This window comes from Xenia sp. Carnegie-2017, unplaced genomic scaffold, assembly GCF_021976095.1.
Source record: "Xenia sp. Carnegie-2017 unplaced genomic scaffold, XeniaSp_v1 HiC_scaffold_16, whole genome shotgun sequence".
Lineage (NCBI taxonomy): Eukaryota > Metazoa > Cnidaria > Anthozoa > Malacalcyonacea > Xeniidae > Xenia > Xenia sp. Carnegie-2017.
Genome location: NW_025813469.1, coordinates 10939335 through 11011423, shown reverse-complemented (window position 1 = coordinate 11011423; position 72089 = coordinate 10939335). Strand labels below are relative to the sequence as shown.

The 72089-nt window shown below is 34.5% G+C and overlaps 5 protein-coding genes and 3 long non-coding RNA genes across 13 annotated transcripts; 6 read left to right on the top strand and 2 right to left on the bottom strand.

Moving 5' to 3' along the window:
* The first annotated feature begins 3035 nt into the window (after nucleotides 1-3035).
* On the top strand, nucleotides 3036-4059 carry LOC124437477. The gene is made up of 2 exons (XR_006945717.1): nucleotides 3036-3502; nucleotides 3740-4059. It is a non-coding gene; the product is annotated as an uncharacterized LOC124437477 (long non-coding RNA).
* A 2566-nt stretch (nucleotides 4060-6625) lies between these two features.
* On the bottom strand, nucleotides 6626-17593 carry LOC124437448. The gene is made up of 2 exons (XM_046987423.1): nucleotides 16120-17593; nucleotides 6626-7220 (listed from the first exon to the last, which is right to left on the bottom strand). The coding sequence occupies exons 1-2, from the start codon at nucleotides 17473-17475 to the stop codon at nucleotides 7146-7148; spliced, it is 1431 nt and encodes a 476-aa protein (XP_046843379.1). The 5' UTR covers nucleotides 17476-17593; the 3' UTR covers nucleotides 6626-7145.
* Nucleotides 10576-11455, top strand: LOC124437460. Its single transcript, XM_046987442.1, has 2 exons — nucleotides 10576-10722; nucleotides 11113-11455. The coding sequence occupies exons 1-2, from the start codon at nucleotides 10583-10585 to the stop codon at nucleotides 11327-11329; spliced, it is 357 nt and encodes a 118-aa protein (XP_046843398.1). The 5' UTR covers nucleotides 10576-10582; the 3' UTR covers nucleotides 11330-11455.
* A 455-nt stretch (nucleotides 17594-18048) lies between the features above and the next one.
* LOC124437453 lies at nucleotides 18049-19292 on the top strand. The gene is made up of 3 exons (XM_046987429.1): nucleotides 18049-18522; nucleotides 18588-18842; nucleotides 18964-19292. The coding sequence occupies exons 1-3, from the start codon at nucleotides 18245-18247 to the stop codon at nucleotides 19124-19126; spliced, it is 696 nt and encodes a 231-aa protein (XP_046843385.1). The 5' UTR covers nucleotides 18049-18244; the 3' UTR covers nucleotides 19127-19292.
* A 2260-nt stretch (nucleotides 19293-21552) lies between these two features.
* LOC124437466 lies at nucleotides 21553-27166 on the top strand. Of its 5 annotated transcripts, none has more exons than XR_006945700.1 (5): nucleotides 22431-22628; nucleotides 23109-23175; nucleotides 24116-24404; nucleotides 24886-25036; nucleotides 26934-27166. It is a non-coding gene; the product is annotated as an uncharacterized LOC124437466 (long non-coding RNA). The 5 variants fall into 5 exon arrangements; XR_006945699.1 differs by lacking the exon at nucleotides 23109-23175 and having other exon boundaries at nucleotides 22442-22628; nucleotides 24116-24217; nucleotides 24329-24404; XR_006945701.1 differs by lacking the exons at nucleotides 22431-22628; nucleotides 23109-23175 and adding an exon at nucleotides 21553-21581.
* Nucleotides 27167-30679: 3513 nt separating this feature from the next.
* Nucleotides 30680-50836, top strand: LOC124437467. 2 transcript variants are annotated; one of them, XR_006945703.1, is made up of 14 exons: nucleotides 30680-31107; nucleotides 31239-31539; nucleotides 31673-31844; nucleotides 34361-34995; nucleotides 35079-35164; nucleotides 35318-35369; nucleotides 35507-36415; nucleotides 41458-41535; nucleotides 41987-42162; nucleotides 42531-42733; nucleotides 48283-48422; nucleotides 48495-48938; nucleotides 49040-49126; nucleotides 49412-50836. It is a non-coding gene; the product is annotated as an uncharacterized LOC124437467 (long non-coding RNA). The 2 variants fall into 2 exon arrangements; XR_006945704.1 differs by lacking the exons at nucleotides 30680-31107; nucleotides 31239-31539; nucleotides 31673-31844; ... (2 more) ...; nucleotides 35318-35369; nucleotides 35507-36415 and adding an exon at nucleotides 39884-39944 and having other exon boundaries at nucleotides 49040-50836.
* Nucleotides 36916-39667, bottom strand: LOC124437446 (spermatocyte protein spe-26-like). Its single transcript, XM_046987421.1, has one exon. It carries the CDS (start codon nucleotides 38740-38742, stop codon nucleotides 37063-37065), a length of 1680 nt encoding a protein of 559 aa, XP_046843377.1. The 5' UTR covers nucleotides 38743-39667; the 3' UTR covers nucleotides 36916-37062.
* A 4848-nt stretch (nucleotides 50837-55684) lies between the features above and the next one.
* On the top strand, nucleotides 55685-64767 carry LOC124437454 (isoaspartyl peptidase/L-asparaginase-like). Its single transcript, XM_046987431.1, has 9 exons — nucleotides 55685-55711; nucleotides 57890-57967; nucleotides 59243-59320; nucleotides 62394-62462; nucleotides 62968-63098; nucleotides 63210-63360; nucleotides 63566-63856; nucleotides 63977-64149; nucleotides 64322-64767. Exons 4-9 carry the CDS (start codon nucleotides 62408-62410, stop codon nucleotides 64490-64492), a joined length of 972 nt encoding a protein of 323 aa, XP_046843387.1. The 5' UTR covers nucleotides 55685-55711; nucleotides 57890-57967; nucleotides 59243-59320; nucleotides 62394-62407; the 3' UTR covers nucleotides 64493-64767.
* Nucleotides 64768-72089: the final 7322 nt, after the last annotated feature.

The following is a 72089-nucleotide window of genomic DNA, read 5'->3' as shown; positions in this document are numbered from 1 at the left end:
GAAGGTACGTACACCTGTATAAATCAGGAAATCAATTAAATACACTTTAAATAAGTTTATATATATTGAGGTTTTTTCACAAGTTTCTAAATATATACTGCACATAAATGTTGTTGGGATTTAAAATAAAATTCTATTGTTGAATGATGTTGAGCATGATATCAAGAATTATTCAGATCAATGTTATCTACCGAAGCGAACATGAAGCGAATAACATTCTGACCGATGTCTGAATAATTAGTTTTATCATTTGAAAGCCGAGTTCAATAATTGTTTTATTATTCTTTTCAAATGATTGAAATAATGATGTAACATATCAATGTAAAACAGTTTTAAAACCTTTGCTTTTTGTCCTTGTTAGATGGTTAATTAAAGTAAATCAGCTTTAAATATACAGTAATTAAATATGTTCAAAGCCAGCTTCGCTGATTTTTTAGTGTTTCCGGATCATTTTTGTTCAAAAGGTTTTACAAATCATATTTAGAAACTATGGCAAACATCCCTACTGTTTGACTTTTTCAAAACCAGCTTTTACTGTTGTCAACAAAAGTAGAAACTAACTATTATTTGTAGATAAAGCGTCATACCTACAGATATCGAGAATTTTTTGCAGGTAGCTGACCAATCAAACCCAACATAGTTCACATAGTGAATATTAATAGTGGTATTGGTGATATTCAAATTTTGTTACCACGATTAAGTCTCTGTTTTATTATTTTAAATATTATAATTATTGATTTTAATAATGTTGTCACGCAATCAAACATCTGCCAAGAAAAGTTTTTTCTTCTAATGTCAAAGATCGAACTTGCACCTGAACTTTTAACACAGTGTCCAATAGCCTTCCTCTTGTGATCTGTGATTCGAGATCTAACATTTCATGTATATCTATTATCTTTTTTGTCTTTTTGGTTCTCATTTTAAAAACCCGTCATTTTGATGGAGACATTTCAGAGAAACAGCGCAGTTCATCGTCATTTATACAATTAACATGGTACTTGGAACTTGGAAGCTTCAATGTCAATTGATTTAATGAAGCTCAAAGCCAGAAGATCTGAATCTAACAGACTATCAATGTCTCATGATTTACTAAACTATGACCTAAACTGGAACAAACTATGAATTACTAAATAGTACCTTCCAGACCCATAGTTTAAATAAATCATATAGTTCAGGTGTGTTGACAAGTGACTTCGATCCTCATGAATTCAAATGCTTCATCAAGTGGCAGATAAAGAACTATTTTAGGTAAATCAAATTATCAAAATTATTATTTTCGTAATTCAAGATGTATTTCGTTTTTCAAATTTTTCACTGTATTGGAGACGTTGTCTTGTCGCCCTCATTTCACAAAATGTAATTATGAACTAATTCAGATTATTCGATCAGATAAACTATCCCCGTCATTTTGATACACAAGCTTGATAACTCTTTCATGTTGAGGTGAAATAAGCCTAACCATTTTTTGCGGTGAAGTAACTTCTAGCTACTTCATGAATAAAATTGACATAAATGAACAATTTAAACCCTGAACTTTTAACAAAATAACGCTTCCAGGAAATGCCGAATCAATGAAGTGAGAGACACGTACGAAGCTGTTTGCTGCATTGGTAGACAACCAAATTCCGACGTTTGGGTTTTGGGCGAAAACCTGCAATTGAACGGTGATGGTGTCGTCGTTACTGCAGAAGAGACCAGCATTATATGGGTCAAGGCAATCTTGGAATCGGAAAGAACAGCAACTCATTGGCCTAAAGTAAACCTGCCTTTATGTTCCTTAACATTAGGTGAAATAGTGGAATCTCTGATGTCCATGTTGCATCATAATGGTATCGCTGCTGTATTCACAATTGGTAAGCTCATTACAATATGTTCAATATTTTGGCAAGTGACGCCCGTTTATTACAAAATTGCTGACGTTTTTTCATGTAAAAATACATTTTTCACATTTATATTGAACCCATTTTAGCATGAAAAGAATAATAGTAATTTGTAGACCTGTTGCTTATTTAAGTTTTGAGGTAGTTAAATAGTGAATTTTATATGTAGCTACAATATTCACTTGAATGAAACAATATGAAGAGCAGGCGAAACTTGATCACTGATTTAATTAGTTTTTTTTTTTCAAAATAGCTGCAATGTTATTAGGCTTTCATTATGAAATGATTGTGGATATTCTGGGATTTTGTCCCCTGCCCTTTGTATGTGGAACAAACAGACTTGGAAAGACAAAATGTTCAAAAGCCGCACTAAGTCTTGTAGGAAATGGATAAAACTTCTTTTCAGCAGTAAGGGAAAGATTCATCCCCAGGCTATGCAGCAGATCAACTTTGCCTCCCGTGCTCGACTACGTTAAGAGCCCCACAGTTATTGAAAATGTTGCGGTCTCTTTCTACAACAGTGGCAAAGACGGGACATGTGTTTTCGAAGCAGCTCCTCGAACGATTCCGATGTTCACAGTCAATTGGGACACTTTAGAGGGATTGAACAATGACCCCAGGTAGATTTTTCAGTATTTATGGAAGAAGTTTGCTTTTTATTGCACTAATGTAATTTTTCACGTGCTGTAGAGTACTTGGAAGGCTTGTCCTAATTCCCTTTCAAGAAGAAGCAAGAAGTCCTTTCGGAATGGAGAATCAACAGAACGCAGAATTCGAAAACAATGCAATAATGGAAAGAGGGTCTAGTGCTTTTGGGACCATGGTGGCAATTAGCAGATCTGTCGAATACCTCTGCATAACAAGAACTAATGAGCTCTGTCAACAATTTACCATTGAAGCACCGAACATCGACGACTGCTGTTTAAGAAATCATCCATTTTTGGTAGCATTTGCTGAGAAGGTAACTGCCTTATTAACCACATAACATGAAAGAATTGAGCAATAGCCAATGACCACTTGCACAATTATAACATAGGTAATACGGCTGGTAAGTATTGATGATCTCTATCCAAGCAATGCCATCGCTTTTTTCAAACAAACAATCCTTCCAGTGTGGATAAAGCGATTGCAGACCAACCAAGCGCAAGTGTCTCATGCAATGCTTCAAACAGAAAAGCCAATTATTGTGGACTTAATAATGAAGTCAATAGAGCACAAAATATCTTGCAAAAACGTATGTAATAAATTCATAGCCCATAGACCAAATTCATAAAGTAATTGTGACATTTCTCATTTCTAGTTACTCTCTTGCGTGAATCCAAAAGTGACATTTACGTCAAGCTCAAGTAGAGTAAGACTAAATGGAGTAGCAGTGGCACTGAAATGGTTTTTTGCCTTGCTAAAAGATCACGGAGTTCTGTTTCCGAATGAAGAAAGAGTGAGACAAGAAATTAAGTCTCTCGACATTGGGGTGGTCAATGGGCGAAGCCAGTATTTCAATGCAAATGCAAATGGTGAAAAGATCAGCAGAGGCTCAGATGGAGTAGAAACTTCTTCCAGAAACTGCGTAATTATACAACAATCTGCATTTGGAAGATAGAATTGGATTGTTTTTTTGGAAGGTTAGCATTTTTAACAACTAATTTTATACAGATGGAAGCAAGTGCGAAAGGATTACAAATGGAATAGACAGGCTATTCTTTAGTCATGTTATGTTAGTTTCAAAGTATTATCATTATCAGCTTCTTTAAAAATTGATTTAAGAACAGATGCTATTTAAAAAGAAATCTAAAGTGTATATTGACTAAACGTGTGATTGTCATTGAAAAGCCAAATAATAATAGTCATTATTTTTTTAGCCTTCAACATCTTAGATACAAATATCGCAAGAGACAGCTTGGGGTCCACCGCCGAAACCAGCATAAATTATTCAAACACAGCGTCTACAACTGAAATGGAAATTGTTAAACGCAGCAGACCGTCAACATCTGGAACCAGAAGATACAAATCAAACACACCGTCCACATCCGACAATCAAATTGGAAGAGCAAACACATCACGTGACGTAAATGCAAACACCACGCAAAACTAAAATACATCTTGAACGATAACTTCTATAGTTTTGTCCCATGACTGGCTGAAGCCAAAAATACATCTAAATTTTGTCAAGCTCCCCCCTGAAGTAATGTGTGTTTTTTCGGCGGCCGATGTTTGCTTTGCTTCTTGGCAGTGGAAAACAATGAAAAAATTGATTTATTGTCGTTTTTTACACATTTGTGCTTTGAAATTGCAGCTAGCATGCCACAGCAAGATATTTTTGAGGAGAAACATATTCATCAACAATTGAGGATGATTGATCGACAAACTAATACAACTCTACAAGACGGAACTGAATGTGAAGTCATGAGACTCAATTTTTCCTTGTTGCTGCCTTATGCGTGGCAAAACACTATTCTTGACATGACTCGACCCATTCCCCCACGCGACCTATATACTTGTGAAATCTCGATTTGTGTCTGTCTGTTAACAATTCCGGGGGGATTTTTACGGAATGAGGGGGAGCGCACAATCACAATAAAGTAGAACCTTTCGGAACTTCTGTAATTTTGTGTTTGACTTTAAACGTCTGAAATCTGAATAGATATGAGGCATAAACAACGTAATACAGTAAGATACTAAAATTGAGTGATCATTCATGACATTTAAGAAATAAAAGATGTTTACTGTGTTTACACAGGCTTATACAAACCGAGGAGACCTTTGGGAGAACTCGAGAGAAGATCTGTGCAAGCCCGCGACCGACGGTAGTGGGGACGCGGAGCTTGGGGAAATATTTAGGTCCCGGATGAATGTAAACAAATATATTTTTGCCAACTGCTTTCGAGTTTCGGCATAGGCGCCCCAGAAAGAAATCTGCTTGCGTTTTTTTCATTTTTTCATGCAATCGATTTATGTAAATAGTACTAAATATATACCTTGATTCATGTTTAATGTTTGTCACGCGCGCTGTCTCGCGTGACTTCCACGTATATATGGTCCTAAAGGTCTTATATTTTGACAAGCTTTGCAACTCTCAATATAGGTGGCCCAAAAATCACTTTTAAATTGTTTAAAAAAGCGAAAACTCTCCCCATTCCATCGTAACAGACCGTGGAACGCAAACTTTGTATAATTGATTGTATCTATATTATATATTTACCAAATGTAGGCAACTATCATCGCAGTTACGAAAACATGTCTTTACATAAAGTAATCATACGTAAAAAACAGACAAGAACTCCAAATAATAATTATATCACTAAAAATAGGATAATTTTTCTTCATTAATCCATACCTAGATTTGAAAAAAGACAACAAAAATCCCGAAAAATATGCGTGAACGTTTTAACTTGTTTGTAAAATTTTTCTGTCTCCATGCTGGATGCCTCATATTGGTGCATACGCTATTATTTTAAAAAAGACTCTCAACTGCAATTGGCTAAAAAATTAAATCACGATCTAAAATTACGATATATTCTATTTACCGAGCCAAAGATTCGAGCTCGGAATCGAAATTCAAATCGTAAATGAACTCAATATCTAATTTGGCATCGAACTCAAAATTGATTTTTCCTTAGATATGTCAGATAATCTCGGAGTGTTCTGCATATCCCTACTCGACCCTTCTCCGCTTGAGATAGCAACTTCAGAATACAGTCTCTGCCATTGTTTGAATAACAAACGTAAAACGTTACAAAATAGAACTTATAAAAGCTATGTGCTGCATGTGTACGTCATGGACGCTTATCTGAAAAAAAAATGTAATATGACGTAAATCATTCATGCATAATGTGCATTGACATCTCACAATCTCACATTAAGCCTGCTTTCCACTAGCCACGTGTCGTAACGTATCGTGGCAAAGCTCAACATTGCGCATGCGTGCTTGCGCCTATTGACCATCAAATTCATAAGCACGCATGCGCCCTGTTACGTTTTGCTACGAAACGTTATGATAAGTGGCTAGTGGAAATCAGGCTTTAGAATGAAGTTAGGGGGCGCAATGAAAGAGTGAGCACTGCTAAATATCGACTCATATTTTGCATTAATTAATTACTAATAGCTAAGATATAAATAATCAATTCTAAGACAGCCAGAATACTGCAGTGCTGCATTGCATTTCTCGGTTTTAAAATAAATGAAAAGTTAAAATAAAAAAGGAGTTAAAGACCTGTAAACCAAAAGAGGAGTGGATTGCTTGACGGAAGGAACGCAAAAAGATGTTGTTTGTTTCACAAGGTAAAATTTTTTTATTTGTTAGCGCTATGGATTTTAGACAAACAAATTTTTAATGTGGGAAACACGTTGCAAATTCGTGAAAAAAGAATTTTGCGATTTGTTTTAAATAGCCAGATCTTTGACTTGGAGCTCCAATTTCGTATCCTTATTAGGTATCCTCTAAACTTACGAAGAAAAGAAAAAATAGTTCAAGAAATCGAGTGTGACAATATTTACTATTGTATTTGCGTATAATAAAAACAAAAAAGTCAAAAAATCATAATTGGCCACTGTATCGTAACATCAAGGAATCCATTTTGCCCCCAAAATGTGTGCTTATTTGGGACTATAGATTATATTCACTGATTATATTACGATGCCACCTCTAGTATTATTTATAATCTTTATGATTGACAATACCACTGGTCAAACTCATACACAGTTGTAAGTTTGAAGATTCTGAACAAATACTAAAGCAATAAATTTTCTTTTTGTCTCTGTCATTAGTAAAATACTAAAACCATTTATTTCTCCAGTAATTTATTATAATAATCAAAGGTTATATGGACATTGTAAGTTTACATATTTAATTTTAAGTAGTGTTTAGCTTTAATATAAACAACTTTTACTGAGTTGTAATGTTCTGATTATTTTGAGAATAATTCTGTTCTTATATATACTTTTGTCCAAAAGGTAAAATTTCAGCAATGGCTACAAATCGTCGTTTATTCATTGAAGGAAGATATGTCCATGAAGAACTGCTTCCCATTTTAAAATACTCTACTGATTTAAGATGTTCACCTTTATCATCCACACCTCCCATGACAACAATTGTACCACCAGTTATAACTGCACAACACCCGGATCTGTTTTCCAACATGGATGGTAAGACTGTAATCTTTCCTGTATTACAGTCATACATGATAACACTTTTCAAACTTTTTTCTCTATCATCAGAACCTCCAAGAAGAACAACTTGATCTCTCCATTGAACTGTCGCCAATTCAGTTAATGGATGAGGTAATGGAGGCATTTCCTTAAATGTAAGAGTCCTTGGATCAAACTCCAAAACACTGGACAAAACTTTGCAATCTTTTTCCGTTCCTCCAAAAATAAGAACTTTATCATCAACAACAACAGCTCCATGCTTATACCGTGGTTCAGGCATATCACACAACTCTTTCAAAACATGAGATTTTGTGCCATAAATCTTTATTTTACTGATGACATCTGTTTTTCCTTGGCCATAATCTTCTCCTCCAATGAAAAAGATTTGTTGTCTACAAACAACAGTTTGATGACCCCAACAATGATAAGGAAGCTCTTTGTGAAATGTCTTCCATGTCAACGGTAACTGTTTTATATTCAATGTCTCCGTTGACTTCCCACCTCCAAAAACAAATAAATTATCATCATAAATAAATGATGAATCCCACATGTGTTCATTTACCATTGATGCAGTTTGAAACCATTTCTCTTCCTCCCATGAGAATATTTCAACACTTTTTAAGGAATCATATGGGTAACCTCCAGCAACCAAAATATCACATTTTACTGAGTTCATCAACATTTCAACTGGTGATGTTGATGTTTGAACATGTTGTTCATTTATATTCATCTTTTCGAACATTTGAAACATCATGGCTTTCATTTCTTTCATTTCTTTGGTCACTGTAGAAAGGTTTTTTTGAACATCTTTTATTTCCTGGGCCACTGTAAAAAGATTTTGTTGAACATGTTTTATTTCTTTCCTTGATTCTATCATTTCTTTGGTCACTGTAGAAAGATTTTGTTGAACATCTTTTATTTCTTTCCTTGATTCCATCATTTCTTTCTTTAATTCTATTATTTCTTTCATAGACTGACCACATACAACATCAAACTGTTGATTAATTTTTCTACTCATTTCAGTCAGTTGCACTTTCTCTTGTTCCTCATGATCAAAACGTTTTTCAAACATTTCTCTAATCTCTTCAAAGTCGTGAGAAGGAATCTTTCTGTATTCACATAACTCAGTTTCATGTTTAATCTTGTCTCGTTTGTTTATCTCCTTGTCACAACGTTCATTAGAACACAACACTGGAGCAAAACCACAATTTTCAACATGTCTTTCAAGATCTTCAACGTTGACAAATTCTGAACAACCACGATTAGCGTAGTCGCAGCTTATCTTAAACTTTGAAATCAAGTTATTTACGAAACGCGCTGGAAGAAGTGTAGCTACAGTCAATCTCTCTTGACATTGAGGACATCTTTGTGCATTAACTCGTAGATGTTCTTTGATACAATAACGACAAAAAATATGTTCGTTATGTTGACACATTCTTGCATCTCTAACGACGTTAAGACAAATCGAACAGTAAAAAGTTTCATCAACAGCAGTCTTAAATCTTGACTCTTCATATCCACTTTTATAATCATCTGGACGATAAGCCATTTCATACGTTTTCTCACATAATTTGATGTTAAAATTTATCCAAGTGTTGAAGACAAAACAAAATAATGCATTGAAGTAGATTTACAAAAGACATGAACAGTTAAAACAATATTTTATGTAACAGGTGCAATCGCGTAAACATGCTCACCATAGTGACGGTTATCGATTGAATAATTAATTATTTGCTATCTTTGCTTTATACAACGTAGTTTTATCCACTGTATTGAAGACTTTTCCATTGGATATTACTTATCCATTAGATGTTTTAGCCAATAGATAAATAATCATACATTTGGCCTTACGACTGAATTCACTGTCTGTCTACGTCACTGAAGGTGTATATAAAAAGAAGATCTTCAGAACTAAGTCTGTTAAAATATTTCAATACCTGCAGTTGCGGCGCCACTTTACGTATTTTTCATTTCTTAAATTGCCGGCTGAGAATGCCCCTAGACCCTATACGTTTTTTAGTTATCAGACTGTATGTGAACTCAAAGACATAGTTAAACCATACGTAATGAAATATTTTATATCGGAATCACTTCATCAACTTTTTTTTTAAAAGGTTGGTCAGAATCCTAGTTTGGAATAATTTTTCTTACAATTTTTAGAAAAGTCGAGGTTGAAAGCTAAAAAACAAAAACGTACGACAACTTGTTTATGGAACCCAGAGGTCTCTTAGTTAAATCTCGTTGAGGTAGTCGTACTTGTAATAAAATATGAAGATTACTGTTTTCCCAGGGGGCTGATAAGGGGTTTTTACTTGTTCCGTTCGCAACCACTACAATCACCTGTTCTCATTTCTGATTAAGGATATTTCATGGGATATTAGACCAATGATTTAGACTTAAAAATGACTTCGTGTCATTTTAGTTGTTTGGAAAATGTGAAAACGACCAGTTTTGTGGTACATTAAATTGTAATAGTCTAAAAGCAGCACAAACATGTTTCTCAAAAAATGAATGGTTTAAAACACTAAAAATTACGATAAAAAGAAAAACGCATTTCAGCGAATTGATTGTGACAATGTTAATTATAATATTTATTCCTGATATTTACAGACAATCACAGTCTGCCACTCTAACTGAACATCTGGAACTCGATTCCCCATCAAAAACGTGTTCCATTACTTTTTGGACAATAGACTGTATCACGATGCCAACTCTTGTATTATTCATAATCTCTAAGCAAAACAACGTGTTCAATTTCTAAAGATATTTTATACCCCTTTTAAAACAGTGTCAAAAAAACTGGACCTTCTGGCTCGTTTTATACGGCGAAATACATGCGCAGATTGCATAAATAAGTAAAGGTAAAGAGAAATTTTAGTTTTTTCCTAATTTCTTCAATGTTTTCTGTACATTTAAAATTTGCTAGGTTACCATTATTAAGGTACCATTCATTAAAAACTTTGGTTGTAATGATATTGAACCATTATACTGCAGATGCATAGGTTCGTATTCAACTTGATATTAAAAGAAGAAAAGGAGAATGTATTCACATATCAACATCCTACATTACTTAATTTTTCAAAACAATTGTTCTGACAGCAAGGAAAAACATGATTAATTTTAATAATTATCAGGCTGTTACGTCACCGATTGTAATTTCAATCTAGTAAGTCTTAGACACAGTATAGAATCAAACAGAAGTCCCACTCTATCGAATTTTTTTGTGTAACGCATATCTTATTACGCATGTGATTAGCATAGTGGTAGCCAGTAAATTGCTTTTTTTGACCAATAGATGTCTAGCCGCATCCAGTAATCTTATTAAATATACAGCTCCAAGTTGGTCAAAAAATATAAAGTCGTTGTTTTTGCATGATAATCGCAAAACTATGGTACTGGGCCAATATCACTGAAATAAGTATATTTACGTACAAAAGATAATTTTTTCTGAGGCAAGTTCGTTTTTTCAGGCGCAGGTTACTGCACCAATCACAGACGTTATCACAGGCGTTCGAATTGTGTTTTAATAACAATTTTGTCTTTCAGATGTTCCTGAAATGTTGAGTGAGAACGATGTGTCCAAAATATATTCTGATGATGAAGATTCTGATGAAGATGATTTTGATCCCAATTTCACCAGAGGATTTCTTGACGACTTTTACCGTATTCGCAAAGACGTCACTGAAAAATTAAAACAGTAAGTAAAAATCCACTTGAGACTTGTAAATAATTTTTAAAAATGCTTGAAAAGGTTTCTTATCCAAGCACAAGATACATTTAATTATAAGTTGTATTAACATTTAAAAAGTCGTGAAGTATAGCTACGTAATTATGCACGACAAACGTTTTCTGTAAAATATAGAATGAATTCAACCATTTCTCGCACTTATGATTCAAAGCAGTGACTGACGCGTGTTTAATTGTTCTGAAGAACTTTTTTCATTAAATTTTTCTTTTAAAAGTATGGGAATATGAAATTTCAATTGTTATACTACGTTATATTTTAGTAAAAATCACACAGTTTACCGAAAATAAATGTCTTTTCCTACTCGATGCATGTTCTAAATAAGGAATTATTGTTTTGTAGATTTTCTTGGATAAATGGATATTGCGTGATAACATTCAACCCAGAACCACGTTTGTATGTGACTGTAGTAAAGGAGAGAAAAAATGATGAAGATTCTTTGAAGAATGAGATCAACGACAAATTTGGATGGAAAGCGTCTGATTATATTGATTTTCGTTATGCCAACAGCTCATTACCGACGTTTCGATATTTGTCAAATCAAGGTAAAACAAAGTAAATGTCATAATCCTATGAATGTAGGTTATGAAGGTTACTTTGGTACAGTGACAATGGTTTGCAGAAAGAATCGTTAAGAATGTACAGTACCGACCTCGAGTAACATGACTTGACTCGCGAGTATCGAATGGCGAATGGGCGAGTGACTCGAGAGTGAGTTATTGCTTCAAATGACAGTCGTTTTGCTCCCATGTTTCATAAAAAATATTTAACCGTTGCCTTCGAAATGTTGAACGAATTTTACTTGTCACTACACTTAAGAACCTGGAAAAAGAAATTTTTGCGAGTTATTTTATTCAGTCGCAAACAGCGAGTCACTTATTCACTCGCAAACTTCTCACACTCGAGAGGGACTCGCAACTGCATCGCGAGTGACTCGCTCAATCGCAACTCGTCCCTCTCGAGGGACTTGGAATTGACTCGCGAGTCACTTGCCCACTCGCCATTCGATACTCGCGAGTCAAGTCATGTTACTCGAGGTTGGTACTGAATGTACATCTGCTTTACGAGAGTTTAAATCTTAATGGGACTGAACCAAACCTGTTGACGATATTATTAATATTCTAGATAACATACCTGCGTTTTACTCGTTGAACTATGATACATGAAACACTAGCTGTAGTAGAAAATCCTAATAACCAAACGAAATTAATATTTATCCAAACACGCGAGATTTTATCCTTGACGCGCGTCTTTACTGTTTAACGATTCTGTCTCGGCGAGTGAATTGTTTTAACTGCTGCTTTTTTGTAGAGAAAATTACAAAGCAACCGGTGTTGATTCAAAAAAGTATGAAAAACAAAAAAAGAAGGTGTTTCGGGGGTATAGTTTTTATTAAAATACGAAACTACAACAACATTTATATGTTTGATGTGTTTTTCTTGTTATACTGTCAGCCAAACAAATGTTCAATGTCTTCGTAAAAAGTCTTTTACATACAATTTTGCTTGTTTTTTTTTAGCGAGCATGTTTAATCGTTTACGTGTTTTTCTTTCTTGGTTTTGAGTGTTCTTTCTTGAGTGAGCAAATATTTATCGTTAACAGTGTTTCACAGATTGTTAACGACAAATATTTCTTGCTGCTGGCAGCGTTGCATGTGTTTTAGTTCAACGGTATTACTAAGATAAAATTGTATTATTTGTAAATTGCATATTTTAAAAAGAGATAACCAAAGTACAATTATACAAACGAACTTATATACATTATAATTTGGTATCATATTGTAACTACCAGGTAGAACCCAGGAAATGGTAAAAAGTAGCTTTATGTAAAAAGGAAACATGAAGTGATAAGTAGCGAACCGAAGAAGATACGTGTTTTTTTTAGTAGGGTAAAAAAATGAAATTTGGCCAATGGAACTCAGGCCTTTTATTATGTTCAACCATTGAGACAGTATACTAAATATACAGTACAGCCTTTCTATTGAATTTTTTGTGTCGCGTATATATTAATTATTACGCATGTGATTACCATAATGACACAATAGGAATTATGAAATAACTAACGACAGCCAGTAATGTAATTAAATAAACAGAAAGTTGCACAGCGAACTGGACCTACTGTATATTTCCTGTACTGTGCCAGTGAACCAAAAAATTGAAAGTATACGTCTGTGGAAATTTTCATGCCACTAGAGCCCAGTCTTCGCACACAATGTAAGCATGATGGAAACGAAAATTCTTAAAAATGATGTTTGAATAACATAAACCTTAATTTTCTTGTCATAACTAAAACACAAAATTTATAAAAATTAATATAAGATCGAACTTCTTACATATTTGACAATCAAAGCATTTTCGAAGTCCATACATTCTAATGGCTCTCCAGGAGCTATGATGTTTTTTCAATATTGTCGTAAAGCTTAATTTAAAGCTTTTTTGTACCAGTTTGAACAATCCATCAACGCCAATACTTGATCATTTATCGCATAATTCAGTTGAAGATTTGCAAAATAATTTTTACCTCATTTTCCTCATATTATTTACTGCTTGAGCACCGACAAAAACTTTGACAGATTGACGTATGTTGTGAAGTGGAATAGTTCATTCACTTGACCAGAGGGAGACATACTAAAGGTAATGGAAAAAAAGTTATTATGTAAGATATTTTATAACTATGCACTAAAGAAGGCCTTTACAATATAACGGATTCGCTCAACACGACATCTTCATTTGCTTTGAAGTGGAAACTTTTCGGAGTAAAAACCTATTAAGTTGATAGATTAAGTCTATTTGATTGTGTTTCTAACGTTGAACAATTTCACGGCCTTATCTTGCAACAAAAATCCTTTATTATAATGGTCTTCACTTATTATTTCTTACGGAACACTGTTTCAGTGCGGTGTTACTTATCAAGAGAACTATTCCCGAGGCAAAGTTTCCGTACGTATCCACTTACAACTGTCATTCACTGTGTTATCTAGCACAGCAACTTAGAAACCAAACCATTTTTTCATTCCGCATCTATCTTTGAATCCATGATTGCTTACTTAAAGCAAATCGGCACCCTCCTGCGTCTCTTTCAGCATTTGCTAGGAGAGATATGCACCCCCTGTCCCACTCCCCTTGAGGAATTCATTCCTACTTTTTCTCCTATTCGATCATCCCTTAGTTCCTTGTCCTTTTCTAGAAAGTTTTTTCCATAATTTTCTACTGGTTAAACATTGTAAATCTTTCGTGTATACAAATTTTTTGTTGATAGTTTTGGCTTTTCTTCGTCGACTCTCCCTACAAGCTGGAGATGCCGACTACAACTTCAATTTTACGAGCTCAGAAAAGCGTGTGTTGTCTATTTGACAATACAAATCTTGAATCAATAGCTGCTTTTCCAAGTATCTCTGCAACATAGCCATCTATATATGACCTGATGACCTAAACATTTGTATTATTGTATTGAAATTTTAAAGTGTTGTATCAAGAGGCGTGATGATCGAGTCTCCACAGGATTCTTCTTCATCATTGGTTATTTCTTGCTAAGGAGTCACGTGAGAGTGCGCGCGATCAACAAGCAAGCACAGCCCTCGCACATTCAGCTGAGTTGTTGCTCCAACCCAATTCGGTTACAGCTAATTTGAATACAGGTAAACTGCTAACTATAAATACTGATGCTCTGGCATTGCTTGGTCATGCTACCCATCAATTGTCTATGCATCGAAGACAAGCTATAAGACCTTGTTTAAATAAGAAATTAGCATGTATTTGCTCATCACAGGGACCAGTCACTGAGTTTCTATTTGGGAAGAGTTCCAGGGCCAAATTAACAACATCAAAGCATCCAATAAGATTGGAAAAGCAATGGCCTTATCACGGTCTTCAGGACAGCCTATTAAAAGCAAAGAGTGTTGGAAACATCCATCCAAAATGACCAAAGTTCTTTTTTAGCGGAAGACCCTTATCCACTTGAGATAACAACTTCAGAATACAGTCTCTTTGCCATTGTTTGAATAGCAAACGTAAAACGTTCCAAGATAGAACTTATAGAAGCTATGTGCTGCATGTGTACGTCACGGACGCTTATCTGAAACAAAATGTAATAAGACGTAATAATGCATACATAATATGCATTTATTGATTTTAGGGGGGCGCGATATAAGAGTGAGCACTGCTAAAGGTCGACTCACATTTTTCAGTAATTATTTACCAATAGCTAAGATATAATTAATCAATTCTAAGACAGCCAGAATACTGCAATGCTGCATTGCATTTCTTGGTTTTAAAATAAATGAAAAGTTAAAATAAAAAGGAGTTGAAGACCTGTGAACCAAAAGAGGAGTGGATTGCTTGACGGAAGCAACGCAAAAAGATGTTTGTTTCACAAGATAAATTTTTTTTATTTTTTAGCGCTATGGAATTTAGACAAACAAATTTTTAATATGGCAAACGCGTTGCAAATTCGTGAAAAAAGAATTTGACAATTTGTTTTAAATAGCCAGATCTTTGACTCGAAGCTCCAATTTCTTATCCTTATTAGGTATCCTCTAAAATTACGATGAAAAGAAAAAAATAGTTCAAGAAATCGATTGTAACAATATTCACTATTGTATTTGCGTATAATAAAAACAAAAAAGTCAAAAAATCATAGTTCGTCACTGTATCGTAACATCAGGCAATCGATTTTGCCCCCCAAAAATGTGTGCCGTATTTTGGAGTATAGATTATATTCACTGATTATATTACGATGCCACCTCTAGTATTATTTATAATCTCTATGATCGACAACACCACTGGTCAAACTCATACACAGTTGTAAGTTTGAAGATTCTGAACAAATACTAAAGCAATAAGTTTTCTTTTCGTCTCTGTAATTAGTAAAATACTAAAACCATTTATTTCTCCAGTAATTTATTATAATAATCAAAGGTTACATGAACATTGTAAGTTTACATATTCAATTTTAAGTAATGTTTAGCTTTAATATAAACAAATTTTACTGAGTTATAATGTTTTGAATATTTAGAGAAAAATTCTGTGCTTATAAATAGTTTTGACCAAAGGGTAAAATTTCAGCAATGGCTCCATTTCGTGGTTCATTCATCGAAGGAAGATATGTCCATGAAGAACTACTTCCCATTTCGAAACACTCCACTGATTTAAGAACTTCACCTTTATCATTCACACCTCCCATGACAACAATTGTATCACCAGTTATAACTGCACAACACATGGATCTCTTTTCCAACATGGATGGTAAGACTGTAATATTTCCTGTATTACAGTCATACATGAAAACACTGTTCAAACTTTTTTCTCCATCATAACCTCCAAGAAGAACAACTTGATCTCTCCATGGAACTTTTGCCATTTCAGTCAATGGATGATGTAATGGAGGCATTTCCTTACATGTAAGAGTCCTTGGATCAAACTCCAAAACACTGGACAAAACTTTGCCATTGTTTTCCTCTCCTCCAAAAATAAGAACTTTATCATAAACAACAACAGCTCCATGGCCATCTCGTTCAGGCATACGACACAACTCTTTCAAAACATAAGATGTTGTACCTGTAATCTGTATTTCACTAATTTGATCCAATGTTGTATAATTATAATAATTATATCCTCCAATGTGAAAGATTTGTTGTTTATAAACAACAGTTTGATGATTCCGACATCCATAAGGAAGCTCTGCAGAAAATTTTCTCCATGTCAAAGGTAACTGTTTTATATTCAATATTTCTATTGACTTTCCGCTGCCACAACCTCCAACAACAAATAAATTATCATTATAAATAAATGATGAAGCTTTCCAGTGTTGATTTTCCATTGATGCAGTCTTACACCATTTCTCCTCCTTCCATGAAAATATTTCAACACTTGAGGGACCACGTGAGGAACCTCCAGCAACCAAAATATCACTTCTTACAGAGTTAATCAACATTTCAACTGGTGATGTTGATGTTTGAACATGTTGTTCATTTATATTTATCTTTTCGAACATTTGAAACATCATTGCTTTCATTTCTTTCATTTCCTTGGTCATTGTAGAAAGGTTTTGTTGAACATCTTTTATTTCTTTCCTTGATTCCAACATTTCTTTCTTTAATTCCATTATTTCTTTCGTAGACTGACCAGATACATCATTAATTTTTTTATTTATTTCAGTTCTATCTTGATCCATTTTTGCATTTATTTTAGCCATCTGCATTTTCACTTGATCAAAACTTTTTTGAAACACTTCTCTAATCTCTTCAAAGTCGTGAGAAGGAATCTTTCTGTATTCACATAACTCATTTTCATGTTTAATCTTGTCTCGTTTGTTTATCTCCAGACCACAACCTACATTAGAACACAACACTGGAGCAAAACCACAATTTTCAACATGTCTTTCAAGATCTTCAACGTTTATAAATTCCGGACAACCACGATTAGCGTAGTTGCAGTTGATCTTTAACTTTGAAATCATATTATTTATAACACGCGCTGGAAGAAGTGTAGATACAGTCAAATTATCTTGACATTGAGGACATCTTTGTGCATTAACTCGTAGATGTTCTTCGATACATTTACGACAAAAGATGTGTTCATTATGGCACATTCTGGCATCTTTTATAACATTGAGACAAATTGGACAATAAAAATTATCGTTGACAGGGCTTTCAAATCTTGATTCATCATATCCATATGAATCGTAATTATTAGGACGACAAGCCATTTCATACGTTTTCCTATATAATTCACGGTCAAAATTAATCCAAGATTAGACGAAATTATTTGTTTATCGCAACAAGTTGAAGATAGAAAATACGTTGAAATTCTCATTCGACGTTTGATAAACACGGAAGTTAAAAGCGAAGAATAACAACGCCTAGTTTTATATTTTAATATATTTATCTAAAGCAAAGTAAAAACAAAAGATAAAAGAAAAAGTGCAATGAAGCAGATCTACAAAAGACATAAACAATATTTTAAAACATACGTACAATGCGCACACGTGCTTTGCTTTTTATACGTTGTCAGTTGAATAATTTTCAAACTGCTATCTATGCCTTCACCACACACACCACACACATCATTTGCGCATGCGTTAATCTAGATTTGGAGGCTTCTTATTCGAGGAATATCGAGAAAAGGCAAGCGGCGCTTCTAAGGGCGCCGCTTGATAGCGATTGGTCAACAGTCTTGTACGCTCGCAATTTTAAAGTGCACATACAGCCTTTCCAAATTCGTTGAAATTTTAAAAGTTTAGACTGTGGAAAACATGATTTCGAAAAAAAATTCGTAAAAAAAGAAAAAACAAAGTTTTTTTTGCGGTTTGAATTAGCTTGCTTTTGAGAAATTTCCGCGCCGCTGAGGGGACTTAAAACGAGAGGTTTGTGACGTCATTTAAGGAACGTATGAATGCGCTGCATACAAAACAACATAGTGTGAAATAACAATTCTTTATATATTGCTTTGAAATTAATATAAAAATTGTACGAAACATGTCGACATCTGATTCTGAGTCGAGTACAGCAACAACAGCGGAAAATATTGAATTGAACAGTCGGGAATTCGATTTAGAAGACGAAGATCAATCGTCATCAAATGCGCTCCGCAACACCGATGGCGATTTTAAGTATGGCCAAGCTGAAGCGTATGAAAACGAACCACTTGCAGATGAAGAGTGGTTAGAAAACTATAGTAGAGAGACAGAAGAAGAAAGACGCCAAACAGAAGAGCTCGAACGCAGAATGCAAAATGAAGTTCCTCTTGATTCTTGGTAAGAAAAGTTGGAAAATTTGTTTATTTATTGTTTCCGAAGCTTTTGACAGATAACTTTCGTAGGTGCAATTGTGGTAACTGCCGTGTTCCTCTCTTGGTTAATCCAAAAGAATGTAGATGCTGCCACGAAATTGCCAATTGCATGATTGAAATGCAAGATCATATGGTGGTATCCGAATTAGGAAGGCAGCCAAAATGCATAACAGAGCATCCAGGATTTGATGCCATTTGCCTCAATCGATGGGTATTAAATTTAGCTGCCAATCTTTACCAAAGACGAGATGGAGTTAGATATCATAAAGGATTCTTGGAGCAAAGGTTTGTTAGAATTAATAGTTAAATGTTTCTGTCTGGGTTATCTATGAATGCACACTTGCAAAATTTGTATTTTATGGACTCCTACCTGTTTTAATGGACCTTGTGTATTATGCCTTTTCAGGTTTTTTCGAGTTGTTGCATATAGACAATTTACAAGAATGGTAAATGGCATTCTTCGAGACAAAAGAATTCCACTTCCAGCTTGTGCTTACCATGTTATTCGAAAAACTTTTAATTTAAAAAAAAATGAACACTTTGCAGGGTATGAAGAGGACAATCTGTAAAATAACATAACATTATATATCATTTTAGGTGTTGTTTGCATGAGCCCAGCTAGTAGGGATTCAGTAAAGTGTGGAATGATTTAAGCCACTCTTGATATATTGCATCTTCATTTCACACTTATACTTGTTATACAAAACATACAAAATTACAATTCCTTTCTCTTTATTCTTTCCATGCAGTCAATTCTCACTTCACTGAATCCCAACTAACTGGGCTCATACCACCAGGTCCTAAAAACTGGTTACTTTCGGTTTTTTGGACAGTTCATTATATTTTTATGGCCTTTCATTTTTATGTCATTTCGTGCTGTAGAACTCTGATCACCTTTGTGGCAGAGGTTCCAGCAGTAAAAATAGCAAATGACAATAGCAAATTTCCAGCAGGAATGGAAGTCCCAGTCATGACTGGTTGACTATTCCATGTTGTGGCTGCTCCACATTTTTGATTGGAACAACTAACTTTCACTTTTTCCATTGAACCATTTTGCAATATCTCAACAAGAACATCATCTGATTTGCAAATTGGGCAGAATTTAAAAAGTTCAAACAGTTGGGTGAAGAACACAATGAATTTTTTCTCTGTTCTTAGGTTGGTGTCTTTGTTGAGCACTCTACAAAAGAAAAAACTCAATTTATGAAATGCAATAGTAGCTATAAATAAATACAATTACATTACATACTGGCACACATTATTTGTGTCATCAAGGTAGTGACTGATTAAATAAGCTGTTTAACTTTGATTTATTTAACAATCACTACTATTTTAACATTGTCATGGTGATTGATACATTACAGTTCTCATCCAAAAATTGTTACCTTTTAAATGTTCTTGGCTGCTCTGATTCAGAGTCAACTTCCATGTCACTAGATGTGATTGTCTCTTCTGTCTCAGTCTCTTAACTTTGTTCAGCACCAAGATCACTCTCTGAGTCTGAGTCACCACTAAGATCATTTGGGTCCAAAATCTCCTCAGCAGGACAACTATCAAGATCAACCACTTTGCAACTAGTTGATGATTCTTCATTGCTGCTGTTGTTGTCATACTCATCTATGAAATAAGATACTTCAGTAATGCTACACAAGGTTGATTAAGTCTATATTTCTTAGTAATTAACTTCAATAATTTTCCAGGGTGCATGCAAGCTTAGTTGGTACTATTGTAGAAATTGAGGTTATTAAACATGGCTGATCCTATTACGTTGGCAAATCTTCTCTTGACCTAGAATCATACATGAAATAAAATTAACAGGCGTATTATCTTAAAAAACACTTACCCACTGCAAGCATATCCATATTAGAACTGCTTGCATAAGTTCTGCTACAGTGAAGCTTATACTTTGCCCCAAGCCATAAGTTCCTGTAACGACGTTTCTCTTTTTCAAGTTTTAAACAATTTTGGCATTGTAATTCACATTGCACAGCTACTTCCTAAATTAGAAACAACAGCAATACATATACAAAACAATAATTTACGTTAACCTTTACAGCAGTGGCGTAATAATCATATAAGTTTACCTTCTCTAATACAGGCTCATCACAAGTTGTTTCTTCTATTTGCTCTTGAGGTTCGCTACTTGTACTTGGAATATTTTCTGATTCAACCTCTCTTTAAAATCAGACATCCACTTTCTTTTCATGTAAAATGACATATATTTATGAAATATACTCTCACACAAATTCCAGGTAAAATGTAGATATGCATATGTATAATTTCTAACGTATTCACCATTCTGCGATCTCTTGTTGTAAGTTCATTGTCATCTTTTCGAGAATAAATGCTCGGGTAAGCAACGATTCCGAATTCATCTCGAATGAGTCGAGGTGAAAAATTACTTTCTGATTCAGAAAGCGAGCCGAATTGCCGAGAAAACGAATCTTTTGTGAAGTGTTCCGAGCAAACTGCAGAATTCTTTGTGGGGACCCACTTATCGCGAGTAGCTTTCACAAAGTTGACCCATCGCTTTTTCCTACGCTTAGCTTCGCTTCTTTCGTCGTTAAAAATGGTATGCGATGAAGTGAAATGCCTTTCTCCGAACTGGCTACGTTAGAACAACCAAAAACTACACATCAATCTGGCATTTTTGTGTTTGTTTACATGCATAAACAGTGTAAGTTGTTTTGGCAGTCAGTCTGTGTTGCTTAAATGACGTCACAAGTAAGTCCCATGCCACGGATTAGAGCTCTCGGCATTTTTTACAAAACATTGAAATTCAGGTTTTATTCGCATCTTTACCGAAAGATAACTCAAAAACGAAAAAAGTTATTCAAATTCTGTAAACGGCATTTGTATTATTTATCCAAAATCTATTTGAGAATAAAAAACTAAAAATAGCTGTATGTGCACTTTAAACACATATCAGCGCGCGAATAATATTCGTATATTCAACACATTGGACATCCGAATTATTCACGCCGTTAATGTTATCGTTTATTAAAAGATGACTGAGAGCGAAAGGTAATGTTCTGATTTCTAATTCAAAGTAGTAGGTGCTTTACTGGTTATTTTATTATTTTCTGCGCACAATGTGCGTAAACAAGCAGGGGCCGCAGTCTGCAGAGATATCGAAATGCACGCAAACGTGTGTTGTGGTAAAGTATGACTAGCATTATGACCAAAACACTATGCTCTTGTCAGTCTTGTGTCGTTGAATTCGTAAATTAATGACTAAAAATAAAAGTTACAAGATACTAAATAATAAACACGACTCTCCGATATTCTGAAACGTACGAGTCAGTGCCAGACACATTTTGAAGAACGGGAGAACACGTTGCCATGACGTCATTATACCAAAATATAAACATTAAACAACGCCATGGCCTCAGTTTGTTACACGCCGTGCCAATTTTGTGCGCGAAACTGGCTGTTCTTAATTGTTATAATCACGACTGCTACAATACATTTCGCGCCTATTGTCTTGCAATTTATGTATGTAGAAGATATTACCTGTAGCATGTAATACAAGATTATGATATTGACAAGAGCTTCCTTTTGCGTAGTAGTTTTGATATTTGTCTCCGGTAGATTTTAGCGTTATATATAAGTCTTTCGTATGAGCTCCGAACGTGAGTTCAACGTACTAAAACGCTATTAAATTTTGTGATTATTTTATTCACTAGCGAAGAAGTTATTTACAACAGTCGTGAGTGTTCTATGTGTTAGAATTTATTTACAGGCTTTTTATATATTTGGTTAAAGAAGGTGCAGTTATTACACAGCGGATAATGTACTTGAAATTTGAGTAGTTTTACGTAATTATAAAGTTAAGTGCTCACCCCCAGCGCTTGCCTATTAAATTCGGTCACCGCACGCCACTGCCCTGGTTTGTATTCACATTTATGTTAAGCAAAAAAAAGACAAAAAAGATAAAATAATAATTATTCTAACAGGGGGGGAAGACAAACTGTAACGTCACCGATTATAATTTCTATCCACTAATTTCTTTGTGGAATATTTTGTGTGGAATATTTCATATTTTGCTCAGGTTATTCGTTTTGAAATCAGGTATGCAATTGCATTTCTTTTCATCTATGTCATGCTAAAACCTACTTTTGTATTTCTGTTGCGATTAGGGATAAAAAACCTAAATAAATGATCAAAACATTCACACAAAAATTCGCGAGAAATTGCATATGAAACAGTCTGTATTGTCTATATTGGATGAAGAATCCTTCATCCTTTATTGCTTTTGCTAATTCTAGCAAATCGCTCAGTTTTTATGTTTTCATTTAACGTAGAAGTTTGATGTATCAAATTGTGCTTTCGGTTTGGAACAAATTGAAGGAAATGCTTTCCATGCTTTACTAATTGTGTTTGAAACTTTTTGCACGTAAACATCAACGATTTTTACAGTGAAATATGTAGAATGAAGTTCTTATCAGTGTAGTCATGTCTACAGACGAACTCTATGCATTTGTTATCGACATGGAGCATTTTAGCGAATGTTCAATTGTATGCTTCAATTGTAGATTATTTCTCTTCTAGGTTAGCTGAACATGTACAATGAGTATTTTATAACTCTAAATTTTAATTAATAAGGCCATTTACCAAGGTAAGAACGCTAAGTTCTTTAAAATACCATTAAATAACATACGAACAAAAGCTTTGATACTGTAGATATCAATAATTGGACGTGAATTTGAATTTATATTTGTATTTATTAAATGTGAACTCTTTTTTTGCAACAGATATGGTTAAATTACAAAGGTTCTAACTAATAAAAAACCATATAACTAATACTATAAGTACATATTTTTATATAAACAATATTACATAGCTGTTCCTTAATTCATACTACCAATAAAACAAGTTAAACTGGTGTATCTACTTACTTACTTCAATTCATATTTAGTGTTAAAAAGACATTTTTAAAACGTTCAATCTTAAAGCAAGAATGTTTGTAAGATCCACAACTTCTCAGATCACCATGAGGAGGTATTCTCTTTGATGAAAGATCATGGACAGCATGTAGACTTGCATTATTTATTGTGGCTAGCTTTTCAATTTGCTATCTTTGGTTTTAATGTGCATAAAAGGAAGACTACATTTGTATATATTTAGAACAAGTATCATCATGAATGAATATTGATTTTTGAAGCAAAAAATGTTTGCTCCTTTTAAGTGACGAGCTGCCAAACATCACTGTATTGTTGTTCTGCTATATGGCCCCTGCAAGGAGTGGCAAAATGTAAATCTGTAATCATTCAATGATATAAGCCATCATTTTCGAAAGAATGCAAAATATATATGAGTAGAAGATATTGTTTGATACATTATGAAACATATAGGTATTAGAGTAAGAAGTTTTGCCTATATTTTGGCTCTGTTGTTGACAAAGCTTTACATATTCATGTGTTTGGGAAAATTTAGCAATGTTATTTGGGTGAATTTAGCTTTCATACTTTCCCTTATTTATATAATACTTGCAACACTATCCTCTTGTTTTTTTTTTATTTTATAAAACTACTACTAAATGGTTTTCATTGGTTTAGATGGCCTGATTGACCAATTAGGAATGTTGCTCATCATAACAAAAGCGTAAAAATCACCTGGCTCAATTTTGAAACATTCATGCTTCTCCATGTTTGGATAAGGTCATACAAATACTGAAATGGTTTAATCACTTGAGGAAAGTGCATGCCCTAAGCCGGCATCTTGTTATATGTAGCTTGTCTTACTGACACTTTTTAAAATATAAATTGTAGAAATGCTGTCATGGGAAGCTCCTGATGCTGAATGCATCACATCTTTAGCTGACCAGTGTTATAAAGACAAAAGAAAGTATTTCTTATATTTTATTTTATTTGTAATTATCTGGCACAAATATGTTCTTATGAACAAGATACAATACTGCTATTGTTTTATTTTGCTTTATTTCAAATCATAATCAGTTAGAATGACATGTAGCTACAACCAGCCTGTTAGATATGTACACAGAGTTACAGGTGCAATGAATTACTTCAAGATAAATTGTAATGTAATTAGTAAAAAAAGGTTTTAATTGTAACAATAAGTTAAAAGAAGAGTGTGATTTTCTTGCTTTGTTTAAGTTTTTAAGTTTCTTAATAAAATGGTTAAAAAATGTAAAGTCATTGTTTTTGCATGATAATGGAAAATATGGTACTGGGCCAATATCACAGAAATAAGTATATTTACGTACAAAATATAATTTTTTCTGAGGCAAGTTTGTTTTTTCAGGCGCAGGTTACTGCACCAATCACAGGCGTATAAATTGTGTTTTAATAACAATTTTGTCTTTCAGATGTTCCTGAAATGTTGAGTGATAACGATATGTCCAAAATATATTCTGATGATGAAAATTCTGATGGAGATGATTTTGATCCCAATTTCACCAGAGGATTTCTTGACGACTATTACCGTATTCGCAAAGACGTCACTGAAAAATTAAAACAGTAAGTAAAACTCCACTAAAGACTTGTAAAATAATTTTTAAAAATGTTTTCAAAGGTTTCTTCTCCAAGCATAAGATACATTCAATTATAAGTTGTATTTACATTTAAAAAGTCGTGAAGTATAGCTACGTAATTAGGCACGACAAACGTTTTTTGTAAAATAGGGAATGAATTCAATCATTTCCTACGGTGGCCGGTACGGGTCACCAGAAAAATAATTTAAAAAACATAACAAACAATAAGAAAACATCACTCAAAATCATACTACACATTTACATTTCAACTACATTTCAAATACTACACATTCAAATACTTCAAAATACTCACTACACATTTTAAAATACTCACTACACATTTCAAAATACTCACTACACATTCAAAATACTCATTTCAAAATTCACTTTTCAAAATACTCACATTTCAAAATACCACTACATATTCAAAATACTCTACATATTCAAAATACTCACACATTTCAAAATACTCACTGACACACAAAAATACTCACTACACATTTCAAAATACTCACATTTCAAAATGCTCACTACACATTCAAAATACTCACTTTCACAAATTCACTACTTTCAAAATACTCTTCACATTTCAAAATACTCACTACACATTTCAAAATACTTCCTACACATTTCAAAATACTCCCTACACATTTCAAAATACTCGCTACACATTCGTCCCAGTCTTACCCTGGTCTGGCCTGCCCACGGTCGTCATTAGTTTCCATATACGAAATTGACGTGATGTCAGAAAGCTAATATAAATATATGCTTCTGATATTACTAATAGTTCAGTACGCTTAAGGATATTTTGACGCTATTGTGGCGATATGTTGTCTTTGTGAAATTCGGCACATAGACAAACATATCGCCACAATAGCATCAAAATATGCAATACGCGTACATGAACTATTAGTAATATTTCTTCCAGGGATTTCTTGGTCTTGGTTAGACCACACAACATGAGTGGTCAATGTACAGATTGCATATAATTGTATTTGTATTGGTGATATTCGACAATCATTAGTTTAACTAATGCACTTATTGACGTAATTGGTATTGAAGTTCTAAATTTATTGCTTTTACTCGAAATTACCAAACTTTTTATTTTCTTTGGCGTTTCTTGTGCAACAAATTATAGCGCTATGTGCAAATTTCTTCTTTGGTTTCCTTGTTATTTTTGTAACTCATCACACAAGAACGTACGCGACCTAGCGAATGCAAACTCATATACTCAAATTTTTGCTATTAAAGTACGGACATTTTTCGAAAGCCACTGCAAATACATTTGCTTCGATATGTAGATCGTCTACTAATCTTGTGGCCCGACCAAGACCAGCAAAACCCTGGAAGAATTTCTAAGTAGAGTTCAGCCAATATTTTCATGCTATTATCCCAATGTCCCAATTTGTTTGTGTTGTGAAATGTGGAATTATATATTTAATATGCTTACTTTATGATGTCACGTCAGTTTCAGATGGAAACTAATGATGACCGTGGGCAGGCCAGACCAGGGTAAGACTGGGACGAATGAGTATTTTGAAATGTGTAGTGAGTATTTTGAAATGTGTAGTGAGTATTTTGAAATGTGTAGTATGATTTTGAGTGATGTTTTCTTATTCTTTGTTATGTTTTTTAAATTATTTTTCTGGTGACCCGTACCGGCCACCGTAATTTCCCGCACTTATAATTCAAAGCAGTGACTGACGCGTGTTTAATTTTTCTGAAAAACTTTTTTTATTAATTTTTTGCTTTTAAAAGTATGCGATTATAAAATTTCAATTGTGATACTACGCTATATTTTAGTAAAAATTGCCCAGTTTACCGAAAATAAATGTCTTTTCCTACTTGATGTATGTTCTAAATTAGGAATTATTGTTTTGTAGATTTTCTTGGATAAATGGATATTGCGGGATAACATTCAACCCAGAACCACGTTTGTATGTGACTGTAGTAAAGGAGAGAAAATGATGAAGATTCTTTGAAGAATGAGATCAGCGACAAATTTGGATGGAAAGCGTCTGATTATATTGATTTTCGTTATGCCAACAGCTCATTACCGACGTTTCTATATTTGTCAAATCAAGGTAAAAGAAAATAAATGTCATAATGCTATGAATGTAGGTTATGAAGGTTACTTTGGTACAGTGACAATGGTTTGCAGAAAGAATCGTTAAGAATCTATTGACAATCAGTTACCCTTTCTTGACATCTTGACAATCAGTTACCCTTTCTTGACATCTTACTAACTAAATCACATGAAAACTGTATGACCTCTACGTACCACAAACCAACATATACAGGACTACTGACTAACTTTTTTAGTTTCACACCATTAAATTACAAAATTGGACTGATACGAACACTGACCGACAGAGCACGGAAACTCAACAACACAGACATCGGCTTTCAACGTGATTTAAAGAAACTAATATTCACTCTCCAACGTAATTCTTTTCCTTTTCATTTCATCAACAACACTATACAACACTATTTGGACAACAAGAAAAGCACTGACTCATCTAACTCCACAACTAACACTAACGATATACAACAACCTGACAATAAACGTTATTTCAAACTACCTTACATAGGTGATTACTCACGACACACACAACGCAAACTCACACAAATCATTAAACGCTACTGCACTGACATTGACGTTAAACTTATTTTCACATTTTTCAAAATATAATCTTTATTTTCGTTTAAAGACCCACTTCCCGAACTTTCCAAATCTGTGGTAGTTTATCAATTTTCATGTGCGGGATGTAATTCCCGTTCTATTGGTGAAACTTCTCGCCAATTATCTACCAGGATAAAGGAACATACTCACACAGACAAAAACTCCACTATCTACAAACATCTTCAAGCCTCTCCTTCATGTAAAAACAAATTCTCACCTTCCTGTTTCAAAATCATCGACACTGATCAATCCACTTTCTCACTCAAAATCAAGGAAGCTCTACACATTAATAAAACTAATCCCGATTTAAATATCCAAGTTCACCACTACAACACTATATTTACTTTATAATAATACTTTTGTTATAAATTCTTAATACTTATTTTTAGAACTTACGTTATAGTTATTTATACTTAATACTCATTGTAATTAATTTACTCATATCATATTATGTATCATATTACTTTACACTAATCATTCTGCACTGAAGATGGCATTCTGATAATGTCGAAACATGTTTGCTCTCAAAAAAATCGTCGTTTTTCTCAAGTGTTTTTTCTATGTACATCTGCTTTACGAGAGTTTAAATTTTAATGCAACCGAACCAAACCTGTTGACGATATTATTAATATTCTAGATAACATACCTGCGTATTACTCGTTGAACTATGATACATGAAACACTAGCTGTAGTAGAAAATCCTAATAATCAAACGAAGTTAAATTTTACATTCAAACACTCGAGATTTTATCGCAGACGCGCGTCTTTACTGTTTAACGATTATGTCTCGGCGAGTGAATTGTTTTAACTGCTGCTTTTTTGTAGAGAAAATTACAAAGCAACCGGTGTTGATTCAAAAAAGAATGAAAAACAAAGGACAGAATGTGTTTCGGGGGTATAGTTTTTATTAAAATACGAAACTACAACATTTGATATGTTCCATGTTTGTAGATGTAGATCGTCCAGGTTAGTATAGTCCTGAGAAGGACTGTTTTTTTGTTATTGACTGACGTTTCAACAAACTTAGCGATAGTAATCTTCAGAGTCAAATGAGGAGTAAACGTCAGGTTAGCCGTATTTGTTATCTGGTTCTACATCTACAAACATGTAACGATACTGATGGGTTCAAACCATTTACTTTATTTGATATGTTCGATGTGTTTTTCTTGTTATACTGTCAGCCAAACAAATGTTCAATGTCTTCGTAAAAAATCTTTTACGTACAATTTTGCTCGTTTAATTTAGCGAGCATGTTTAAACGTTTACGTGTTATTCTTTCTTGGTTGTGAGCGTTCTTTCTTGAGTGAGCAAATATTTATCGTTAACAGTGTTTCACACATTGTTAACGACAAATATTTCTTGCTGCTGGCAGAGTTGCATGTATTTTAGTTCAACGGTATTACTAAGATAAAATTGTATTATTTGTAAATTGCATATTTTAAAAAGAGATAATCAAAGTACAATTATACAAACGAGCTTATATAAATTATAATTTGGTATCATATAGTAACTACCAGGTAGAACCTAGGAAATGAAAGAAAAGTAGCTTTATGTAAAAAGGAAACATGAAGTGATATGTAGCGAACCGAAGAAGATACGTGTTTTTTTTAGTAGGGTAAAAAATCAAATTTGGCCAATGGATCTCAGGCCTTTTATTATGTTCAACCATTGAGACAGTGTACTAAATATACAGTACAGCCATTACATTGAATTTTTTCATGTCGCGCATATATTATTACGAATGTGATTACCATAATGACACAATAGGAATTATGAAATAACTAACGACAGCCAGTAATCTTATTAAATAAACAGACAGTTGCACAGCGAACTGGACCTACTGTATATTTCCTGTACTGTGCCATTGAACGAAAAAATTGAAAGTCTACGTCTGTGGAAATTTTTATGCCAGTAGAGCCCAGTCTTCGCACGCAATGTAAGCATGATGGAAACGAAAATTCTTAAAAATGATCTTTGAATAACATAAACTTAAATTTTCTTGTCATAACTTGAACACAAAATTTATAAACTTTAATATGACATTGAATTTCTTACATATTTGACAATCAAATGCATTTTCGAAGTCCACACATTACAATGGCTATCCAGGAGTTATGATGTTTTTTCAATACTGTCGAAAAGCTTAATTTAAAGCTTTTTTGTACCAGTTTAAATAACCCATCAACGCCAATACTTGATCATCTATCACATAATTCAGTTGAAGATTTGCAAAATAATTTTACCTCATTTTCCTCAAATTATTTACTGCTTGAGCACCGACAAAAACTTGGAGAGAAACCAACTTTGACAGATTGACGTATGTTGTGAAGTGGAATAGTTCATTCACTTGACCAGACGGAGACTTACTAAAGGTAATGGAAAAAAAGTTATTGTGTAAGATATTTTATAACTATGCACTAAAGAAAGCCTTTACACTAAACCGGATTCGCTCATCACGACATCTTCATTTGCTTTGAAGGGGAAACATTTCGTAGTAAAAACTTATTAAGTTGATAGATTAAGTCTTTTGATTGTGTTTCTAACGATGAATAATTTCACTGCCTTTTCTTGCAACAGAAATCCTTTACTATAATGGTCTTTACTTATTGTTTCTAACGGAACACTGTGTCAGTGCGGTGTTACTTATCAAGAGAACTATTTCCGAGGTAAAGTTTTCGTACGTATCCACTTACAACTGTCATTCACTGTGTTATCTAGCACAGCAACTTGGAAACCGAACCATTTTTTCATTCCGCATCTATCTTTGAATCCATGATTGCTTACTTAAAGCAAATCAGCACCCTCTTGCGTCTCTTTCAGCATTTGCTAGGAGAGGTATGCACCCCCTGTCCCACTCCCCTTGAGGAACTCATTCCTACTTTTTCTCCTATTCGATCATCCCTTAGTTCCTTGTCCTTTTCTAGAAACTTTTTTCCATAATTTTCTACTGGTTAAACATTGTAGATTTTTCGTGTATACAAATTTTTTGTTGATAGTTTTGGCTCTTCTTCGTCGACTCTCCCTACCAGCTGGAGATGCCGACTACAACTTCAATTTTACGAGCTCAGAAAGCGTCTGTTATCTATTTGACAATACAAATCTTTAGTCAATGGCTGCTTTTCCAAGTATCTCTGTAACATAGCAATCCCCATATGACCTGATGACCATAACATTTGTATTATTGTATTGAAATGTTAAAGTGTTGTATCAAGAGGCGTGATGATCTAGTCTCCACAGGATTCTTCTTCATCATTGGTTATTGCTCGCTAAGGAGTCACGTGAGAGTGCGCGTGATCAACAAGCAAGCACAGCCCTCGCACATTCAGCTGAGTCGTTGCTCAAACCCAATTCGGTTACAGCTAATTTGAATACAGGTAAACTGCTAACAATAAATACTGATGCTTTGGCATTGCTTGGTCATGCTACCCATCAATTGTCTATGCATCGAAGACAAGCTATAAGACCTTGTTTAAATAAGGAATTAGCATCTATTTGCTCACCACAGGTACCAGTCACTGAGTTTCTATTTGGGGAAGAGTTCCAGGCTCAAATTAACAACATCAAAGCATCCAATAAGATTGGAAAGCAATGGCCTCATCACGGTCTTCAGGACAGCCTATTAAAAGCAAAGAGTCTTGGAAACATCCATCCAAAAGTGACCAAAGTTCTTTTTTGAGGGAAAGACGTGGGAAGTCGGACCGTTCCCCATGGAGCAGGTAAGGCCATGGAGCCCAATTCGAGAGACAATGGAAAAAGACCAAACCTGGAGTACACAAGATATGGTCAAAACCTTACGTACATTACAGGTACAGGATTTTGCCTCCTTTATACCAGCTCTTTTAAAATTTTTCTGACTTAAAGTTACGGAATTTAAGGCCGGTAGACTGGCTTCTTATGTGTAGAAATGTAAATTGCTAACCTAAGATGAATTTATTTTAGACATGGTGTCAGAAGCACATATAGAATTCTCCTCACCCCCTGTGCAAACAAAATCGCCTAGAGAGCAATTATTTACCTGCAATGATAGAATTCTTCTCAATTTGGAAATCAACATTCTATTTGCTAAACGTGTTATTGTCCACCAGTATGGGATTGGTGTCTAAATAATAAGGTATGGCTTTCCGCTTTGCATATTCCCGGGATAACAAATACCCTTGCTGATAAAGGGTCGCGTAGGGCCTCAGGCTCCAGTGAGTGGGCCCTTGAGTCTGCTATCCTGTCACAGACAATACAGTGTGCTCAGTTTACACGTGATATTGATCTATTTGCCTCAAGGCTCAACTATAAATTCAAGTCTTTTGTGGCTTTTAAACCAGATCCGAAAGCTTATGCCAATAAATTCGATATATCGTGGTCAAAGTATTCATTTTATGCATTTCCACCTTTTAGTATCTTTCCAAAAGTTTAAAAAAATGGAATGTGGAGAAATGGAAATTGCTAACCTCAGATGAATTTAATTTAGACATGGTGTCAGAAGCACATATAGAATTCTCCTCACCCCCTGTGCAAACAAAATCGCCTGAAAAGCAACTATTTAGCTGCAATGATAGAATTCGCATCAATTTGGAAATCAACATTCTACTTGCTAAACATGTTATTGTCCCTTCTATTTCTGAGTCTAGGGTGCTTATTTCACCCATCTCCCTTACTTCTAAGAAAGATGGATCGTATCGTATGATTCTTAACCTAAAGTTATTTCACTTACCATCATTTCAAAATGGATACTTTGCAATCTGCCATTAGCTTGATGAAACCACATTGTTATATGGCTTCAGTTGATTTATAAGGTGCCTATTACTCGGTACCTATCTCCCCAGATCACCAAAAGTACCTCAAGTTTCGTTGGCAAGGAGAATTATACAAATTTGTTTGCTTTCCAAATGGGCTTGCATGTTGCCTTCGAATGTTTACTAAATTCCTTAAACCTGTCTACTCTCCTTTAAGACAACAAGGTCATGAGTCATCAGGGTACATAGATGACTCGTATTTGCAAGGGGATGATTATGTAGACTGTGTTGCAAATGTAAAATGTACTTTGAGTATTTTTCACTGGCTAGGTTTTATTCCTCACCCGGAAAAATCAGTCCAGTTACCAACGTAAAGGTTTACATACCTTGGGTTCATATTAGACTCAGTGGATATGAAAGTCTATTTAACTCCAGATAGAACAGAAGGTTTAATTCAGTGCTGCCGAGTAGTGCTTTCTAAACCTAGAAAACCTCACGTGAGGTTGCATCACTTGTTGACATGATGACAGCAAGTTTTTCTGCTGTCATGTTTGGTTCTCTTCATTACCGCAGCATTGACATGGATAAAAATAATTCTCTTTGGGAAACTAAGGGGAATTTTAATACTTTTATGACCTTATCCCATTCTAGTATTGATGATGTACAATGGTGGGTGGCTTCTATCCCCAATACATTTAATGTAATATCCCATAGCACGTATAATAGGGAGCTTTGGCAAGAGTACGACTACGACAACGAGTACGAAGTTTGACCGTGTAAAAGAATGGCACGAGGAAGTTTGTTGTCGTTGTCGCTTCGTCAAAATTTTGTTTTAGTTGTAAACAACAGAACGAGCATTTTTATTTTGTAAAACGTCGAAGTTTGCGAAGTAGCTACGAATCGGTAATACTGATTTTGCTTGATTACTGCACTCTTTAGACAGAAAAATCTTCACTATTTTAAGTTTTATGTACGATATATTTGTATTTTATTGTTTGTTTACCTTTCACTTTGCGTACGAAATACATGAAAGTTTTGCAGGTCATATTTTCCTTTTTAATGTACATCCAGCGCTTAAAAAAAGGTTCTAAATTAAAGCCTGGATGCTCGAAAATAGTACTGTAAACTAATTTCTTACAGAATGAAGAAATATACCTGCATTCGTTGCTTAAAAAGACATCGTAGTCGCGACTACGAATTTTTTAAAAACATCGTACTCAGATTGATGACGGCTACGTGTTTTTGTTGTCGCAACAATGTTTTTGCGCCAAAATGACGTAAATCGTACTCGTAGTCGTACTCGTAGTCTTTGCTAAAGCTCACTATTACGGTTATACAAACTGATGCCTCAATTACTGGTTGGGGTGGAGTGTTGAAAGACACTAGCACAGGGGGCTAGTGAACTCCTACAGAATCTTCCTTTCATATAAAGTATCTGGAAATATTAGCAGTGGTGTTATGACACTAAAAGCATTTTGCAATGTGGTGAAAGGTAATCACATTCATGAGTATAATCATAATACCACAGCTGTAGCTACCTTGAATCATATGGGTAAAAGTCACGCTAGAGAATGCAATATCGCTTGTAAATCAGTATGGGATTGGTGTGTAAATAATAAGGTATAGCTTTCCGCTTCGCATATTCCCGGGATAACAATTACCCTTGCTGATAAAGGGTCGCGTAGGGCCTCAGGCTCCAGTGAGTAGCCCTTGACTCTGATTTCCTGTCACAGGCAATACAGTGTGCTCAGTTTACACCTGATATTGATCTATTTACCTCAAGGCTCAACTATAAATTCACGTCTTTTGTGGTTTTTAATCCAGATCCGGAAGCTTGTGCCATTAATGAATTCATTATATTGTGGTCAAAGAATTCATTTTATGCACTTCCACCTTTTAGTATCCTTCCAGAAGTTTAGAAAAAATTAAAAAAGACAAGACAACAGGACTGCTAATGATTCCGAATTGGCCGACTCAGTCTTGGTGGCCCAAAGTTATGAGAATGTTACTCCAGGAGCCAATTCAGCTGCCAGTGGCAAAGCGTTTTTTGACTCAACCCAGCCAACCAAGCTTGGTTCATCCACTATATCCAAAGCTGGTTCTACTGCTATGTCAAATCTCGGGGGGGGGGGATTCTCCATAACGGTGGACTTTTAGGCCGGGCTGCCAAATTGGTCCTGCAGTCTTGAAGAGAAAGTACACAAAAGCAATACGACCCGTATATCAAACGATGGCACCTATACTCTGGTGAAAAGCAAGTTCATACGATTTCCGCAACTGTAGAAAATGGAGTGAATTTTTGTCAGAATTGTTCCAGACTGGTATTGGTTGTAGTGCACTTAATACGGCAAGAAGTGCCCTGTTGTATTATATCGTCCTCCCTGAATTAAACCATACATATTACATATTTTAAAATGTAATCACTTAATCAACTTTCTTTTATAAAAGGGTTCTTCGGAATCCAAATTCGGAATCATTTTTTGAAGAAAGTCGCGGTTGGAAGTTGCAAGGAAATTGAGAATGGAAGGAAAAAATGTGAGTAGTAATGGGTAATGTGTGCTTATTTCAATAAATGCACGAATCATCCGTAAGTGTTCCTATTCTCTTTCTCTTTTTAGGAACGTCAAAAAGAGCGAAAACAGCAAACCAGATAAAATGATGAATACTATCATATGAAACCGCTAGTTCGCGGGCTCATACTGAGGTAACCTTGGTGATAGTGATATAAGTAAACCCGTGATTTGGGTATTCCCGTACCTAAATCACTAGGGGTTTTGTGATTTAAGTATGGGGATATTACTCAGTTTTACTCAATGTTGTATGACGTGTAAAAAATGTCCATTGTTGTTCCCTCTAGGTCAAGGGAAATCCACTGTAGGGAAACCTTTGAAACCAGTTTCGGAACTTCTGTAAGTTTCTGTTTGATTTTAAACGTATGGAATCTGAATAGATATGAGGCATAAACAACGTAATACAGTAAGATACTAAAATTGAGTGATCACTCATGACATTTTAGAAATAAAAGATGTTTACTGTGTTTACACAGGCTTATGCAAACCGAGGAGACCTTTGGGAGAACTCGAGAGCAGATCAATGCAAGCCCGAGACCGAAGATCGTCAAGACGCGAAGCTGGGAAAAAATTCAGGTCCCGGATGAATGTAAACAAATATATTTTTGCCAACTGCTTTCGAGTTTCGACGTAGGTGGCCCAGAAAGAATCTGTTTGCGTTTTTTCATTTTTTTCATGCAATCGATTTATGTAAATAGTCCTAAATATATTCCATGATTCATGTGCAATGTTTGTCACGCGCGTTATCTCGCGTGACTTCCACGTATATATGGTCTTAAAGGTCTTATATTTTGACAAGGTTTGCAACCCTCAACATAGGTGGCCCAAAAAATCACTTTTAAATAGTTTAAACAAACGATAACTCTCACCATTCCATCGTAACAGACCGTGCACCGCAAACTTTGTATAATTGATTATATATATTATATATTTATCAAATGTTAGGCAACTATCATCGCAGTTACGAAAACATGCCTTTACATAAAGTAATAATACGTAAAAAACAAACAACAATTCCAAATAATAATTATATCACTTATTGCGCCTATTGACCATCAATATCATAAGCACGCATGCGCCTTGTTACGTTTTGCTACGATAAGTTACGATAGGTGACTAGTGGAATACAAGCTTTATAATGAAGTTGGGGGGCGCGATAAAAGAGTTAGCATTGCTAAAGATCGACTCATATTTTGCAATAATTATTTACCAATTGCTAAGATATAAATAATCAATTCTAAGACCACGGCAGTGCTGCATTGCATTTCTTGGTTTTAAAATAAATGAAAAGTTAAAATAAAAAGCAGTTGAAGACCTGTGAATCAAAAGAGGAGGAGTGGATTGCTTGACGGAAGCAACGCAAAAAGATGTTGTTTGTTTCAAAGGTAAATTTTTTTATTTTTTAGCGCTATGGAATTTAGACAAATTTTTAATGTGACAAACACGTTGCAAATTGTGAAAAAAGAATTTGGCAATTTGTTTTAAATAGCCAGATCTTTGACTCGGAGCTCCAATTTCGTATCCTTATTAGATATCCTCTAAAATTACGATGAAAAGAAAAAAATTGTTCTAGAAGGCGATTGTGACAATATTTACTATTGTATTTGCGTATAATAAAAACAAAGAAGTCAAAAAATCATAGTTGACCCCTGTATCATAACATCAGGCAATCGCTTTTGCCCCACCAAAATGTGTGCCGTATTTTGGAGTATAGATTATATTCACTGATTATATTACGATGCCACCTCTAGTTTTATTTATAATCTCTATGATCGACAACACCACTGGTCAAACTCATACACAGTTGTAAGTTAGAAGATTCTGAACAAATACTAAAGCAATAAATTTTCTTTTTGTCTCTGTCATTAGTAAAATACTAAAACCATTTATTTCTCCAGTAATTTATTATAATAATCAAAGGTTATATGAACATTGTAAGTTTACATATTCAATTTTAAGTAGTGTTTAGCTTTAATATAAACAAATTTTACTGAGTTATAATGTTTGGATTATTTAGAGAATAATTCTGTGCTTATAAATACTTTTGTCCAAAAGGTAAAATTTCAGCAATGGCTGCATATCGTGGTTCATTCATTGAAGGAAGATATGTCCATGAAGAACTACTTCCCATTTTAAAACACTCCACTGATTTAAGAACTTCATCTTTATCATTCACACCTCCCATGACAACAATTGTATCACCTGTTATAACTGCACAACACCCGGATCTCTTTTCTAACATGGATGGTAAGACTTGAATCTTTCCTGTTTTATAGTCATACATGATAACACTGTTCAAACTTTCTTCTCTATCATAACCTCCAAGAAGAACAACTTGATCTCTCCATTGAACTGTTGCCATTACAGTCCATGGATGAGGTAATGGAGGCATTTCCTTAAATGTAAGTGTCCTTGGATCAAATTCCAAAACACTGGACAACACTCTGCCATCTTTTCCCACTCCTCCAAAAATAAGAACTTTATCATCAACAACAACAGCTCCATGGCCATCCCGTGGTTCAGGCATATGACACAACTCTTTCAAAACATAAGATGTTGTACCTGTAATCTGTACTTCACTAATTTGATCCAATGTTGAACGTTTATCATAATCATATCCTCCAATGAGAAAGATTTGTTGTTTATAAACAACAGTTTGATGAAGCCAACATCCATAAGGAAGCTTTGTTGGAAATTTTCTCCATGTCAAAGGTAACTGTTTTATATTCAATGTCTCTATTGACTTACTGTCATTACCTCCAACAACAAATAAATTATCATCATAAATAAATGATGAAGCCCACCTGTGTTCATTTTCCATTGATGCAGTCTTAAACCATTTCTTCTCCTTCCATGAAAATATTTCAACACTTTTTAAGGAATCATATGGGTAACCTCCAGCAACCAAAATATCACCTTTTACTGAGTTTATCACCATTTCAACTGATGATGTTGATCTTTTAACATGTTGTTCACTTATATTCATCTTTTCCGACAATTGAAACAACATTGCTTTCATTTCTTTCATTTCTTTGGTCATTGTAGAAAGGTTTTGTTGAACATCTTTTATTTCTTTCCTTGATTCCATCATTTCTTTCTTTAATTCCATTATTTCTTTCGTAGACTGACCAGATACATCATTAATTTTTTTATTTATTTCATTTCTATTTTGATCCATTTTTTCATTTATTTTAACCATCTGCACTTTCATTTGATCAGAACTTTTTTGAAACATTTCTCTAATCTCTTGAAAGTTGTGAGAAGGAATCCTTCTGTATTCACATAACTCAGTTTCATGTTCAATCTTGTCTCGTTTGTTTATCTCCTTGTCACAACGTTCATTAGAACACAACACTGGAGCAAAACCACAATTTTCAACATGTCTTTCAAGATCTTCAACGTTGATAAACTCTGGACAACCACGACTTGCGAAGTGGCAGTTGATCTTTAACTTTGAAATCATATTATTTATAACACGCGCTGGAAGAAGTGTAGCTAGTGTCAAATTATCTTGACATTGAGGACATCTTTGTGCAATAACTCGCAGATGTTCTTCGATACATTTACGACAAAAGATGTGTTCATTATGGCACATTCTGGCATCTTTTATGACATTGAGACAAATTAGACAATAAAAATTATCGTTGACAGGGCTTTCAAATCTTGATTCATCATATCCATATGAATCGTAATTATTAGGACGACAAGCCATTTCATACGTTTTCCCATATAATTCAGGATCAAAATTAAGCCAAGAGTAGACGAAATTATTTGTTTATCGCAACAAGTTGAAGATAGAAAATACGTTGAAATTCTCATTCGACGTTTGATAAACACGGAAGTTAAAAGCGAAGAATAACAACGCCTAGTTTTATATTTTAACATATTTATGTAAAGCAAAGTAAAAACAAAAGATAAAAGAAAATAGTGCAATGAAGCAGATCTACAAAAGACATAAACAATATTTTAAAACATATGTACAATGCGCACACGTGCTTTGCTTTTCATACGCTGTCAGTTGAATAATTTTCTACTTGCTATCTATGCCTTCACCACACACATCAATAAACTTTTGATCCATTTTCCCATTTATTTCATTCATCTGCATTTTCACTTTGTCAACATGAACAAAACTTAGTTGAAACAATTCTCTAATCTCACCAAAGTCGTGAGCAACAATCTTTCTGTACTCACATAATTCAGTTTTATATTTAATCTTGTCTTTCAAGATCATCAACGTTTATAAATTCAGGACAACCATGATTTGTGTGGTTGCAAATGATCTTTAACTTAGAAATCAAGTTATTTATAAGACTTGCTGGAAGAAGTGTAGGTACAGTCAAATTATCTTGACATTGAGGACATCTTTGTGCATTAACTCGTAGATGTTCTTCAATTCAATAACGACAAAAAATGTGTTCGATATGTTGACACATTCTGGCATCTTTAACGACGTTCAGGCAAATTGAACAGTAAAAAGTTTCAACAACAGTATTCTTAAATCTTGACTCTTCCTATCCACTTTCATAATCTTTAGGACGACAAGCCATTTCATATATCTTTACATATAATTCAGTGTTAAAATTAATCAAAGATTTGACAAAATTATTCGTTTATCACTGCAAGTTGAAGATAGAGAATATGTTAAAATTTGCAGTCGACATTTGATAAACACGGAAGTTAAAGGCAGAGATTAACAACCCCTAGTTTTGTATTCACATTTATGAAAACAAAGACAAAAAAAATAAAATTATAATTATTCTAACAGGGGACAAACAAGATGAATTTAATAATTATCAGGCTGAACGTTACCAATTATAATTTCAATTTACTAATTTCTTAGACTTTGCCATTGCTAAGCAATTTTGTGTGGAATATTTCATATTTTGCTCAGGTTATTCGTTTTGAAATCAGGTATGTAATTGCATTTCTTTTCATCTATGTTATGCTAAAACCTACTTTTGTATTTCTGTTGCGATTAGGGATAAAAAACCTAAATAAATGATCAAAACACTCGCACAGAAATTCGCGAGAAATTGCATATGAAACAGTCTATATTGGCTATATTGGATGAAGAATTCTTCATCTTTTATTTCTTTTGGAAATTCCAGCAAATCTCTCAGTTTTTATGTTTTCATTTAACGTAGAAATTTGATGTATCAAATTGTGCTTTCGGTTTGGAACAAATTGGAGGAAAAGCTTTCCATGCTTTACTAATTTTGTTTGAAACTTTTTGCACGTAAACATTAACGATTTTTACAGTAAAATATGTAGAATGAAGTTCTTATCAGTATGGTTATGTCTACAGACAAAACATTAAATAACATGTGAAAAAAAGCTTTGATGGTATAGACATCAATAATTGGACTTGAATTTGAATTTATATTTGTATTTATTAAACGTGAACTCTTTTTTGTAACAGATATGGTTGAATTACAAAGGTTCTAACTAATAAAAAACCATATAACTAATACTATAAGTACATATGTTTATACAAACAATGTTACATATCTATTCCTTAATTCATACTACCAATAAAACAATTTAAACTGATATCTACTTACTTACTTCAATTCATACTTATTTTTAAAAAGACATTTTTAAAACGTTCAGTCTTAAAACAGGAATGTTTGTAAGATCCACAACTTCTCATATCACCATGAGGAGGTATTCTCTTTGATGAAAGATCATGGACAGCATGTAGACTTGCATTATTTATTATGGCTAGCTTTTCAATTTACTATCACTGGTTTTAATGTGCATAAAAGGAAGACTACATTTGTATATATTTAGAACAAGTATCATCATGAATGAATATTGATTTTTAAAGCAAAAAATGTTTTCCCCTTTTAAGTGACGAGCTGCCAAATATCACTGCATCATTATTCTGCTATATGGCCACTGTAAGGAGAGATAAAATGTAAATCTGTAATCATTCAATGATACAAGCCATCATTTTAGAAATAATACAAAATATATATGCACAAAAGATTATGCTTGATACATTATGCAACATATAGGTATTACAGGAAGACGTTTCGCCAATATTTTGCTTCTGTTATTGACAAAACTTTACATATTCATGGATTTAGGATAATTTAGGAATGTTATTTATATGAATTTAGGTTTCATACTTCCCCTTATTGAGATAATACTTGCAACACTATCCTCTGTTTTTTTATCTTATAAAACTACTACTAAATGGTTTTCATTTGTTTAGATGGCTTGATTGACCAATTAGGAATGTTGCTCATCATAACAAAAGCGTAAAAATCACCTGGCTCAATTTTGCAACATCGATACTCCCCCATGTTTAGATAAGGCCATACAAATACTGAAATGGTTTAATCACTTGAGCAAAGTGCACGCCCTAAGCCAGCATCTTGTTCTATGAAGCTTGTCTTACTGAAACTTTTTAAAATATTAGTTGTAGAATTGCTGTCATGTGAAGCTCCTGATGTTGAATGCATCACATCTTTAGCTGGTGTTATAAAGACAAAAGAAGGTATTTCTTATACAAGATACAATACTGCTATCATTTTATTTTGCTTTTTTTCAAATCATAATCAGTTAGAATGACATGTAGCTACAACCATCCTGTTAGATATGTACACAGAGTTACAGGTGCATTTAATTACTTCAAGATAATTTGTAATGTAATTGGTAAAAACTCGGTTTTAATTGTAAGAATAAGTTATAAGAAGAATGTGATTTTCTTGCTTTGCTTAAGTTTATAAGTTCTTTAATAAAATGGTTAAAAAATGTAAAGTCGTTGTTTTTGCATGATAATGGCAAAACTATGGTAGTGGGACAATATCACAGAAATAAGTATATTTACGTACAAAATATAATTTTTTCTGAGGCAAGTTTGTTTTTTCAGGCGGAGGCTACTGCACCATTCACAGATGTTATCACAGGCGTATAAATTGTGTTTTAATAACAATTTTGTCTTTCAGATGTTCCTGAAATGTTGAGTGATAACGATATGTCCAAAATATATTCTGATGATGAAAATTCTGATGAAGATGATTTTGATCCCAATTTCACCAGAGGATTTCTTGACGACTATTACCGTATTCGCAAAGACGTCACTGAAAAATTAAAACAGTCAGTAAAAATCTACTCAAGACTGGTAAAATAATTTTTAAAAATGTTTACAAAGGTTTCTTATCCAAGCATAAGATACATTCAATATAAGTTGTATTTACATTTAAAAAGTCGTGAAGTATAGCTACGTAATTAGGCACGACAAACGTTTTCTGTAAAATATAGAATGAATTCAACCATTTCTCGCACTTATGATTCAAAGCAATGACTGACGCGAGTTTAATTATTTGAAAAACGTTTTTTTATTAAATATTTTTTGCTTTTAAACTATGCGAATATGAAATTTCAATTGTTATACTACGCTATATTTTAGTAAAAATCACACAGTTTACCGAAAATAAATGTCTTTTCCTACGTGATGTATGTTCTAAATAAGGAATTATTGTTTTGTAGATTTTCTTGGATAAATGGATTTTGCGGGATAACATTCAACCCAGAACCACGTTTGTATGTGACTGTAGTAAAGGAGAGAAAAAATGATGAAGATTCTTTGAAGAATGAGATCAACGACAAATTTGGATGGAAAGCGTCTGATTATATTGATTGTCGTCATGCCAACAGCTCATTACCGACGTTTCGATATTTGTCAAATCAAGGTAAAAGAAAATAAATTTTGCTTAGCATATTTAAGATTAAGACAGTAGATAATCATATCTACAGTACCGCTCTCGTATTTATATGATACGCGTATCGTTCTCGTATCATGTGCGTATCGTTCTCGTATCATACGCGTATCATTCTCGTAGCATACATGTATCGTTCTCGTATCATATGCGTATCGTTCTCGTATCTTACGCGTATCGCTCTCGTATCATACATGTATCACACATGTATCATACATGTATCATTCTCGTATCATACATGTATCATTCTCGTATCATACATGTATCATACTCGTATCATACATGTATCATTCTCGTATCATACATGTATCATTCTCGTATCATACATGTATCGTTCTCGTATCATACGCGTATCGTTCTCGTATCATAAGGCCGATCTCCACTTCGACCGTACCGTAGCGTATCGTATGCATATACGTGTTACATTCTCCACTTTGGCGGTTTTGACGAACCGTACAGAAACGAAGCATGGCGCGAATTCTGATTATAATCATAACATGGCGGTTGTCAGTAAAAACACACTTCTTCTTTTCTTGTTAAAAAGAAGGATGACTAAAGGAAATAAAAAAAAAAGTCAGTATGGGTACAAAAAATATTTCAAGAACGCAAAACTAAAGGAGAATTCTATTTATTAGTCCAAGATTTACGTTTATTTGATGAAGAATTTTTTTTCAAATATTTTCGTATGACTCCTGTTCAATATGAAGAACTTTTGACTATGATTGCTCCAGAGATATAGAAGTCTTGCTTAACTCGGGAATGTATAGAGTCTAGTGAGCGACGTTTTGTAACACTCAGGTATCTAACTATAGGAGATTCTCAAACAACCATAGGGATGAACTTTCGAATGAGCCCAACCACTGTTGGACGAATCATCTTTTCAACATGTGAAGCACTGTGGAAAGTACTGTCATTGGTATTCATGAAATGTCCAAGCAATGAGGCAGAGTGGAAGTGCATAGCACAGGGGTTTGAAATTAAATGGAATTTTCCACACTGCATTGGTGCGCTTGATGGAAAACACGTCGTGATGCAGGCACCAGCTAACTCTGGATCGATGTTCTTTAATTATAAGAAAACCCATTCTATTGTTTTAATGGCTATTTGCAATGCAAACTACCAGTTCACATTGGTTGATATTGGTGACTCAGGACGGAAAAGTGACGGTGGTGCTTTTTATCTTACAGTACAATGGGTGAATCAATTAAGAAAAACAGTTTAGGCATCCCTAGGCCCGAGGCATTCCCTTCCACTCAAAAATGCTATCCATTTGTCATAGTGGCAGATGAGGCGTTTCAGTTACAGCAAAATATCATGAAACCGTACCCTTGCGAAGCTCTGGGAATATCTGAGCGGGTATTCAATTATCGGTTGTCTCGAGCGAGGAGGGTAATTGAAAATGCGTTTGGAATTGTAGCAGCACGATTTCGGGTATTTCGTCGACCAATTCACGCCAGAGTTGAAATGGTTATTCAAGTTACAAAAGCAGTAATCGCTCTGCACAATTATCTTATGGCTGGAAGGTCTTTTTCGCACAGCACAAAATACTGTCCAGCTGGTTTCGTGGACAACGACACAGAAAACGGAAGAGAGCTTGGAGAATGGAGAAAAGTGACACAATCAGATAAGGGTTTAAGAGATGTTAGCAACGCTGGGTCAAACAACTACTCTCGTGATGCAAAGCTTGTTAGAGAAGATTTTAAAAACTACTTCATGTCCCAAAAGGACAAGTACGCTGGCAGTGGAACGCAGTACATGCTACAGTTGATTGTTTTCAAAACGACGATTAACTAAATCAAAGAATCATTTATTAGTTTTGTCACTGTTTTTATAACATAACGTGGTAGTTAACGCAAGCAAACGTAAAGTTATTTGTAACAATAAATTTCTTGAAAAAGTTTATGGAAAAAACATTCTGTTACATTTCATCATCATCTTCAAACTCAGCAAGAACTCGCAATACTTTGATCTTAGCCAATTTGTTTTTCTTTCCAGTCAAATTCCTAAAGGTAGTAACCAAACTGGAACAGAAAAGAATGTCCTGGTCTTCTGGGTTAGTTGCCTTTTTTGAATCACCATTTTTAGCATATGCTATATCATTGGCAAGGCTAAAGGCCAAAAGATCGTCAATCTGATCTGATAGCCTTTTCCGAGTCTTTTGAAGTGGTTTTGAGTCTGAAATTTCTAGTTTTGCATGGGAATTGTCCACAGTGATTGGTGAAAATGATGTAAATGGTCTATCCTCATCGGTGGAGAGCACATCAGGATTCTCGGCAATTTCAAGTGGGATGTTGGTTTCAGTTTTTCGTCCAGTCATCACATCACGCAAAAAGGACAACTCAACGAAATATTCACAAGTTGGCAATTTCTTACTTGCCCCACTCCCTGATCGTGTCGCCAACTCTCGCTTTTTAATGCATCTTCTATAACTATCCTTTAGCCTGTCAAACTCTTTACAAACTACATTCTCTAGATTTAGAAAAATAAAAACCTGTATATCAAACTTTGTTCAGTGCATTTGTTAGAAGATGTTATGCCCTTCATAAACATAGTTGTTTAGTAGCCAATTGCAGAGCCATAGCTAAAACAATAAATGGGGGGGAGGTGTGTTTATTCTTATATTCAGTAGCGTCAGACTGATTTCTTTTGAAAATGATTTGGCTTTCTAAAGAAATCAGTCAAGCTCAAATAAATATATGAAAAAACAAACCTCCCCTCTCCCAATTTAGTTCTCTAGCTATGGCCTATGCCAATTGACTTAGTTTTAACACCAATAAGAAGGAATGCACAAGTATTTCTTACAGTCTAACACCAGACAAGACCTACTTAGGATGGGAATGGTTTGCACCATATACAAAATGTAAGAAGAGTATCATAAGGAAATTGCAATATAAGGATGGTTACAGGTACAATGCAGAAAAAAATAGTGAGCTACACTAAATTTAATATTTAATGTTGCAAAATGAATTTATCGTTCTCGTATCATACGCGTATCATTCTCGTATCATACATGTATCGTTCTCGTATCATACATGTATCATTATCGTATCATACATGTATCTTTCTCGTATCATACATGTATCATTCTCGTATCATACATGTATCGCTCTCGTATCATACATGTATCATTCTCGTATCATACATGTATCATTCTCGTATCATACATGTATTGTTCTCGTATCATACATGTATCATTATCGTATCATACATGTATCATTCTCGTATCATACATGTATCATTGTCGTATCATACATGTATCATTCTCGTATCATACATGTATTGTTCTCGTATCATACATGTATCATTCTCGTATCATACATGTATCATTCTCGTATCATACATGTATCATTCTCATATGATACGCGTATCGTTCTCGCATCATACGCGTATCGTTCTTGCATCATACGCATATCGTTCTTGTATCATACGCATATCGTTCTGATATGATACGCGTATCGTTCTCGCATCATACGCGTATCGTTCTTGTATCATACGCATATCGTTCTGATATGATGCGCGTATCGTTCTCGTATCATACGCGTATCTTTCTCGTATCATACGCGTATCGTTTTCGTGTCATAAGCGTATCGTTCTTGTATCATACGCGTATCATTCTCGTATCATACATGTATCATTTTCGTATCATACGCTCATCCTTTTCTTGTCATACGCGTATCGTTCTTATATAATATAATTATAATAATGGACTCCGTCGATTTCGACATATGAGGGTTCCACGAAGTGGAACATCCTGGTTACTTAAATTATAGTGAAGGCAGCTGACCAGACTACAATCACTCGTACCTTTCACGCAACTACAACGCTGATATCAGCGTGACACACATTGTGACAAGGCTGCAACATTGCAGATGCAGATACAGTCCATCCGAGGACATAGTTTCCTCTACCAAATTTCCCTCACATGGCTGTGGTCAACCCGGGCTAGGTTTACAGACACATTGCCAGATGTGCCACGAGCCGGGATTGAACCCGCGCCGTCTGGCTTGCAACTCACGCAATTAACCATTCAGCCACCCGCCCCGTCCCCTATACGTGTATCGCTCTCGTATCATACGCGTATCGTTCTCGTATCATACGCGTATCGTTCTCGTATCATACGCGTATCGTTCTCGTATCATACGCGTATCGTTCTCGTATCATACGCGTATCGTTCTCGTATCATACGCGTATCTTTCTCGTATCATACGCGTATCGTTTTCGTGTCATACGCGTATCTTTCTCGTATCATACGCGTATCGTTTTCGTGTCATAAGCGTATCCTTTTCTTATCATACACGTATGTTCTTGTATCATACGCGTATCCTTTTCGTATCATACATGTATCTTTCTCGTATCATACACGTATGTTCTCGTATCATACGCGTATCATTCTCGTATCAGACGCGTATCATTCTCGTATCACAAGCGTATCGTTCTTGTATCATACGCGTATCGTTCTCGTATCATACGCGTATCGTTCTCGTATCATAGGCGTATCGTTCTCGTATCATAGGCGTATCGTTTTCGTATCATAGGCGTATCGTTCTCGTATCATAGGCATATCGTTCTCCTATGATACGCGTATCGTTCTCGTATTATACGCGTATCGTTCTCGTATGATACGCGTATGTTTTTTGTATCATACGCGTACCGTATGTTAGCAAATATATATCGTATGTTAAAACAATGTCATATCTGCCTTTGCCGATGCAACTATTTTGGTAGCATATAGGGACTCTGTTCTCACCAAATTTCTACAGAATGCTTTAGGTTGGAACAGTGATATGAACTATAAACTATGATGAAACACTGATAACACTGAGGTGAAGAATCGTTTAGTATATTGTAGTGAGCATTTAATGCATTACAGTAAGAGAACATTTCAAAGTCTCAAAGAAAACTCCTAAGGATCATTTAATACAATAATACGAGAGACATTTAGAACACTTAGGCGAGGGACATATTGTATCTTCAGGTGATAGATCATTTAGCACGCTAAAATGAGGGCACACGAATACACTGCTGAATGTAACACCTTAAACGTTTAACATAATACATACTACTTAAAGTGACTGATCATTTGCGTGAATTTTCGGTTGAAATGTGCGAGATTGACTATTTGTTCCTTAATAACCCTCAGTGAACCTCAGATTACTCATGCTGTTTTTGTCTGTGTTTATAGCTAGAAAAATCACGTAGTGAAGTAGTTAATGACTCGTCCCAGTCCAAAATTGCTAAAATGAAGTTGAAAAAGATCCCATGTCTCCGGAGAGGTTATAGACTTTTTCTCGAAGGATATATGGTGATGTAGTTAATATTCCTTCGTAGTGAGCAGTAACGTAGAACTGTGACAAATCAAATGCAGTTTTACCAACGTAAAAATGGGCTAATTTAAAAGGTTCCTAGGTTACAATATATTCAGACGCATTCACTCATAATCAACTTTATGTTTTACAGGAGAATAGTGCTGTGTATTCATATATCAACATCTAGCTTTACTTATATTTCTTTTAAAATAATAGGGTATGGCTTTCCGCTTCGCATATTCCCGGGATAACAAATACCCTTGCTGATAAAGGGTCGCGTAGGGCCTCAGGCTCCAGTGAGTGAGCCCTTGACTCTGCTATCCTGTCACAGGCAATACAGTGTGCTCAGTTTACAGGTGATATTGATCTATTTACCTCAAGGCTCAACGATAATTCAAGTATTCATTTTTTGCATTTGCACCTTTTAGTATCTTTCCAAAAGTTTAAAAAAATTCAAAAAGAGAAGGCAACAGGACTGCTAGTGATTCCGAACTGGCCGACTCAGTCTTGGTGGCCCAAAGTGATGAGAATGTTACTCCAGGAGCCAATTCAGCTGCCAGTGGCAAAGCGTTTTTTGACTCAACCCAGCCAACCAAGCTTGGTTCATCCACTATATCCAAAGCTGGTTCTACTGCTATGTCAAATCTGGGGGGGGAATTCTCCATGAACGTGGACTTTCAGGCCTTGCTGCCAAATTGGTCCTGCAGTCTTGAAGAGAAAGTACACAAAAGCAATACGACCCGTATATCAAACGATGGCACCTATACTCTGGTCAAAAGCAAGTTGATAAAATTTCGGCAACTGTAGAAAATGGAGTGAACTTTTTGTGAGAATTGTTCCAGACTGATATTGCTTATTGTGCACTTAATACGGTAAGAAGTGCCCTGTTGTCTTAAATCGTCCTCCCTGAACTAAACCATACATATTACATATTTAAAAATGTAATCACTTAATCAACTTTCTTTTTTTAAAGGGTTCTTCGGAATCCAAATTTGGAATCACTTTTTAAAGAAAGTCGCGGATGAAAGTTGCAAGGAAATTGAGAATCGAAGGAAAAAATGTGAGTAGTAATGGGTAATGTGTTCCTATTCTCTTTCTCCTTTTAAGAACGTCAAAAAGAGCGAAAGCAGCAAACCAGATAAATTAATGAATACCGCCATATGAAACCGCTAACTCGCGGGCTCATACTGAGGTAACCTTGGTGATAGTGATATTAGTAAACCCGTGATATGGGTATCCCCGTACTTAAATCACTAGGGGTTTTGTGATTTATGTATGGGGATATTACTCAGTTTTACTCAATGTTGTATGACGTGTAAAAAATGTCTATTGTTGTTCCCTCTAGGTCAAGGGAAATCCACTGTAGGGAAACCTTTGAAACCAACGAAGTAATTGAACAAATATAGGGAAACCTTTATCACTAGTGATTTGTGAACGTTGGGTGGTCGGGTAAGGATACTTAAAACACAGGAGCCATATTTGCTGGGGACGCTTAAAACCTTCATGATTTAAGTACTGGGATACGCAAAACATGGGGATACTCATCACTTTGACAGTGATTGAGACATTTAATTAAAATACATCTGGAACGATAACTTCTATAGTTTTGTCCCATGACTGGCTGAAGCTAAAAATACATCTAAATTTGTCAAGCTTTCCCATGAAATGTGTGTTTTTTTCGGCGGCCGATGTTTGCTTTGCTTCTTGGCAGTGGAAAAACGTTGAAAAAAATTGAAAAAATTGATTTATTGTCGTTTTTTACACATTTGTGCTTTGAAATTGCAGCTAGCATGCCACAGCAAGATATTTTCGAGAAGAAACAAATTCAGCAAGAATCGAGGACGATCGATTGACAAACTAATACAAGACGGAACTGAATGTTAAATCATGACACACAATTTTTCCTTGTTGCTGCCTGTGCGAGGCAAAACACTATTCTTGACATGACTTGACCCATTTCCCCAACGCGACCTATATACTGGTGGAATCTCGATTTTTTGTTCGTCTGTTAACAATTCCGGGGGGATTTTTACGTAATGAAGGGGAGCGCACAATCACAATAAAGTAGAACCTTTCGGAACTTCTGTAAGTTTCTGTTTGATTTTAAACGTCTTGATTCTGAATAGATATGAGGCATAAACAACGTAATACAGTAAGATACTAAAATTGAGTGATCATTCATGACATTTAAGAAATAAAAGATGTTTACTGTGTTTACACAGGCTTATGCAAAACGAGGAGATCTTTGGGAGAACTTGAGAGCAGATCAGTGCAAGCCCGAGACCGAAGATCGTGGGGACGCGGAGCTAGGGGAAAATTTAGGTCCCGGATGAATGTAAACAAATATACTTTTGCCAACTGCTTTCGAGTTTCGACATAGGCGGCCCAGAAAGAATCTGTTTTCGTTTTTTCATTTTTTTCATGCAATCGATTTATGTAAATAGTCCTAAATATATTCCATGATTTATGTGCAATGTTTGTCACGCGCGTTGTCTCGCGTGACTTCCACGTATATATGGTCGTAAAGGTCTTATATTTTGACAATTTGTATAATTGATTATATATATATTATATATTTACCAAATGTAGGCAACTATCATCGCATTTACGAAAACATGCCTTTACATAAAGTATTAATACGTAAAAAACAAACAAGAAATCCAAATAATAATTATATCACCAAAAATAGGATAATTTTTCTTCATTAATCCATACCTAGCTTTGAAAAAAGACCACAAAAATCCCGATAAATATGCGTGAACTTTTTAAATTGTTTGTAAAATTTTTCTGTCTCCATGCTGGATGCCTCAGTTTGGCGCATACGCCATTATTTTAAAAAAGGTTCTCAACTGCAATTGGCTAAAAAATTAAATTACCATCTAAAATTACGATATATTCTATTTACCGAGCCAAAGATTCCAGCTTGGAATCGAAATTCAAATCGTAAATCGAAATTCAAATCGTAAATCGAAATTCAAATCGTAAATCGAAATTCAAATCGTAAATAAACTCAATATCCAATTTGGAATCGAACTCAGAATTGATTTTGCCTTTGATATGTCAGATAATCTCGGATAGTTTTGCATATCCCTACTCGACCCTTCTACACTTGAGATAACAACTTCAGAATACAGTCACTTTGTCATTGTTTGAATAGCAAATGTAAAACGGTAAAAGATAGAACTTATTGAAGCTATGTGCTGCTTGTGTTCGTCACGGACGCTTATCTGAAACAAAATGTAATATGACGTAAAATATGCATGCATAATGTCCATTGACATCTCACAATCTCACATTGTTAAGCCAGTTTTCCACTAGCCACGCATCGTAGCGTATCGTAGCAAAACGTAACATTGCGCATGCCTGCTTGCGCTTATTGACGATCAAATTCATAAGCACGCATGCGCCCTGGTAAAGTTTAAGGTAAATTTTTTTATTTTTTAGCGCTATGGAATTTAGACAAACAAGTTTTTAATGTGCGAAACACGCTGAAATTCGTGAAAAAAGAATTTAGCAATTTGTTTTAAATACCAAGATCTTTGACTCGGAGCTCCAATTTCGTATCCTTATTAGGTATCCAAAATTACGATGAAAAGAAAAAAATTGTTCAAAAAATCGATTGTGACAATATTAACTATTGTATTTGCGTATAATAAAAAAAAAGTCAAAAAATCATAGTTGGCCATTGTATCGTAACATCAGGGAATCGATTTTGCCCTCCAAAAATGTGTGCCGTATTTTTGACTATAGATTATATTCACTGATTATATTACGATGCCACATCTAGTATTATTTATAATCTCTATGATCGACAACACCACTGGTCAAACTCATACACAGTTGTAAGTTTGAAGATTCTGAACAAGTACTAAAGCAAAAGTTTTCTTTTTGTCTCTGTCATTAGTAAAATACTAAAACCATTTATTTCTCCAGTAATTTATTATAATAATCAAAGGTTATATGAACATTGTAAGTTTACATATTCAATTTTAAGTAGTGTTTAGCTTTAATTTAAACAAATTTTACTGAGTTATAATGTTCTGATTATTTAGAGAATAATTCTGTGCTTATAAATACTTTTGTTCAAAGGCTAAAACTTCAGCAATGGCTCCGTATCGTGGTTCATTCATTGAAGGAAGATATGTCCATGAAGAACTACTTCCCATTATAAAACACTCCACTGATTTAATTTCTTTACCTTTATCATTCAGACCTCCCACGACAACAATTGTATCACCAGTTATAGTTGCACAACACCCGGACCTCTTTTCCAACATGGATGATAAGACGGTAATCTTTCCTGTATTACAGTCATACATGATAAAACTGTTCAAATGTTTTCTTCCATCATCACAACCTCCAAGAAGAACAACTTGATCTCTCCATTGAACTGTTGCCATTTCAATCAATGGATGAGGTAATGGAGGCATTTCCTTAAATGTAAGAGTCCTTGGATCAAACTCCAAAACACTGGACAAAACATTGCCATCTTCTCCCTCTCCTCCAAAAATAAGAATTTTATCATCAACAACAACAGCTCCATGGTAACAACGTGGTTCAGGCATATGACACAACTATTTCAAAACATAAGATGTTGTACCTGTAATCTGTATTTGACTGATTAGATCCAATCTTGTATTATTATTATAATCATATCCTCCAATGAGAAAGATTTGTTGTTTACAAACAACAGTTTGATGATTCTGACATCCATAAGGAAGCTCTGTGGGAAACGTCTTCCATGTCAAAGGAAACTTTTTTATATTCAATGTCTCCATTGACTTACAGTCATATCCTCCAACAACAAATAAATTATCCTTATAAACAAATGATGAAGCATCGATACGCATATTTTCCATTGATGCAATCTCAAACCATTTCTTCTCCTTCCATGAAAATATTTCAACACTTTCTGAGGAACCACATAAGGAACCTCCAGCAGCCAAAATATCACCTTTTATTGAGTTCATCAACATTTCAACTGATGATGTCAATGTTTGAACATGTTCATTTTTATTCATCTTTTCCAACATTTGAAACATCACAGCTTTCATTTCTTTCATTTCTTTGGTAATTGTAGAAAGGTTTTGTTGAACATCTTTTATTTCTTTCCTTGATTCCATCATTTCTTTCTTTAATTCCATTCTTTCTTTCGTAGACTGACAAGATACATCATTAATTTTTCTATTTTTTTCAGTTCTATCGTGATCCATTTTTTCATTTATTTTAATCATCTGCATTTTCACTTGATCAAAACTTCGTTGAAAGATTTCTCTAATCTCTTCAAAGTCGTGAGAAGGAATCTTTCTGAATTCGCATAACACAAATTCATGTTTAATCTTGTCTCGTTTGTTTATCTTCAGACCACAACCTACATTAGAACACAACACTGGAGCAAAGCCACAATTTTCAACATGTCGTTCAAGATCTTCAACGTTGATAAATTCCGGACAACCATGACTAGCGAAGTCGCAGTTGATCTTTAACTTTAAAATCATATTATTTATAACACGCGCTGGAAGAAGTGTAGCTACAATCAAATTATCTTGACATTGAGGACATCTTTGTGCATTAACTCTTAGATGTTCTTCAATACATCTACGACAAAATATGTGTTCATTGTGGCACATTCTGGCATCTTTTATGACATTAAGACATATTGGACAATAAAAATCATCGTTGACAGGGCTTTCAAATCTTGATTCATCATATCCATATGAATCGTAATTATTAGGACGACAAGCCATTTCATACGTTTTCTCATATAATTCAGGATCAAAATTAAGCCAAGAGTAGACGAAATTATTTGTTTATCGCAACAAGTTGAAGATAGAAAATACGTTGAAATTCTGCGTCGACGTTTGATAAACACGGAAGTTAAAAGCGAAGAATAACAACGCCTAGTTTTATATTTTAATATATTTATCTAAAGCAAAGTAAAAACAAAAGATAAAAGAAAAAGTGCAATGAAGCAGATCTACAAAAGACATAAACAATATTTTAAAACATAAGTACAATGCGGACACGTGCTTTGCTTTTTATACGCTGTCGGTTGAATAATTTTCAACCTGCTATCCATGCCTTCACCACACACATCAATAAACTTTTGATCCATTTTCCCATTTATTTCATTCATCTGCATTTTCACTTTGTCAACATGAACAAAACTTAGTTGAAACATTTCTCAAATCTCACCAAAGTCGTGAGCAGTAATCTTTCTGTATTCACATAACTCAGTTTCATGTTTAATCTTGTCTCGTTTGTTTATCTCCTTGTCACAACGTTCATTAGAACACAACGCTGGAGCAAAGCCAAATTTTCAAAGTTTCTTTCAAGATCTTCAACGTTGATAAATTTAGGATTTGCGTGGTTGCAACTGATCTTTAACTTTGAAATCAAGTTATTTATAAGACTAGCTGGAAGAAGTGTATATATCTACAGTCAAATTATCTTGACATTGAGGACATCTTTGTGCATTAACTCGTAGATGTTCTTCAATACAAGAACGACAAAAGTTTCAATAAATTAATGCATCATGTAACTCATGTTTGGATGGGGAATTCAAAATGACGTATGATCAAATGACAAACATCCCCGCTCAATATTTACTATAAACAGAAATGAATCTTTTGTTGCCAAGGAAGAGATTGAATAATGAAGTCTGCCATATCACGTTAAAAGCATATCTTTTATTGAGCTTACTTTTTCGAATGGCTGTCTGTAGTGGCAAAGACTCATTACTCATTAGTCACATCATGCCGGCTTGCGCTGTGGCGAGGCTCCTGGTATTAATTACTACACTCAATATGTAAAAAATTTAACTATTTAAGTACAAACGGATAAGTCGCAACAGATGTCTAACAACATAGGACGGAAAGTTGCAACTCGAATTATAAATAACCACTGAAGTCGCAAGATAGGGAGAAAAACTTGAGGAAGACGCCGGTCTTTTCACAGGTAGCATATCCATGACTCTTCCTTTCCAGTTTTGTTGCTACAATCTTTTTCACATGATGTGCAAAGCCTGCATGCTTTCTACGTGACATCTGGCTTCTTACTGACTGTCGCAGAATGCCAAGCAAATTTCAACTCAGAATAATACAAAATAAATTTTCTTTTGCATATTTAAGATTAAGTACGAGGTATGAGAGATTTGTAATTTGTACATATTATTGCTTCTGCTCTCCTCGTAAAGTAAAATATACATACATTACTATCGCCACAGACAAAACTAAGCAATGTTGTCGTAAGAATTTCTTGTTATGTTGCGATGTTTAAATTGTTTGGTCATATCAACTAAAAATAGTTATTAAGTACTTAAGAAACTCATCAAAAAAAATTGAGACAGAAAAGATAGATAGTTATATATATTTATTTAATGTAGAAATACAAATTAGAAAAAAATAGCGACCTTCTAAGAAAAGGACGATTAACTCAATGGCATAAAGACTTTCTTTTTCAATAATTTGAAAACATTAGCATGATAAGTGTTGAAACTATGTTGTTTTGAAGTATGCTTACTGAAAAGTATTAAACAGTATAAATATATGTTAACTCTACCTGCAAGAGAGCAATTTTCTTTGACAGCCAGTAAAGTAAGAGCGTCAGACAAAAGTTCCTTTTCCATCTTGTTCAAACAAGAAAGGTACGTACACCTGTATAAATCAGGAAATCAATTAAATATACTTTAAATAAGTTTATATATATTAAGGTTTTTTCACAAGTTTCTAAATATATACTGCACATTAATGTTGTCGGGATTTAAAATAAAATTCTATTGTTGAATGATGTTGAGCATGATATCAAAAATTATTCAGATCAATGTTATCTACCGAAGCGAACATGAAGCGAATAACATTCTGACCGATGTCTGAATAATTAGTTTTATCATTTGAAAGCCGAGTTCAATAATTGTTTTATTATTCTTTTCAAATGATTGAAATAATGATGTAACATATCAATGTAAAACAGTTTTAAAACCTTTGCTTTTTGTCCTTGTTAGATGGTTAATTAAAGTAAATCTGCTTTAAATATACAGTAATTAAATATGTTCAAAGCCAGCTTCGCTGATTTTTTAGTGTTTCCGGATCATTTTTGTTCAAAAGGTTTTACATATCGTTTTTAGAAACTATGGCAAACATCCCTACTGTTTGACTTTTTCAAATTCGGCTTTTACTGTTGTCAACAAAAGTAGAAACTAACTATTATTTGTAGATAAATTGTCATACCTACAGATATCGAGAAATTTTTGCAGGTAACTGACCAATCAAAACGGACATAGTTCACATAGTGAATATTAATAGTGGTATTGGCGATATTCAAATTTTGTTACCACAACAAAGTCTCTGTTTTATTATTTTAAATATTATAATTATTGACTTTAATAATTTTGTCACGCAATCAAACATCTGCTAAGAAAAGTTTTTTTCTTCCAATGTCAAAGATTGAACTTGCACCTGAACTTTTAAGACAGTGTTTTAAGTCTTTACATTTTAAATGGTCTATTTCCAGACATTCCATTTTCGTCTTGCAAAGTTTCATTTTTCAGCTAAATTTAGCAGTTGGCTGTATTCAACACAGAGTTAATCTTTATGACATGAATAAAACGAAACAGTTTGTCTGTCTCATACAGGAACAGAAGGTGATAGAACAACAAAACATTTTCTTCTTTAACCATACATTCGACCTCGCGATTATATGATTGGTTGTATTTTAACACGATCCCAAACATTCCATTTCCCTATCATACTGCTAAATTTTATTGATAAATAAAATTTTGTATTTTTAAAAATTGAATATTACCAAAATTATTGTTTATTGTCAAGTTGCGGCGATCCAAACAAACTAAACTAAAAATCAACAAAGACACAAATATTCATAATATTACTTATTTCATAATCTCCATAGTTATTCATTCCAAATGTGTAGCTATTATTGATTTTACTCAAGATTTGATCAACAGAAGCTGTTCATTGATAGTTTTTACTTTAAAATCTCATTAGTACCTCAACCATTTTGGTTGGTTGAGGTTATTTTTGTTGTTTGGTTGGGATTGATTGAAGTATTATTGTATTCGTTCAGATTTCCAATAAGACATTAGCAGCTAAGGGACTGTTTACATAATCTTAGCTAACAGGTGCAGCAGTCGCAAAGCACCCCTAGTGTGACTATTCCCAAATTGTCTACGCATGCGCAAGTCATCGGTCACAGCTCACATGTGTAAGTTGCGGTTTGAGTTGTCGACCACCTTTGAGTCTTTTCAAAGTCACCGAAACAATATTCAAAGCTCTATCTTAACTAGAATTATTTTTATGAAAATGGAGCATCCAGAATTTCCATGACTATTTCTTTTCTGTTTTGTTGTTGCACATTTTTTCACGTGATCAGCAAAGCCTGCATGATCTTTTCACGTGGCAACCCGGCTTCCTAATGAATGTCGCAGAAATTCAATAAAATTTGAACTCAGAAATAAGTCTTACTGTATCAATTCTTAAAACAAAATAAATTTTGCTTAGCATATTTAAGATTAAGACAGTAGATAATCATATCTATTTATTTACAGAAATACAAGTTAGGAAAAGTTAGTTTGTCTGAAGTGTAAGAGCGTCCTTCTAAGGAAAAAGACAATTAACCAAATTATTAGCGCGTTTTAAATTCGTCCAAAACAATGCACTGTTCGCCTTCAATAAAGACTTTCTTTTTTCATTAAAAATAATTCATAAAAGTCATTAGCATGACAACTGTTGCAAATATGTTGTTTTCAAATGTGCTCACTGAAAAGTATAAAATAATACAAATATATGCTAACTTGATCTAACTGCAGGAGAGCAAATTCATTTGGCAACCTCCAAAGTAGCAGTAGCAGACAGAAGTTCCTTCTCTATCTCGTTCAAGCAAAGAGGTACGTACACTCTATAAATCAGGAAATCAATAAACTACACTTTAAGCCGGTTTATATTAAGTTTTTTTTTCATAAGTTCCTAAATAAATACTAAACATTAATATTGTTTGGATCAAACACATTGATAATAATTGACTTGATTACTCTGTTAGCCAGACATCTGCTAGAGATGCTATTCTTCATTTCTTCTTAACTTTTCTTAGAATGTCGTAGATCGAACTTGCAAATGAACTTTTAACTCGGTGTTTTAAGTCTTTACATAAAAAAGATATCGTAAATGTCTTCATTCCAGACATTCCATTTCTCATTAAAACTTTAGCAGTTGACTGTATTCAACACAAAGTAGATCTTCATGAAGAAAGAAAAAAACAAAGCAGTTCTCTGTCGAGGACAAACAGGGTTGAACAAGAAAATACTTTCTACTTTAGTTATACATTTGACCTCGATGACTTATATTTATTAGCAGTGTTATTTGTTTCACATTCCAGTCAGCAAACGCTGATCAGAGGTTGAACAATGTGCCATCAATGCACCTGTGATAAATAGTCAAAGGGAGCTGTTTACATAAACTTAGCTAACAGGTGTAGCAGTATGAGCCCTCCTCTAGTCTGACTATTCCTCAATTCTCAACGCCCAGTGGTATACGCATGCGCAAGTAATCAGTCACATCTGACATGTGTATGTTGCTGTCTGAGTTGTCCGTCTTCGAATCTTTTCCGTCTGCGAAACAATATTCAAAGGTTTATCTCAATTAGCTCTATTTTTATGAACATGACGAATCCAGAGTTACCATGACACTTTCTTTCCTGTTTTGTTGTTGCTCACTTTTTCACGTGATCAGCAAAGCCTGCATGATCTTTTCACGTGGCAACCCGGCTTCCTAATGAATGTCGCGGAAATTCAATTAAATTTGAACTCAGAAATAAGTCTTACTGTATCAATTCTTAAAACAAAATAAATTTTGCTTAGCATATTTAAGATTAAGACAGTCGATAATCATATCTATTTATTTACAGAAATACAAATTAGGAAAAGTTAGTTGGTCTGAAGTGTAAAAGCGTCCGTCTAAAAAAAGACAATTAACTAAATTATTAGCGCGTTTTAAATTCATCCAAAACAATGCACTGTTCGCCTTCAATAAAGACTTTCTTTTTTCATTAAAAATAATTCATGAAAGTCATTAGCATGACAACTGTTGGAAATATGTTGTTTTCAAATGTGCTCAATGAAAAGTATAAAATAATACAAATACATGCTAACTTGATCTACCTGCAGGAGAGAAATTTCATTTGTTAACCTCTAAAGTAACAGCAGCAGACAGAAGTTCCTTCTCTATCTCGTTCAAGCAAAGAGGTACGTATACTCTGTAAATCAGGAAATCAATAAACTACACTTTAAGCTGGTTTTTATTAAGTTTTTTTTTCATAAGTTCCTAAATAGATACTACACATTAATATTGGTTTGATGAAACACAATGATAATAATTGACTTGATTACTTTGTTAGCCAGACATCTACTAGAGATGCTATTTTTCATTTCTTCTTAACTTTTCTTAGAATGTCGTAGATGGAACTTGCAAATGAACTTTTAACTCGGTGTTTTAAGTCTTTACATAAAAAAGATATCGTAAATGTCTTCATTCCAGACATTCCATTTCTCATTGAAACTTTAGCAGTTGACTGTATTCAATACAAGGTTGATCTTTATGAAGAAAAAAACAAAGCAGTTCTCTGTCGATGACAAACAGGAATGAACAACAAAATACTTTCTACTTTAGTTATGCATTTGACCTCGATGACTTATATTTATTAGCAGTGTTATTTGCTTCATATTCCAGTCAGCAAACGCTGATCAATGGTTGCACAATGTGCCATTAATGCACCTGTGATAAATATTCAAAGGGGGCTGTTTACATAAACTTAGCTAACAGATGTAGCAGTCTGAGCCCTCCTCTAGTCTGACTATTCCTCAATTATCTACGCCCAGTGGTATACGCATGCGCAAACAGTTGGTCACATCTGACATGTATATGTTGCTGTCTGAGTAGTCCGTTTTCGAATCTTTTCCATATGCGAATTAATTTTCAAAGGTTTATATCAACTAGCTCTATTTAATGAAAATAGCGCATCTAGAACTAAATGGCCGCACAGCCGAAGAATTTAATTTAGAGAGTCAGGAAAATCGTTTAAGAGAACAGCAATCGTATAAACCATTAACAGTCTCTAACTCGTGTAATAATAATTAATGCCCAACATAAAGTTCTGATTAGAGCCATGGAAATAGACCAAAAAGCAAAGGTGGTTTGGGGGCAAAGGTGTTGTTAAGGAAGTGACGTGTGATTTGGTCAATTATACGTGAAGGAAAACCGTTTTTGGTGAGTGACTTTCTGGAAATTTGAGTTGTGTATAAAAATTTTCATAAATAGAAAAAAGGTTGAAGATGCTGTGAAGTAAGCAGGAGACTAGTGAAAGTTTGTAAGTAAGTGGGATAAAGCTGTGGAAGTTGGTTAAGAGGCCAGGGAAAGTAGGTTTGCGGTCGACGGAAGTGGTGAATTTTTCATTAGTACGAGAGATATCAATGTCAAGAAATGAGAGCTTTCTGTTTTGTTCGACTTCAGCTGTGAATGTGATATTAGGGTGTTGTCGGTTCAGATAGTCAAGAAAGAGTGGGACGTGATAGGAGGAATGAAAAAGTAAAAAACAGTCGTCAACGTAGCGTCGGTAAAGTAGTGGTTTGAATGAAGAAGGACATTTATTAAACCAGGATTGTTTGTGAAAGGACATGAATATATCAGCAAAGAAAGGGCCCAATGGACTGCCCATAGCCACACCATCAATTTCCTGGTACATTTTCCCGCTAAAGATAAAGTGACAGTTCTTAACAGCTGGAGAGAGTAGTTTTTCAAATTCTGTTGCAGCGAGTCCGTTAAAGTACTGGTGGTTGTTAAAAATGCTTTTGGATATTATTTGGATGGTTTCGTCGACAGGTATGTTAGTAAATAGGGATACGACATCAAAACTATCAAGGACAACATTACTGGAGTTGATATCGCAATTTAGGATTTCTTCAACAAAGGAGAAAGAGTCTTTGATGATGAGGTTGCTTATAGCGAAGGGTTTTAGGAGTGGGATGAAAAACTTTGCTAGTTTATACGAATAGTGATTAATGGAGGAAAGAATGGGTCTGAGAGGGATGTTACATTTATGTATTTTAGGAAGACCATACATTATACCTATTCGTGAACCAGTAGGATAAAGTTCTTTGTAAGTTTCTTGGCCGATAGACTTAGCATCTTTCAACTTTTTTAATAAAGACTTCACTTGATTTTCTCGTTGTAAAGTGACTTTAACTGAATCTCCATTAAGAAGTTCAAACTTTGTAGAGTCAGATAAGAGTGTGTCCATTTTCTTTATGTATTTGTCTTTTGGAAGAATGTTTAATGCAGTGCGGTGTTTTGAAATTAAATGTAGATATGATCTTCGCACTTTGCATGACAATTTAAGCAATTGTCTCATAAACCTGAAAAATTCAGGTGACTCAACGGGATTCAAACCCATGACCTCTGCGGCGCCGGTGCAGTGCTCTGACCAACTGAGCTATGAAGTCACACAGTGGTGAGCAGGTCAATTTTGTTGGGCTCATGTTGTCTCGTGAAAGGAATGTCATATGAAAGAATGTTTAATGTAGTGCGGTGTTTTGAATTTAAATTACCTGTTTACCTAATTGAAAGAGGAAAGTTGTAGTTTTCTTTAATTTGACTCATTATTTTAACAAGGTTTTTTTCAAAAATAAGCGATAAACGGCAAAATAATGACAAATATCAATGGGTATACCGGATAAATGAAACTTGGATAGTGTTTAGATCGTTCTTACAAGTGCTCAACTATCACCTTGTAGAGTACATGCGCAGTATGTGCAAGGAGGAGCACTGAGACTGTGACATGTGAATTTAATGAGATGTGAAATGATTTTAGTCATTGAAGGAAGTGAAAACTTCAAGCGTAAAATTTACAACTTGCAAGTTACAAGATTTGTAATTCTCAAGTAAACACAATAATTTGTTTTCAAATGTTTCTCATATTTATAAAGTTAGAACTTTGCGAAATTGTTTAAAGACAAAAACATGATTTTTTGATGACGGCTATTGAATTTTTCCATCTGCCCAAATCATTCAACGCTTCCATCACATTAATGCAGGCTACCTGTACTCATGTAACCAGACATTTAAAAAATATAGATGCAATGTCCTAAAATATTTTGAATTTTAAAATAACTATTAACTTAAGTCATTCAGAGAAAGAACTTCTATTTCAATGAGAACGATCGGCATGACAAGAGTAAAATATTGTGTTTTTAACGTTCTCGAAAAGTATGAACATTGAACTATGATTTTAGCTAATTCTGAAACACTGATTTGTATATTTAGTTGTAACTGATGATATGGATCGATTCCCGGCACAATATCGTAATGAACTCGAACCGAATGATTCTCCAGGTATTTATATATAGAGTACAGCAGTGGTGGAAATTCAACCTCCTACATGCAGGGGACTGTGGGTAAAGCTACGTGATCCGTGAATTTTCAGCAAAATTCATAGAATGAAAAAACTAAATTACTACTTTTTCAGAAATGTTTATAAAACGGCCTATTAAACACCCAAAAACATGTTTCAAAAAAAAATTATTCTTCGAGACAGCCTATTTGACAAGTTTTAATATTGAAAATGTATTTTCTGGAGGAAATGTCGTAACTGGGATTATAACCAGTTACCTTTAACTTTGGTTTGTGGAAATGTTCCAAATTCTTTATAACTGTTATAATCTTGGAATTTGCAAATGAGGTATTTCAGAACATTTCGAAAAATCTAAAAATTTTTGACAAAATGACAACTCAGCCCCCACTAAAATTTCCAGCACTCGATTACATATATTTAATTGAATTTTTAAAAAAATTAATGTACCAGCTTTTTGATAATGGTCAATGATTATTATTTTTTAAGGTGTCGATTTTGAACCTGCTATCATTGTTCAAGGAGGAGGTTACAGCAACCACTTTTATGAAACTTTAAGTAATTATAAATATCGTAACAAATTAAATGAATCAGCTATAACAGGATATAATATATTGAAGGCAAGTATTGTTTAATAGAAGACCTAAAGAATTTTCACAAACTCTTTAATTTGTACAAACAGAACGCTATGGGCTATTATAAATGCCAATGCATGTTTTTTCTCGTCCAAGAATAATGGTACTGCTGTTGAAGCTGTTGAAAAGGCAGTTAGCGCTTTGGAGGATTGTGAGCATTTCCAAGCAGGATATGGATCTCCGTTGAATGAAGAGAAGGAAGTTGAATGTGATGCAATGATTATGGATGGACGCACCTTAGAAGCAGGTTAAAATCATCGGTGCGCATGACGATATTTTATCCAAGAATTTACAATGACACCTTAATTTACTGCATTTGGCGGCCTGCATAAGTAACGTATGTTGTAAGGGAGAATTGTATATAATCAAAAAAAGACACAAAAATGAAACTTTGCACTTTTTTCCAAATATGTTATGATAAAAAGCCTTTGAATATTTTTCTTTTGTTATAGGTGCAGTACTTGCGGGTCGACATTTCAAAAATCCAGTTCGTGTTTCTCGACAAATAATGGAAAAAACACCACACTGTGCTCTTAATGGTGATGGTGCTTTAAAGTTTGCTCGGAGTAAAAATTTACCTTGTTGCCAACCAAAAGATTTGAAACCTTTAAACTACGACATTAATGCTCCAATATTTGAACACCAAATAGTTCATGGCTATAGTGGTCATGGCGAGACAAAAGATTCTGTGTGTGCCGTTGCAATTGATTCAAATGGCCACTTGGCATGTGCTTTGTCATCAGGTAAAAACTGGTCTTGTAACTTGTAATCTTCAATAAGCAAACAAACCATAAGCATTCTTCATCGTCATTCTTTATCATATCATTTAAATTATTTTAATGAATATACCTTAAATTATTTAGGAGGCATTGCAGGAAAAATGAAAGGTCGTATTGGCGACGTGCCATTTGTTGGTTGTGGTGGATATGCAAATGATAAAGGAGCAGCTGCAACAACAGGTCATGGAGAGAAGTTGATAAAATTGACTTTAGCAAGACAAGTTGTATTTGACATGGAAGCAGGAAGAAATGCTCAGGTAGGATAAGTAAGAGTAAATCAATTCTCATGTTTTTCTTTGGAAATTATTTGAATTTATGGGTTTTAAACAGTTTTGAATCATTTATCAGTTCTAGAGTTCTCCCAAAGGTCTACCCGATTTGCATAAGTCTGTGCAAACACAGCAAACATGTTTTATTTCTTTATTGAAGGAAGCAGCGGAGAATGCTGTGAACTTACTTCAAACTAGACTGAGTGGACATGGAGGAGTAATTGCTATTGACAGTAATGGGAACATTGGAAAGGCATTTAATACTGATCTCATGGCTTGGGCAAGCGTCAAAGATAATGTATTGGAAGGTGGACTGCAAAAAAACAAATAAGTTACCACTAAGGCGCATCATAATATCTTATCTCATCAATAGAATGCACGATACATTGATATAAACTGCGGCAACCTATTTATGACCAGTAATCTCACTTTTATATTTACATATGCACGCGCAATCACACGTAAATAACTATCGAAAGCACTATATGTATGGTATATAGTGGACTTTACAAAATAATATTTAATATATATACTGTTATATTTGGTGTCATTCACAAATCACAATGTAATTGTTCACGTTAATAAATTTCTCGTTCACCAGGTTTATAGTTTTTGTAGAGGAAAAATTTTTGTTTTGATTTGTTAATTAGCCTGCCTCTTGTGATCTGTGATTTGAGTTCTAACATTTCATGCAAATCTATCATTATCTTTTTTTGCGTTTTGGTTGTCATTTTTAAAACCGTCTTTGTGTTGGAGACATTTCAGAAAAACAGCGAAGTCCATCAACATTTATACAATTAATGGTACTTGGAACTTGAAAGCTTCAATGTCAATTGATTTAATGAAGCTGAAAGCCAGAATATCTGAATCTAACAGAATAACAATGTCTCATGATTTACTAAATTATGACCTAAACTTGAGCCTACTATGAATTACTAAATAGTACCTTCCAGACCCATAGTTACCGCAAAGGATTATTTTCTTAAATTATGAATGGTTGGCTACTTTTTTACCATGCATTAATGTAATGAATTGGTAATGATTGTTGTGCTAACGAGTAACAATGTGGCTAATGATAGTCTTGGGAGGATAACGAACTTGATTTTAGGCTTAAAATGAATAAAAAAAGTAAGGGTAAGGGCACATGATCACCAGTGGCGTAGCTAGCGGTCCCGCTACTCCCGCCCGGCGGGAGTAGAAATTTCCCAAAAAAATAATAAATATTCTATTTGGACATAAGATATACATTATTTCACGAACAATTTGTAATATTATGTTTTATTCGTTCATATTTACGCTTTTATTAGGTGGTTCGTAATCGTAATACAGCAAAATCTCAAGATTTGTTATGTAACCCAGCAACCGCCTTTTCTCGCACATTGCATACTCGCGCGATTCTCCACGTATTCCGCCCATCTTCAGAGGGCGGAACATACAATATAATTCTATATAAGAAGTTTTGAATTCTGGTTGGCTAAGGGACTTGACGCATGCTCAAATCTGCTGTTTTTATAGTCGAACTCCCGCTATTTTAAATTGCCGGAGGTTGTAATTATTCGACCTTTTAATACGAGTACAGCGATTAGTGATTATCAAATTACGTGTCATTGTCGGTATTAATTTTCCATTGTGTTTACTCTCAAATTGCTATTTTGTATTTGTGTATGACACAATGGCTTCAAGTGCGACTGCGATTTGCTCAACTGATGTTGATTTAGTAAATAGCTTATTAGCTAAACCGTTCTCTGCTCGATCGTCGGTCGAACAGAATGTTATCGTTCATGAACGGCCTACTCCTGATTTAACTATCCAAAATAAGGGAAGAGCATTTCAGAGAGATTGGTATGAGGCGAAGGACTGGCTGTGTGGCAGTACAACCTTGCAGAAAGTGTTTTGTTGGCCATGTCTAATGTTTTCCCCAAAAACATCGCTAAGATGATGCTAAGAAGCATGAAAAATCTAAATCGCATTTGACTGCATTTAAGACATGGAAAACGTATGGAGCTAGTGAACGAATTGATTGTCTTATGTCCCTCGCTAGAAGAAATGAGATTCAGCGTCACAATGAGGAGGTAAGACAAAATTGAGAAATTTTAAAAACTGTTACTGAGGCCGTGCTGTATTTGTCAAAGCAAGAGTTGCCATTTAGAGGTCACAATGAGTCCGAAGGTAGCTTGAACAAAGGTAATTATAGAGAGTTGCTCGAATGTTTTGCTAAGTTTGATTCTGTATTTGAGCGTCGACTGCACAGTAGACTAGCAGAATCTGATATAGTTGGTGACAGAAGATTTACTGGAGTCTCCCAGAAATTCAAAATGGTCTTATCAGCTGTCTTGATTCAATTATTGAAGATGAAATCAGAAAGGAAATAAATGATTGCACATTTATGAGTATTCAGGTTGATGAAGCATCTGATGTCTCCACCAAAGAGCAGCTAAGTGTTATTGCTCGGTTTGACAAAGCAAGTGAAATTATGGAGAGGCAATTAGGATTTGTGGATGTAAGTATGAACAGAAATGCCACAGCAATATCACAAGTTGTCAAAGATAAACTTGGTGAGTATTCTAATATAAAAGAAAAACTGGTTTTACAAACATATGATGGTGCTTCTGTCATGTCTGGCCATATCAATGGTGTTCAAGCATTGGTTCGACAAGAGTATCCTTTTGCTCATTTTGTTCATTGTGCAGCTCATAGATTGAACCTGGTCCTATGCCAGTCAGCCTCATCAATTTCTCCTGTTAAAATCTTTTTATTAATATAGCTACATTCAGCACATTTACAAGCAATGCCCCAAAAGAAAAGCTTTTCTCACATCTAACAACCTTGAGTTTCCTGCCCCTGGTGAAACAAGATGGTATTATCGCTCTAGTTTAATCAATATATTGCACAAAAACTATGAAAAACTTTTAGATATTTTGACGGGGTTCTTGAACAACCAGCTGGGTGGGATGATGAGTCATTAAGTAAAATAAGTGGCTTACTGCATTATCTTGATAGCTTTCTCTTTTGTTTTCTAGTGTGTGTTTTTTTACAGGATTTTAGAACAGTCCACAATTTTGTATTCCATTCTTCAAAATAGGGAAACCCATTTTAACTATGGCATAAGCAAGATTGACAATTTCAAGCAGTTTATTGTGTCACTTCGCACAGATCAAGCTTTCACCGAGTTTTACCAAACTGCACTAGAAAAGTAGGCCCACCAGCAACCAGAGCAGATAGTAGATACAATTACAAACATCTTTATTTTGAGATTATTGATTCCATTAAAGGCATGTTAAGTGAACGATTTCAAGATATTAATCAGTTCGAGTTTTTAGACCTTGTAAATCCTAAACTATTTACTACATGGAAGGACATAGTTCCACAGGAGAAGATCAATCTTCTCAAAGATAAGTATAGTCCTCTTTTTGACATCCAAACTTTGGAGAGTCAACTTCCCTTCATTTAAAACGACAAGGACTTTCACAAAGAGTGCAGTAATGAGGTTCTTAAATACATCTTCAAATTTAATCTCCAGTCGAGTTTAGGTCAAGTGGTAAATTTGTTAAAATTGAATGGTGTGTTGGCAGTGGCAAGTGCTTCAGTAGAGAGGTCGTTTTCTTGCTTAAAAAGTGTAAAAAGCTATTTAAGAAATAGAATGGGTCAAGGTCGGCTTAGCTCTTTGTGTAGAATATCTATTCACAAAGATATCATTGAAAAGAAAGAGGAATCAGAGGTGTTGCATAACGAGGTGGTTGAAAAATTTGTAGAAAAACCCAGGAGGCTGGCCTTTCTTTATAAATGATGAGTATAGTATGTGTTTTGATATTTGTTCGTATAATACATGGTACTTCATTGAGAAAATTAAGCATAACTTTAAAGAATAAAGCCATCCCTGTCTACTTGCCCCAATCTAAACAAGTTTAAACTAACAAGTAGAATGCTAAGAAAAGTCTCTCTCTATGCACTTTAGAAGTGTCGTATACTATATTATTTTTTGTGCTAATACAAATTTCTTCTGTTTATGCAGGGGCAGTGATGAGTAAATTATGTTTTAGGGGACAATTGTCTCCTGCGTAACGTTTCTCTGAGCCACCTTTAGTACCTTTTTAACTAGTTGCAGTTTCAACGATTGCCACATTAAGAATGCAGCTAACAAAAATGGGTTTATATAAATTATTGTACAACAAATAATTCGCCCTCGAAATCGCAGGAAATGCTGTTTCCAAGGCTCTGGATTTCAAAATTTTCCGGGGGAGCATGCCCACGGACCCCCCTAGTGGGGTCGCGCCTCCGGCGCGAGATGGATTGGCGGGAGTGACTATTTTTCCTAGCTACGCCACTGATGACCACTAGTGTTCTATGGAATTTGTAGGTTAGGGCAAGTTTTTATCTAATGCAAGGGACTCTAAGAGGCTGTTCATGCACATGAACCCGGTAACTAGAAATGATTTTGAGTCATTGAAAGGAGTAAAAACTTAAAGCGCAAAACTTACAAACTTTTCTTAAGCGTCAAGAGTTAGTTTAGTCGTTAATTTCTAATCAAGCTAAATTCTTTTTTCCATTTAACAGGTTTTGTGAATTGCAAAGTAAGAGCATAGAGAAATTTCTCAACTAAGTTTTTTGTTGTGAAATATTTAATCTTTTCCATTTTCCAAAATGATTTAACACTTCGCTGATTCCCGGCTACCGGGTTCATGTGAACAGCCCCTAAACTCCATAGAACACAAGTGATCATGCTCTAACCGTCTTAGAACATGGCCAAAGCCACGAGCGTGTCAATTTAACCAAATTATTATTTCTTTTTAAATGAACAATAATAACACAGTATCTAAAGTCAGATATATAGCACATTGACTGTCAGTCAGATATATAGCACATTGTTTTTGCAATTTGCAAACATTACTACGACTTTGATGTTTCTGAAACGCCTTTGATTTTACCGAACGTTTTTCCTCCGTTCTCAACGACAAAACGTGTACTAAGACTGTAGCGTAATGCTGCAATCAAGATAAAACCTAAAGTTCAATAAAAAAGGATTCACAGTGCAGAGAAAAAATGAAACTTCGCCATGAAAGTTAATAAAATACAATATCCTCGTACAACTATATGAGACGCTGCGTCAAACCTTGATTCAATTTTCTTTGGCTGCCAATTATTAAGTAAGTGTGAAATAATTTATGAATTAATACTTTGAAGACTTAAATTGTGTTTAGTGCTTTGGTAGGAGGTAATTGTAAGTTGTGAAACCCTTACAGTATAGTTTGAAGATTCTGAACTAAAAACGAAAAGCTTAAATTTTGTTTTACCTCGTAGTAAAACATTAAATTCATTTATGTCTCCAGTAGTTGTTATAATAATCAAAGGTTACATGAAGACTGGAGTTTTACATATTTAACTTTAAATATTTATTGTATAAATAAATACAGACAAGTTTTACTGAGTAATAATGTTCTGATTGTTTAAAGAGCATTCTCTTGCTTATACATACTTTAGTGCAATCTCCCAATCTTGGTTCATTCATTGAAGCAAGATATGTCCATTAAGAACTGCTTTCCATTTTAAAACAGTCCACTGAGTTAAAATTGTCACCTTCATTATCCCTACCTCCCATGACAACGATTGTATCACTTGTTAAAACTGCACAAAACCGCTTTCTCTTTTCCAACATGGATGGTAAGACTGTAATCTTACCTGTCTTACTGTCATACATGATAACACTGTTCAACATTTTTCTTCCATCATCATGACCTCCAAGAAGAACAACTTGATCTTTCCATCGAACTTTTGCCATGTCAGCCAATGGATGAGGTAATGGAGGCATTTCCTTACATGTAGGTGTCCTTGGATGAAACACCAAAACACTAGATAAAACTTCCCAATATTTTCCCATTCCTCCAAAAATAAGGACTTTATCATCAACAATTTCAGCTCCAGGGTCATAACGTGGCTCAGGCATGTGTCACAACTCTTTCAAAACATGAGATATTGTACCAGTAATCTTTCACTGATCAGATCAGATGGTCCTTTACCACAAATACATCCTCCAATGTAAAGAATTTGTTGTTTATAAACAACTGTTTTATGACTACCACATTCATAAGGAATCTCTCTTGGAAATATCTTCCATGTAAAAGGAAACTGTTTAAGATTCAATGTTTCTATTGACTTGCAGCGATATTCTCCAACAACAAATAAATTATCATTATAAATAAATGATGAATCATACTTATGATCATTTTCCATTGATGCAATCTTAAACAATTTTATGTCCTTCCATGAATATATTTCAACACTCTTATTTTCTTCACCAATAGTAATTAACATATCATCATTTCAATTGGTGATGTCAATGTTTGAAGATGCTGTTCGTTTATATTCATCTTTTCCAATATTTAAAACATCGTGTCTTTCTTTTCTTTCATTTCTTTGGTCATTGTAGAAAGGTTTTGTTGAACATCCTTTATTTCGTTCTATAATTCCATTATTTGTTTCGTAGCCTGACCAGATGCATCAATAATTTTTTATTTATTTTAGTTCTATCTTGATCCATTTTTTCATTTATTTTAACCATCAGCATTTTCACTTGATCATAACTTCGTTAAAACATTTCTCTAATCTCTCTATTTTCTCCAAAGTCGTAAGAAGCAATCTTTCTGTATTCACATAACTCAGTTTCATGTTTAATTTTGTCTCGTTTGTTTATCTCCTTGTCACAACGTTCATTAGAACACAACACTGGAGCAAAACCTTAATTTTTAACATGTCGTTCAAGATCTTCGACATTTATAAATTCTTTGCAGCCACCAATAGCGTAGTCGCAATTGATCTTTAACTTAGAAATCATATTATTTATAACACGCGCTGGATGAAGCGTAGCTACAGTCAAACGCTCTTGACATTAGGGACATTATCAGATTTCTTAAAATGTAAAAAGAAAACCCTGAGTCACCTATTGGTAACAATTATTTTTTTAATTCTCCAAATGGCCGTAATGTTTCACTGGGGAGGCACTTTGACTATAAATTTGACAGCGACAAAGACATAATGAGCATCAGAGTGAACGGCAGAGTTATCATTGAGGACAATCTTGATTGCAGGTATGGAGACAAGCAAGTATGGAGACAAGTGAAAAAAGGAAAAGCTGAATTCACTACACACTTGCAGAATAAAACAGGATCAATTGAAAATCCATATCATATATGTGTCATGCCGGGAAAGATTTATTTTGAGAATGCAATAAAAGTTAAAAGCGATGATATTTTTCTTTGCAATGGTGATTCAGGGGTGCTGGTCTTTTTTAACGACAAAAAAAAAACAAAACAAAATGTCCTTTAGCATATGGGGTTCTTCATGAGAACAGTAAGAAATACGTATGCCTAAATGTAGACACTGCGTTGGAAGCCCTGAACAAAGGAAATTGTGATTGGGTCTAGATTTGTGGGCCTCTTTAGGCATCAGTGGTGTCATGTCTAATTCCTGAAGAATTGTAAATTATGTTGATAGAATATTTTATCTAGTTTCGGAATAACCGCTGCAGCTTTTGTTGATGGCACTATTTCTACTTCGGGGTACCTTGAATATCTGTCAATCACGACCAGCAGATACTCCCTGGAATGTAAGGGACTGTAAAAATCAGCATGAATAGATTCCCACGGGCCTTTGGCAGTATTTGTCACATTCATTGGTTCGGGTGGTTGTGATTTTCCCACTGCTTGACACGGAAGGCATTTCTCCAAGGGTTTCTTTTATCAATTGATCCATATTAGGGAACCATACTTTTTCTCTCAGGACTGCTTTAGTTTTGGTTAGTTCCAAATGACAATTGTGTGTATCAATAGCTTTCTGCTGTAGACTTTTTGGGATGACAATTCTGGTACCTCTTCATCATCATCATCTTGCGACCTCAGCCGAGATTGAACTCACGGCATCTTTCCAGTATTCTC

What these genes read in the sequence shown, in the direction of transcription:
- LOC124437460 (XM_046987442.1), top strand. Translation starts at nt 10,583, where the DNA reads ATGTTGAGTGAGAACGATGTGTCCAAAATATATTCTGATGATGAAGAT. An exon ending in GTCACTGAAAAATTAAAACA is followed by an intron (nt 10,723 to 11,112) that starts GTAAGTAAAAAT and finishes ATTGTTTTGTAG; the next exon opens with ATTTTCTTGGATAAATGGAT.
- LOC124437448 (XM_046987423.1), bottom strand. Translation starts at nt 17,475, where the DNA reads ATGGCTTGTCGTCCTAATAATTACGATTCATATGGATATGATGAATCA. An exon ending in CATTGACTGAAATGGCAAAA is followed by an intron (nt 7,221 to 16,119) that starts GTTCCATGGAGA and finishes AAGATTGCAAAG; the next exon opens with TTTTGTCCAGTGTTTTGGAG.
- LOC124437453 (XM_046987429.1), top strand. Translation starts at nt 18,245, where the DNA reads ATGTCGACATCTGATTCTGAGTCGAGTACAGCAACAACAGCGGAAAAT. An exon ending in GAAGTTCCTCTTGATTCTTG is followed by an intron (nt 18,523 to 18,587) that starts GTAAGAAAAGTT and finishes TAACTTTCGTAG; the next exon opens with GTGCAATTGTGGTAACTGCC. An exon ending in AAAGGATTCTTGGAGCAAAG is followed by an intron (nt 18,843 to 18,963) that starts GTTTGTTAGAAT and finishes ATGCCTTTTCAG; the next exon opens with GTTTTTTCGAGTTGTTGCAT.
- LOC124437446 (XM_046987421.1), bottom strand. Translation starts at nt 38,742, where the DNA reads ATGGCTTGTCGTCCTAATAATTACGATTCATATGGATATGATGAATCA.
- LOC124437454 (XM_046987431.1), top strand. Translation starts at nt 62,408, where the DNA reads ATGGATCGATTCCCGGCACAATATCGTAATGAACTCGAACCGAATGAT. An exon ending in TGGACGCACCTTAGAAGCAG is followed by an intron (nt 63,361 to 63,565) that starts GTTAAAATCATC and finishes CTTTTGTTATAG; the next exon opens with GTGCAGTACTTGCGGGTCGA. An exon ending in AAGCAGGAAGAAATGCTCAG is followed by an intron (nt 64,150 to 64,321) that starts GTAGGATAAGTA and finishes TCTTTATTGAAG; the next exon opens with GAAGCAGCGGAGAATGCTGT.